This window comes from Struthio camelus, chromosome 5 (genome assembly GCF_040807025.1).
Source record: "Struthio camelus isolate bStrCam1 chromosome 5, bStrCam1.hap1, whole genome shotgun sequence".
NCBI lineage: Eukaryota > Metazoa > Chordata > Aves > Struthioniformes > Struthionidae > Struthio > Struthio camelus.
In genome coordinates this window covers 83,747,558-83,819,646 of record NC_090946.1, presented here as the reverse complement: position 1 = coordinate 83,819,646, position 72,089 = coordinate 83,747,558, and the positions used below count along the sequence as shown (strand labels likewise).

At 41.8% G+C, this 72,089-nt stretch overlaps 1 long non-coding RNA gene across 1 annotated transcript; it reads left to right on the top strand.

Moving 5' to 3' along the window:
* Window positions 1-22,922: 22,922 nt before the first annotated feature.
* LOC104148936 (uncharacterized) lies at window positions 22,923-70,736 on the top strand. Its single transcript, XR_011141204.1, has 4 exons — window positions 22,923-23,182; window positions 28,380-28,642; window positions 34,462-34,667; window positions 70,465-70,736. It is a non-coding gene; the product is annotated as an uncharacterized lncRNA (long non-coding RNA).
* Window positions 70,737-72,089: the final 1,353 nt, after the last annotated feature.

The window sequence follows — 72,089 nt, the reverse complement described above, 5'->3', positions numbered from 1 at the left end:
CTCCTCCAGATGCACCAGATGCTTTACACCACTGCATGTTATTGATGTGTATTGTATCTTATTTTAGTAATACCTGCACCTACAAATGCTAAATACTTCTTGCAGCTCTCCTTCCATATTCCTAATTGAGATATAGGGAAGATATTCTACAAAGAAAAAAATGAGGTCAATAAATAGCTCATGCAGCTTTGCAGTGGAAGATAAATAGTTTTTTTCAACTCTCAGGGAGTTCTGGAGACTTATAAGCCTACTAATGCCTGTGCCCCCTTTTTCATTTTATTTTTTTACTGTTTACTTGAAAAGAACAAACATGTGAGGGGGACAGCTCTGTATAATAGTCAGCAAAGGTTTTTTTTTCCATTAGTATTTAGAGGAGGTTAAAACACTTGACATGTTTAAGAGGAACCATCTACGGACTTCCATTAATTCATTTGACGTGAGGCTGTTTGATGAATGTTGCAGCTGTATTTCTGAACCGTGTTGTTTTAAGAAGACACGTAGGAAAACAAATCAATGGATTTTCTCCTTTTTCTGCTCTCTGTGCTGTGAGAGCTTCTTGAAACCTCTGAAAACCACACTGACAGCACCCCATCTGTCTCTTTTCTGTCCAGCCTTCTGCAGACTCTTTATGTATAGAACCTGCCAGCTGATATTTCAGCCCAGCATTGATTTTTCTCTTCAAACTTGAGTAACTGTGATGGAACATACAGTCCACTTTGTCTTAGCTGATCCTACCTCATCAGCTATTGCTAACACACACCTATGGCACAGGAATCACTTGGGTCAAAACTCTCTGTTTACTTTACACTAAAATGTGATGCTTATTCAGGCAGAATAGTGCTTATGGACTTAAATTGCTCTCTCTGTGGAGATATAGAGACTATGTATTCCAATATATATTTACATTTTTATAAATAGAGACTATAAATGTGGCTGAGGAGGTTACAAGCTGAGTAATAAAATTAATATTTATCTATTCATATATAGATACAGAGACTATATACTCTGAATGGAGTAGAGTATCTAAGAGCGAGCAAAATTATCAGTATCACCAAACACTGTCACACCCCAGAGTATTCTCCTGACTGGAGTTTGCCCAGTGCTGGTGTGAGAGTAAACCTGGCTCTTTTTAATTGATGCAGCCCCTTGAATTTGCAGTTTTCACTGCAGAGAGGCGGGTCTGTAGGCAGCTGTCATGGAGTCTCCTCCTAGCTCCAGCTTCGCGGTTCTCACCAGCTTCTGCGCTTGAGTCTGCATGGGAACATGGTTCTCTTAAGATTTTCTCAGGTGAATCCGCATCCTGCCTATGGCTTTAAATCTTAAAGCAAGCCCTCCATTTCTTGTTTCCAGTGCCCCTTCTCTTTACCAGGCATTGCAGGCCTCCCTGTCTTGTCCCTTGCTTCATCTTTACTCACAGTTCCAGCTGCAGGATACTTTCATTTACACCTTAAATCTTTCGTAATAGGTGCTAGCAGTAGCTAATAAATACATCATTGATTCTGAAATGATTATGCTTGACCTTAGACTGTGCAGGTGGAAATACACAGCTTGATAGGTTAGTAAAAAAAAACTACTATGCTATTTCATGCCTTAATTGCCTGCTCAAAAGCAAAGTTGCTTTTGAGTGTTCTTCAGAACTGGGTTCCAATTGTGTCCACTAGGATCTTTCATCTTGCTTGTGTTTTCTTTTTTATTAAAATCACATATTCTCTCTCTGTGATTCTCTCTGACCTTTTTAAACACTGTTACCTAAAATAATGAGGGAGACAGCTTGGCAGAACTTCAGGCCCCTTTGCCAGCTAAACCTTCACGCCATCCGTAGCAAGTGATGGGCAATTCACCTCAGAGGAAGATAACTCTTTACCCAAAGGGGCTTTTGAATTCAGATTCAACATGGAAAATGACTTTGCAGCATTTTTGCTGTTGTCAGTTCCTCTTGCAATTTCAGCCAAAGTCAAGGTAAAATGCTAGCTAGAAAGGCTGACAACCTCAAAAATCACATAAAGGAATTCAGAGCTCAAGGCAGAGAACGGGCACTATTTATATATAAATTATACAGTGTATATAGTTCCATTTCCATACAATTCAAAGCCTAGACAAGGCCATCTCCATTAACATATTGGATGCTGGGCTGGGTCATCGAATATATGTCTATCCTCACTTTTTAAAAGAGTTCTACTAGCATCCAAAAGGTATATGATGCCATATTCTTTCAATAAAGCTAACTCTGCGACTCATCACATGGGTTGCAAAAAGCTGGTCTGCACTTGATGCACGCAATCTTGATCAAGAGCCCTGTTTTTCATGTTCATCCCTCTTTTGTGGATCAGCATGGGAATGGTCCCAGCTTATGTGGCCAACAGCTCACATGAGGGTCTAACACAGGTACCAGTGTGTGCCTGCCTGTGAGTTCTTGCAGCCCGACACATAGGAACAAGTACGCAGAGGAGCTGGCTGGGGAAGAACCTGGCATCACTGCACGCAAAGAACTGTAAGTATTTCTCATTCCTCGACACTCTCCGATTAAAGGCTCTGCTGCTGTGACAATTCAATGCCCTTTGACTATGGGCTACGTGTCTCTAATCTGTGCACAATCTCAGTACACTGTTGGCAGCCACTTAATCATAAGAGAGGAGTGTTATGAATTTGTTGAGCCCACAGAGCAACCTCCCTCTGTGTGCTCTTCAAAGTTGAGAGGCTTTTTTTGGCCCCTCTCTGTCATGAGTTCAATATCGCAGCAAAGGGCACTGATGAGAATGTCTCCTGGGTGGGCAGGAGTATTTAATTTCATACACTATTTACAGTGTACTGTCAGCAGGGTAAAGAAAGTTAATGAGACAGAAGACTGTGTGGGGTTAAATACAGAGAGTGGTGCACGGATAGTCAGCCACACCAGAGTGATTAGCATTTTGTGGTTCAGTACAGTGTGCACCGTCATGGTCCTCCCCCTTCCTGGCTGCATCATATGGCTGTCAATCATCTATCACGAAGAAGGGAAAAAAGACATGTGCTAAAATACCTGTGATCTGAGCACTAATTTTTAAGGTTCTCTTCTTCGCATTATTCTAACATCATCCTTCTTCTCGTTTTATCTCAAAATAGCGAGTTAAAAAGAGACAAACAAGACGATTCTGCAGTATTATTTCTCTCATCTTGTTGCTTGCTTGTGTCCTATCCTAAAGAACAGAAGACGGGACACTCCCAGACACAATGCAGCTTTAAATTTTGGAGCACATGGTTGCCTTTGGCCATAAAAAAAGAAATGACATCCCACTCACACCAGTCTCACTGCTGCACAACTTGCTGGAAACTCCAGGTGGGGTGAAGTTCTACTTTTTTCAGCAAAATAGTGCCCTTTTCAGCAGACTTCCAAAGAATGAATTAAAATGACCTTAAAAAAAAAAAAGGAAGAAAAAGAGGAGTGTCTACTCTATTCATTCCTGCTTCAAAAACAGGCTCTATACCTCAATAATGAATAAAAAAGCTGCAGTTCCAGCACCCAACACAGTCTCAACTGTAAGCATTATACGTGCACAATGACAGTTTTTATAGACTAAAATTCACACCTCATAGTTTTAAAATTAACACATAATATTCACCAAGCAAGTAAAAAGGGATTGAATGCTGAATGAAATGGGTCTGATGTGGGTTTTGCAGTTATAACAAGATGTCAGTATTCCAGGCACTTCTACAGATGTTTTGTCAGTAACTTTTAAATTTGCTTCCTTGTTTTGTGTTCCTGTGTCTTAGGTGTAATCAGCATTTGTTAGCAGGACACATCAAGTTCAGTGGTCTTCTACCTGCAGCGAGGACTGTCAGGGTGTAGGATGCTCATCTCAGACCCTGGTCAGTTGTGGAGGCTCCCTCAAGGAACCATGCTCCAAACAAAGTTCATCAAATAGGAAGATAAAAGGGACATGCTTGATAAGTTGCCTTGTGCCGTGAGGCAAGCAGAAAGCCAGAGAAGTTCTTCAACTGTCCTGAGACACCCCTGCCTTAGAAGAATGGATTAATTATCCAGTAGGAACATACATAAAGGCAGAGTAGAGAAGCATAACACGTGGTTGACCACTGGATGAGACTATGAAATCCTCGACTGGACTTCCTCTGGTCGGGATGCCCCGTTAGAGAGCAGCACAGTATTGCACAGAACTACAAAAAATTATAGAAAAAATTATACAAAAATTATAGAAGCCTGAAAATTTAATGAAAAGGAGATGGAAAGACATAGTGGGAAGCATCATTGTTAGATAGCCTGGAGTAAACTTGAAAGTTTAGTTTGTGGACCATTGGACAACAGCCTATCAGAAGGCTGAATTTTACAGGCAAAACACAGAATACCTCATAGATTGGGATGGCCAGGTGCACACTAGCCGGACTAGTCAGGAAGACATTAATAGCAGAGCTGTTACATATTCACCTGTGGTTTGTGGCAAAAAAAAAAAAAAGTATGACAAAAAAACTAAGGCTTCCAATTAGTAAAAATATCCAGAACTAAGACATTTTTAACTTACAGAAAAAGACACTTCAAGAACTAGTGGCAGGGAGTGAATACTCCCCAGCTACAGATTACTTGTGTTGGGAGAATGGGCCACAAAAAGAACTGTTTATCCGGGAAGAAAATGTAAAGGCATATGGGGGAAATATGGGCTTATCCCAGTGCATACTGAAAACCCTTCAGCACTCTCAGCTTCGTCTGTTTTACTTGCATCTAATTACAGCTGCAGTGTTATGGCCTTGGCAAAGGAAGTCATTCAGGAGCTCTTTCTCTCAGCACTCCTGCATGTTGCGCAGGCAGGACTCACATGTAGGAACAGGTGAAACACTTTATGCGTTTATATCCTTAACTCATTAAAATGTAATCATATTTCAAAAACATTTTCTTGTGGTGAAATCAAATGCGCGTGATTGTAATAGCATAATTCTTTCTTTTGGATTATACACAGCAGCTAATTAGCCTGCTAATGGGATTCTTGGGTTCAGAATCAGTGCCACAATATGTTACACTTCATGAGCACCTACACATGCATTTTTAATTTCTCCAACGCAGCCCAAGTTCTGCTTGCAAGGAACAGGGCTCTCTGCAGCACTTCCCGTAGCACAGCGCTGGGTGGCAGCTGCCAGAAAGCAGCGGCAGCGGCGGCACGCGCGGGTGCCCGGGGCACAGCGGCAGCCCCACGGCCCTCGCGGGGCAGCAAGTCTCGTCCCAGCAGAGCTGCGAGCAAACAGATGCCAGCGGCACGCCGTCCTGCGGTCCCCGGCAGCCAGCGGAGTCGTCCCACAGCACGCGCGCGTAGCTCCAGCACTAGCCCTACCACTGCCAATTGATAACTGGCATTAAGTAAAGTTAATTGGCATGTGCCCCTCCTTGCTTTATTATTTTGGCATAATTAGGCAATCTAAGCTGTTGCTTTCTCAAAACACACATGTGCATAGCAACAACCAAAAAAAAGGTTGTATTTTCTTTCTCGCAAGAAAATAACTCATTAATGCAAATTTGTTTGGCATCCCTGGTTTAGCTTGCCATAGGCAAAAGAAAGGAGTCAGGTTCAATCCAAGTTTAATTGCTACAAATGCTATTCTGGGACCCCAGGAAAACAAGGTGATTCATCCATGCTGTTAAGCTTTCCAAGTGATCGCAAGCCTAAATATATGAAATAGATATAAAAAGAAGAAACAGAAAGCTTTAAAGCAAATACAGCCTTACTTATAATACAATAAATCCAAAGCAATTCCCTTTATTTTGTAAGGTAAGTGAGACCAGGATTTAGCCCTACTTAATTTACAGCAGAGACTCCCCCTAGTCTCGGAGAGCTCTCCTAAAACCGGTCCCCTCGTCCAGGTTTGAGACTTCTGCAACTGGCGGGCACCCTCGGCCCCGGCGGCGAGCGCTGCTCGGGCTGCCGCTGGCCGCCCTGGGCCGGGGAAGGAGGCAACCGGCGTCGGAGGGGACCAGGGCAGGTCTGGCAAGACATTGGCAAGTCTGAAGGAAGGGAGAGGAGAGAGAAAGGAAGAAAAGGGAGAAAAAACAAAGAAGGGAATGGCAGAGAGAGAGAGAGAAAGACGAAGAAAGGTACAGGGAGGGAGGAGGGGAGGAAAAGAACAAAAAGAAAGAAAAGAAAGGAAGAGTGAGAAAGTAAAAAAGGAGTAAGAAGAAGAGAAAGAAAAAGAAGAAAAAGAAACAAAGAAATGAAGAAAGGAAGAACGAGGAAGAAAGAAAGAAAGAGGAAGGAGAGGAAGCAAGGAAGGAGAGGAAGCAAGGAAGAAAAAGTAAGCAAGCAAGTAAAGCGTCCAGCCATACAGACGGAACTAGGCATAAAACAAAAAGAAACAGAACCTAGGTAGTGATATCAATTTTGAAGCAAAAATCACCAGTTCCACTCAGATAATGGAAAATCAATGGGATTAAAAGAAGAATCCAGGAGCTAGTCCACAGAAAGTTTTCCTTGACATAAAAAGGGAAGTAAAGAACTGCAGTCACCTTTGCTTAGAAATGGACGTGAAAAAATGAAAATGATACTTGCTTTTTCCAACAAATATTTTAAGATAAATGTAAGATTTTTCCCTGTATCAGTAGAAAGAGAGAAATGTTTCCCTTCTTGGACAAGGGAGTTGCTATAAAACCTCTAGTCCCCATTATTTTTGTAACATGTGCATACCGGTTCAAATGAACAATATAAAAAGGTTAAAAGTTGATAGAACAAATAAAGACAGTAAAGGATATAGCTCTGACTAGCTAGAGGGGTTGTTAAAAATAGAAATTCTAAAAATGAAAATTTTATTACACAAATAATTCATATATTTCAAATTTGGCTTCATTTCAACCGATAATAAAACCTGGGGAATAAAATTAAATTCTCCACAAAAACAGGAACAGGCCATTAAAAATAGCTTCCTTACTCAAAAATATTTTATGAGTTACCATTTTTAATGCATAGTATATTCTACAATATTTTTAAATGAAACAAGAAGTAATTTGAAAACAAAAAGATTGAAACACTTGCTTCTGCAGTCTCAGAAAAGAATGTTTCAACAGTGTAAGAAGCACGTTTGCATTGTTCTTTTCTTTTGTCTTTTACAACCCAATATTTGGTGCAATGGACATTATTTCACTAATGCTTTTGTATTTCATTTGTATTTTTATTTCATTTTATTTCAATTTTATTTTTCAAACAGTAGATATGGGTGCTGGGAAAAATGGCGTAAAAGAATGTTTCTCCAACAGAAGGCTCAGAAATGACTTTTTGCAGTCTTTATAGTAAGGAAAGTTGATTCTTATCCCTATAAACAGAATGTTTAGTCATTGGGTATTCTTTCTAGGAACGAAAATTAAGCCTTGGCTTCCATTCCTGAATACAGTATCTTAAATTGCAAGCGACTGCAAGGACAACAACTATCTTGGATGTTTTTTTCTTTTTCATGTTATAGGTGCTCCTTCGAAAAGCACAGGGTAGCATAGGAATACAACTGAAAACAGATCCCAAGGAGGATGAAAAAGCACCCCAAGAAATTGTCTTTCCTACTATCGTAATAGTGCCTGGATCTGGGTTAGAACTTATCTTTTAGCTGAGAATTACCCATTGGAAAACAAAATCTTGATCATAAAAAATACAGGAAATAAATGGAATGGCACAGAACCATGGACTTTCTAAACAATAAATCGCAAAGGACACAGGCTTTGCAGTGCAAGGCAAAGCCATTCTTTAAGCATGTGAGGATTATACAGGACTGATCTATGCAGCATTTGATCCCTTACTTGTTGAATTGAATGAATTGAATTGCCCTTTTTCATTGTGTACATCTGCAACACAAAGCAGAAAAAAATACTTTGTTTATATATAAAAGCCTTACTATCCAGAAGAGAGAAGTATATTGGAAAATATGCCAAACATTATCCAAGGGGTGGCTGCTTTTTACTGATACTGGACAATTTCAGCTTTGCAAGTGTTGAAGGACTACTCGAGACCGGTCAGAAAGGGATACTGTATGGCATAGAGAAGGATAAAACTGGGATCAAAAGCCAGCTAAGCAATTACAGTGTGGTTACAATGGCCACGCTACAACCCAAGATACCTGAGCAGGATGCTGGCCTTCCGTTAGCCAAGTACATCGGCTAGCGGTGGGGGGAGCTGCATCCGGAAGGGCTCGCAGCAACGTGACATGTCAGGGGACTTTCTGGGCCAGGGAGGTTGCTGGCTGCTGCCACCACAGGGTCCAATGCCTTTTTCCTTGCCTTACCAGGAGTTCCAACTCCTACCAGTACCACCCATGGTATCGTGGACTGTCACAGCCTGGGAAAGCGTAGGCTGTGTGGAAAGGAGCCTGGTCGTACTGAAGTCAACGGTTCAGGGGCTGTAGTGGGGTTAAGAATTTGCTCCAGATCAAAAAGCGGTAATAACAAAAAATAATAGTAATAAAAGAGATCTAGAAGAACCAGCACATGTAGAATATTAAATAAGACAGTTGAACAGCTGTATTTAGAGAATGTAAAGACATGTTGTGGAAAAACAGACAACACTTCAAGACTGGAGAACAATGGTTTTATGGAAGGGTTGCTCTTTTCTGGAGGCTTTTGGAGGTGTTTTGGAAAGTCGTTATGTTGTGTACACTATAAGTACAAAGCAAGCAAGTACGGCAATGTTCAGAAGATAATAAAGTACACTACAGAGTCTTCATACTATATTCAAGTCGTGTAAATTAGTATAAGGCAAACGAAAGTAAGTTTGCACTGACTGAGAATTTGAACACGTTTTGAACATAGAATTCCTGTGCTAATTGCAGTATTGCTTAAATTTCTCTACAGTTACTTCAGTTACCTATAAATCTTCATAAAGGAAAACAAGTAAAATCTTTAAATTATGATGAAAGACATGGTAATTTTTTTAACAGTGGCACTATAGAAAAAGGCATAATAGAAAATAATGCTCTTCTAAGCTCACTTTCTGGCCGAACACGAGACAAAGCTGTAAGAAAGAATCAGCAGTGATGAGGGGTGAATAGGCTGGAAAGCATGTCCACAATTTGCTGCTGTTTGTACTCCACAGATGCCTGTCTGTTGTGGGAAAGTCTGATGATCGGATGACACTACGTGGAAGACAGGTTGTGATCAGCTTTCATCATAAAGTGCATGCAAACAGCATCCTGATGCGTCCTGACAGCAGCTGTTTTGACTCACAAACACCTGGATCCTTTCAAAGTCACAAGCTACTGAGCTGCCGGGAAACAAGCAAACAAACAAAAATAACAGAAGAAATCCCACAACTGGAGTAAACAGCTCTGTTTTCAAATGAGAATAAAAATAAGCTGGGCTACCAGAGGAGTCAGTTTGCTCAGGTTCATGGGAGAGCTCCATAGAGACCAGATTTCCACTTGGGAAGAGTTTTTCAGTTTTCTTCAGGACTCTGCCTACTTTAGCAGGCAGTGTAGCACCACAGGACAAGCTCTCCTTTCGTAAAATATTTGGTGTTGACATTGACATTTGTGAGGTTTTCCTTCAGATTAGCTGTGGTCTGGTCCCATGGACTGACTGTGCACCACTAAGTGTGCTTTCTTGCCTAGTTTCATCCAGTTTGTGCTCCAGGACATCTCCATGGCATGGCCTGAGCTCTGCTGGTATGGGTGGCTGGGAGGTTACCTTCAATGTCATACCTCTCATCTAAACTGAAATGCTGATGCTGAGCTACACAAAGGTGGATACTGGTTACCGGGAAGAGTAGGCAGAGATCTTTAGAAGTGTTTCTGCAAAACAAAAATATCTACAACAAGTGGATCGAGAAGAAGTCCATAATATCTGAAAGGACAGAGTTTGTCTCTGTGTAATAACGAGCAAATCAGAGAGAAATGGAGAAACTCAGGTTAAATTTAATTTGTGATCCTGGATTTCATTTCCCTTGCTTCCGAAAAGTTAGAAATATATGTCAAGGAAATTGTATATTCCACTTTTCCAGTTTAAAATGCTGTACTATTATGAAATGTCAATCTCCTATACTATAAATTAAAACTAAAATAGAAAATCATTGAATTTTGATTATTCATGATGAAATCTTCTAAATCCTCAGAGTTAAATTTTCTTGAAATGTTAATTTTCAAAACTTCTAAAAAAATTCAGATTGAGATTGTAATCTTATTGCCAGGTCATGATATTTTTGTAAGACAGAAAAATTGTATCTACCCAGATCTGCATAATTCTTTGGGTCACTATCAGTACACAAGCAATAAACTATGACTATAAACTATGAGAGGTAAAAACCATCACCGCAGCTTGCTCCGCCGTTGTTTTGATAACACACCGAACATGTGTTTCATATACCACTTGAGCATGAGCCCGGCTTGCCAATGTACCTAAAGCAAAATCTGTTACCAATTCAACACTTTCGTGCAGCCTGCTCTGTGCATTTACAGTGCTACATTTCTAGTCTCTTCTTTGAAATTACGAAAATACTACTTTGGTCCTTTTTATAGTGACCTTGAAACTACAACAAAGTAATGATGGTCTCTCATGAATCTCTTAATTTAAATCTTTGTAAACTTTCTGGAACACCATTGTCAAAAATAGTTAATTTGCACTATCTTCTTGATGCTGAATCACAGTCAACACTTTGATTAACAGTCTTTTCTGCATCTCACTTTCTACAGGGAAAGACAAGCAAAGAAAGAAAAACAAACCCCAAACCCCCCCAGCTTCAGTAGGTGAAAGGGAGGGAATGAGTTATGCTGGGTGCAGGCTGCTTTGCCTGTAGCCAGACTCAGAGGGATGCAAGACAAGAGGCATACCGTGCCTCCTGCTCGCCTGCCTGGCGTCGGAGCGGCCCGGCTGCACGGGAGCCCGCGCTGGGCCACGCGCCTCCTGCCTCCTCCCAGCTGGGTGCACGAGCTGTGCTAGGGCCGCGTGGAGGAAACCTGCAGAGCCGCAGGAGGGAATTCTTCACAAGTCTGTTGCAACAAAAATTAAAGACACCAACTTTTGGCTAATGGTTCACTGATTCTGCTTGCAGGTCTATTCGACAGCCCCAGACCGGCGAAGCCGGGCGCCTGGTGAAGGTAATGATGCCCTTGGCATTCAGTGGGTTGGTGATGGCAGAGGTCTGCCCGGCTGCTGGTGTCACCAGGAGCTCTGGCTCTGAGCTGCATGTGCCGACACTCACCGCTTCCCCTCGCGAGGGCCCTGGCTGACCCCCAGTCTGCTTTAAAGACAGCTGTGCAATTATTCAGGATTGATTTTCATTTGTGAAAAAAAAAAACCTGTTATGTGAAGTATGGCTTTCTAAGTCAAAGGTTACCTTACTTACATAGCATTGCATCCACACCACAGAAAGAAAATATAGTACAAAGGTGTAAAATGAAGGCCTTTGTCACAGTATTTTATCAATAATCCATGCACAGTATTTACCGTACTTATATTCTTTGTATTTCTATTTAAAAAGTAATATTAATTTTGTGTTGTAAGGCAATTGTTCACTAGAGTCTGTTGCAATCACATACTGAATGTCCCTGCTTCTTAAATCTCTGTAGAAAAAACATGACTGATCTCTTTAGATGAGTTTGTTTTCTCTCTTTTGACCGTCCTCGGTTCTGCTTTCTTCAGAACTTGCTCTAGAGAACACCTTCAGAGCCATATCTCCTTCTGCAAGTTGAACAAACCTCACTACTGCAATCAGCTTGTTTTCGACTTGCTCCATTTGACCGCAGTCTGCCAAGGTCATCCGCAAACTACTTCACTTTGACAGCTACACCGGGGCACTCAACACCTTTTCCAAGAAAGCTTGTCACATTTTCAGAACCACACCAGTTTGTCTGAAAGGTACTACCCCCTGCCTATACCTCTGCAAATATCCTCTGTCCAACATGCTTACAACAAACTACCTCCATAAGTCATACTGAGATACTATTAATAAAATACTTGCTGCAAAAGAGAGTAAAATAATATTGATGCAAGGCCTGACCGGTCTGAGATTTAATTACTTACTGAACCCCTTAAAGGACAGAAATTATTTTTTATGTCTAAAGAGCTAAGTTAATAGTCATTGCCCAGTATCTATAGCATCAGTAGGTCATTACTTCGTTTTAGAAGAGCCAAGGTGAATGTCAGGGTTCCTCACTGCTGAGCTACTCTACTCTTCAGGGTCAGCTGTGATTAACTGACATTTTCTCCAAGTAAGACAACTTCAGTCAACTCCCCTATATTTTTCACTTTAAATTCTCTTCTGTTAGTAAAAAGTAAGAAAATATAAAAAAAGAATCAATGCAACATTGAATAACGTTGAGGAAAAAATACATTACTGAGAAACAATTTGTAGTGAAGCCTCAATAACATGACTGCTCAACCTGTTTTTAAGTTCCTACACTGAGTACATAACAATGGATGCAGGCAATCACAAGCTTCATAACCCTTTTTGAACTGCCTTCAAATGAAGCAGCCTCAGTTTGAAGTGGTATGATTTTGTGCCTGAGATAACATAACAAACACTGTAAAGTCCTCTGAGACCTACACTAGAGGCGCATGGACCACCCTGGTGAATAATGCCTCGAGCCCAAAGTATCTACATATTCTAGATGTTATAACTTCCTTTCACTCCTAGTCATCTTTCTGTAAAATATCACAAAGTATACAAAATACAGAGTTTACATTAGCCTCTACAGACATTAAACTAGCTGTCTCTCATTTTTGGACATACACATACTCTGACTGTAAAACTGGGAGAAATAAAAATGCTATTTTTTCTATCGAGAAAGGGGTTTGATCTTCTATTTTGAAAATATATGTTATCTCTTTTCCAGTCTTCTGGAACTTGACCAAATTTTTGAACCTACGAGATGACTTTGTGAAGCTAGCAGTGAATGAAATTCATTCTTCTGCTCTCAAATAATTCTGTAGAGATTGATGACATTCGTATGGACAAAAAATGACTGTACTATCTCATGACAAAATCTGAAAGCAATTATCTAAAAAACTTCCTGTCTTTTATTCAATACAAATAATTCAAGTCAAACTTTCTTTTGATGGGTTTGATGGAAAGTGGTGTCTCATCTTAAATTTCTTTACAACTTGAGTCCCTAAGGAAACTATAAGGTGGGAAGCAAAGACAGGAGAAAATGAATAAACATCTGGAAGAATACAGACACATACACACAAACACACACACACACACACACACACACACACCTCTGAGAAAAAGTGACCACAACTGTCCAGTAAATCATGCACATTATGCTGTGCATATTCAATGTTTTGATATGTCTAGTCTTTAAAAAGTACATTCAGTATTATGGAAAGAATCAAACTGGGATGCAACATTGCTCGGCATATTTGACGGCACTGGGGACACAGCGCAAAGTCTGAAAGTCTTATTGTCTGTTTCAATATGATGAGAACAAACAGCAATGTGACACTGTGAGAAAAGATATGATGAAGAAAGTAGATTTGAAGACCAAAAAAAAAAACATTTTCCATATAGGAGGATAGTTGGAAATGAGGATGCCCCTATCTCAGAGTTCCTGAAGAGGAGGCTGAATTAATAATATTTGTAAATGGAAGATTCCTAAATTCTTGATCAAATTACTAATGGGTTTATCTACATCCTTTCACTTGAGAATATTATTATTTTCCTTGACACACTCCTTTTCACATAATCTTTAATTTTAAAGACTTTTACATCATTGTCTCAGGAATTAACAAAATTTTAGCAACAGGTTTTGGCTATCACAGAATCACAGCATGGTTGAGGTTGGAAGGGACTTCTGGAGGGACTTCTGGAGATCATCTAGTCCAACCTCCCTGCTCAAGCAGGGTCCTCTACAGCACGTTACCCAGGATCGTGTCCAGATGGCTTTTGAATATCTCCAGGGAAGGAGACTCCACGACCTCTCTGGGCAACCTGTTCCAATGCTCTGTCACCCTCACAGTCAAGAAGTTTCTCTTCATGTTCAGATGGACCTTCCTGTGGTTCAGTTTCTGCCCATTGCCTCTTGTCCTGTTGCTGGGCACCACAGAGAAGAGGCTGGCCTCATCCTCTTGACACTCCCCCTTCAGATACTTGTACACGTTGATGAGATCACCTCTCAGTCTTCTCTTCTCCCGGCTGAACTGGCCCAGCTCTTGCAATCTTTCTTCAGAGGAGAGGTGCTCCAGTCCCCTCATCTTTGTAGCCCTCTGCTGGACTCTCTCCAGCAGTGCCATGTCTCTCTTGTACTGGGGAGCCCAGAACTGGACACGGTACTTCATGTGAGGCCTCAGCAGGGCTGAGTAGAGGGGCAGGATCACCTCCCCTGACCTCTGCTGGCAACCCTCTGCCTCATGCAGCCCAGGATCCCATTGGCCCTCCGGGCCACAAGGGCACACTGCTGGCTCATGCTTAACTTGTTGTCCACCCGGACTCCCAGGTCCTTCTCTGCAGAGCTGCTTTCCAGCAGGTCAGCCCCCAGCCTGTACTGGTGCATGGGATTATTCCTGCCTAGGTGCAGGACCTTGCACGTGCCTTTGTTGAACTGCAGGAGGTTCCTCTCCGCCCACCTCTCCAGCCTGTCCAGGTCCCTCTGAATGGCAGCACAGTCTTCTGGTGTGTCAGCCACTCCCCCCAGTTTAGTATCCTCAGCAAACTTGCTGAGAGTGCATTGAACAAGACTGGACTATGTTTTAAGACTATGTTTTAAGAGACTAATGTTCTATACTTTGTTTTGTTTTCTTTTCCACTGGACAGTCATTAGCATTCTTGATTTAACTGAGGCTTTTTATTAAAATAAATCACATTAGACTTCTGAGAAGCTTTGTGCTTCATACAGTAAATATGGGAATTAGAAAGGAATTAAATTTTCTTTAAACATAATCTCCACATCAGGAGTTTACTCTGAATCTGGTTCTGAGTGGCAAACAGCTGCGGGATCCCAGAGAACCCATCAGAAAGCTCACCAAAGGATGTGTCACACCACGCTTGATCTGGAGATTTGCCCAAAGAACAGCATGAATCATCCTAAACAGCGTTACCAGAGGTGCCTGCTGTCCTCCCTGCCACATGTGCACACTCCTGCTGGTGAAAGGAAGACAGAGAGGGGCAATGCTAATAGTAATGAAACAGTAGCAGCCGCAGAGGACATTAAACCAGCTTTGAAAGATTAACCTTGGGCTCGTTGTGGTCCCTGGAAAATCAGACTGACTGAAAGTGTCAAGGTTTAGCTCTAGAAACACAATTAGCAGTGAAAATAGGACTTTCAACAAATGGCATTATGATGGATTAAGGAGAGATTACTGCTTTGTATCTAACAGCTTTCAAGAAAATAACTTTACAAAAAATAAAAAAGCACGGAAATTAACTTGTTTTCCACTGGAAGTAGATTTGTTTGCCTTCACTGCCATCTGCCAACTGTCGCCTATTTTATAAGCAAGAAAACTAAAACAATAATACAAACCACATTACTTGGGAAAAACTTGATTGCAAAACTTATCATTCAGATCCGCTCATGAAATAGCCTGATGGTCAAAGAGCTGTCAGCCCTCGTTACTCTACACCGGGCTTGATAAACCTCCACTTTGCAGTTTTATTCGGTTGTCTTTTCAGCTTTCTGAAGCACAGAGTAGTGACCACAGGATCGCACACACTGGTAGGGAGTTACTCACTGAAACAACTCCACCTTAGCTTGCTCTGCAGGCTTCTCCGGGCCTTAAGAAAGCAGCTCTTCTAGTTGAGATCTGTTCTGTACCCATGAAGTATCATCCTTTCAAAAGCTAGGATTGGGGAGAAGGGGACACCACACTGGATGACTTTTGTCTGGTTCTTCTGTTCTTCCATCAGCCCCGTCTCTTCCGTTCACCTCCCTGAAAATTATCTGAAATCATTATCTCAGTAATCTTGGTGAATAATTCTTGGTCTATGCATTATTCATTAGATGACCTTTTAGCCTACTGGGCACCTGAAATTCAGCCCCTTAGCTGGCTGGGGCTGTGCATTTAAATTGCAGCCTTGCTTGTGCTCCTGGCTTTGCCACCCTCCTTGCCTTCAAAAGAGCACCTTTACAAGGTACTGAGCTGTGATGTGGAGTGTGTGTGTGTGTGTATGGGTTGAACACAACTGCGGAAAGACAGTCCAGTAAGTTTTAGTTTTTCCTGTCCCTCTTCTTTGGCTCCTTACTTGGTCAGTGTTTTTGAAATAAAGTCATGATAAAACTTCCTGTTTGCACTGTGAATTCTAGTATACAGGAGAGAAATTTAAGTTATTTAAAAACTATTAAAATCATATTTAGGATAAAAATCCTATTTTGGATCCAGGATCTACCTTCAAAAGAGTCTATAAAGGTTTTAGCAAGGGTAACCAAACCTTTTCTTTTCTCAATAGGCCACAAAAAAATACTGCTTAAGGTTATTAATTTTCTCGCAATACGACTCTCAAACATTGGATGAGAAAGAATTTATATTCCAGGCAGTGCATTCATTTTAATTATGTTTACCTTCCCAGTCTTTCTAAATCAGACTTGATTGCATTTAATAAGGTTTTTAAATGTGTCTTAATAATGTTTGGAATTAATACTGGTGTGTGAGAATCTGAGGATGGCAGGTCCCCCAGAGACCCTCTGAAATCTTGTTGCGATAAATAATCCAAAGCAACCACCTGTGATAGGAAATATTTTGCATCTTTCCCATCAATTTTCTATGCTGATAGTTTTGTTGTTGTTGTTGTTGTTTTTTAATGTGTCCACATAGCAGAACAGCCCTGGTACTGGCAGGTAGGAAAAGCAGTCAGTAAATTAAAATTCCCTAGTAATTTTGTATTTTCTTCTGATACCACTCACATGTGTCTTTCCTACTAAGACCATCTGTGAAAGTATGCCTCAATGCATGAAGCATCCACTAAGTGCATGTTTCATAGAGCTTGACTGCAAAAAGCACTCACACTATTTGTTTTCCTCAGAATCCATTAGGACACGATCCTGTGCCTGCTGAAGATATTTGGGATGGGCTTCTATGAGCAAGGGTCCCACTGGGACATCAGGCCTCAAAACTAGCCAAGTTTTCTAATGGGAACCAGAAGCTTGATGAAAATGGTTCAGTGGCAGCAGTATGGTTTGAGCCCTAATTGGGTTATGTCATTGTTCTGCTATGCACACTGTTTGGGCTTAATTAGCAGTAGCTAGGTGTATCGAGACTAAAGTAAGATAATTCTGTCCAAAAAGCATATGATGAAAGTGAAATATTGTCAGAATTATCATACTTTAGGCTTGTTACATCTATCTACTCCTAATTAAATCAAAATAGTTGGCCCAGTTGGCCCTTGAACCACACACCACACTTGGGTCAAAGAGGAGTCTTGGGATGCAAAGCCATCCTCTCCAAATCTTGTATCACTAATATCATATTAGGTTGAAATTGCCTAGATAACAATGTTGGAAAGAGGGAATTTGGCTACAGATGTAGCCAAATGTAACAGCATTGGGGCCAATGAGAAAAAAAGTAATTAGAGATGGGTTGTTTATTTGGGAGGAGTTTGGTCAGACAAGGAGGTACAAGGGTTGCAAAAAGGTGGGTTCAGGAAAATAAAAAACGGGGGAATAATGTATAAGACAGGTGGAGAATGAAGAACAAGGGGATTTTACCATGGCAGGAGTGTGGATGCCTACGGCAGGTGGTTAGGCACTTGGACAACCTGCTGAGCTGTCCATTGTCAGGTCTATGTCTGAAAGCGTTGCTATGGGAGGGTGGAGTAAGAAAGGAGAGATTTCTAAGGAGGCATAGACTTGTACTTTACTACTAAGTGCAGGAGAAAAGGCAGTGGAATTGCAACTTAATAGCATTTATGTCTTTGATTTGTTTTCTTTGTAGTAATATAACCATGTGTCATCGATACTAATAGGCAATAGAATTGTAACTCAATATTACTTGCAGTGATACAACTGTGTAGTAATATTACCAATAGTAGTGGTGTGCTTATTAGCCATTAAGGTATAATTAGTTTCTTTAACAATGTTTTGCTTACTCAATAAAAACATTGTAACTATCTCTAGACTAGCTCACTCTAGGCTCCTTTTATACTCAACTGGGGAAAGAGAAATGTATGATTCAGCTATGACTACAAGTGACTAAACTAGGTCAGATGAATTGAGCCCTGAAAGTGCCTGTGTCTCTCTGTTGAGGGACGTCTGGGTAAGCAGCTAATCCATAAACATCTGAAGTAATGTTAGAGGAATTGCACACTGGAACTGGATGGGCTGATGGAAACCCATTAACTGCAAAAGCACAAAGCAGTCTAAGAAATCTTACAATTCTGTAATAAACGTATCTGTCTTTAAGCTTCAGTGCTTGTGCCATGTAGAATTATCTGGATTACGTTGGTTCTGATGCGCCTCAGGTAGGTGACTGGGCGAGAGCTTGCCTTCCAAAGGTTGTGCTATCCAGTGAACTCTCGCCACTACTTACACAACTTGTGTGACCATTTTATGCAAAGAAGTTTGCATTTACGAAGTGCACTGCCATAACTTGGGGCTGCCTAAGTTAATTACAGGCGCAGCTTTATGTAGCACCTAAAACATTAAAATCATTATGGTACAAATCATGGGAGCAAATACTGTTTCTGGCTGTATCTGAGGTATAATCTTCTGTGCACTATAAATGGAACTTGTTTTTGTTTACATATTTTAGCAATACATGGCAATATAATGAGCTGTGTTGTATAGAATTGGGGTTAAATTCCAGAAGAACAAACTACAATAGGAAGTTTACAAGAAAAAAATGGGAAGAGTAAATATAGTGGCTGTCTTTAGCCAGGTACAGAGAAGGAAAAGCAGTGACTAGGACTCCTGCTGTCTGGTCACACGCAGGTCTTGGTTCATGTAAGTGTTCTCTGTCACGAATCGGTCAAGTCATGCTGGATTTTTGAGAGAGTCCCAGAAACTTACTGCTTTTGCACACAAGAAAATCTACCTTCACTTATTTTTTTACGATCTCTACTCCCTCTAGGTTCTGAAGAAAGAGTGTATTTACAAATATGCCCAGCACCCAACAGCATGTGTTCTGCCATCCCCGGACACATTGCAGAGAAAAGCCTACATATCTGGCAAGCAACCACTGTGATGACCTCTTCAGCAAGGCTGACCTTAAGTACATCTGACAAATCTTTTTTTAAGCAACCTAGATGTCCGTTCTTACATACTTTTGCACTTCTGCTGTAAACCAGGGATGGCTCATCCCTACTTGTGGAGAGGCAGCGAGGAAGAACTTTGGCTATGACTGCAACGTGTTGAGATACTATGAAGATATCTAGTCTTACAGTGGCAAGTTTTGAAATGCACTGTGACAATTTTCTCAGCCTGGCCAACTCCAGATTGGCTCAGCAGCCTGCACCTGCCCGACCTGAAGAGCAGGCTGTGTACAGCTGTACATCCTCCCCATCACCAGCCTGCTAGGAAACGTTGCCCCGGTCAGGATTACAGCATGGTTGCTGTGGTAAAAGATGTCTCCAGCCTTACCTAGCTACTTGTCCATGTTAATATATTATATCCACGGGTAACTTGCCACTGTATTTTCAAGTGCCTTTACATAGGCGTAAGCTGCTTTGTTTGCACTCACAGACACATCTCAGAACTTTTCGCTAGATATAAAAAGTTTGAATGTCTGTTGCAGGGCGGGAGGGATAAAAAAAACTTTTGATTAATTTCAGATTTCTTATTAAGCTTTCATATGGTAGATGTAATTAAAATATATAATAATTCTACTGTGAAACAAAATGAAGTAAACTAGGAATATCCAGCAGCTTTTGAACAATGACAGAAGTCCAGTAATACAGATCAACGTTGTGCTTTATTGCTGCCCTTACTGGTTAAGTGCGGAAACGTAAAGCATTTGTAGGACTAGCAACACTTGATCCACACATTTATCCTTTCCCATATGTATTTCAGGCTACCTATGCACACAAAACCCTCACTTAGCACTTAAGTCAAGCTGTTGGGAAGTGGAATTGTGCAATATTCCTCGGGATCCAGGTTATTTTTGCAGGAAGCAATATTCGCCGAGGGAGTGGCAGCACCCAGTGCCACCCCACTGCCCCCAGTGCAGTGCCTCTGTGAGGGCCCAGAAACACGTGCCTGGCCGGGAAAGACTGTGCTGAAAATTGAATTGTCCCTCTTTGATGTCATAGGTATTTTAGGAGTAAATTAGTGTTATTGATGACCATTAATCATCTAATTCTGTAACCCTTTAAGAAATAAAGGAAAAGGATATTTGTATCTTTGATGTTAAGTGTGCAGGCAAACCACTTCAAAGAGAGATAAAACGACATCAGTAAACTTAAGAGGTTCTCGAGTCCTTGTGAGAATAGCAGTCCCAGATCATACCACCATTTAACTATAGATGACCATTAGTTCTTTTAATTTTCTGTTTCTCATAGTTGTCACTGAAGTCTTTATTACCTTCCTCTGATCTTCTATACAGAAAGCTTGTGCCAAGTTATTTATAGCTAGTTTCTGGTAAATTTGAATCCTATAATCGTTCCCATTGCCCACAGAGAAAGAGGTAATTTGTCCTACCCTCTATAGTGGTCAGACCCAGGATCCTGTAAGCGCTGGAAAATGTAGAAACTTCCAGGCAAAACTGACGGATAAATCGGCACTTCTGACTGCAGGAACCCAGCCCAATTTACACAATCCTAATTCTGGTAAAGCCAAACAGATCACTGTTTATTTTTACAAGGGATGGAGATGTTAGATTGAATGAAAATGCAGGGACTTAAATGGAAATTTTTATAATCTTCAGATGTGTACGGATAACTAAATAGCCAACACATTAACAGCATATCCTTTAATCTGAATCCTTGCCTCTTTGCCTTTCAAAGTTTTCAAGTCACCAAAAGTAATTACGGAAAGCCCTTATTTCATTAACTTCCAACATTCTGTTATCACAAGAATATTATTAATACAGGTAAGCGATGGCTCAATAGAGAAAATTGATTTAAAAACTGCCCAGATAACTGAAATTTTAAGAAATTCAAACTGCTTATTAAGTTCTAATGAGAATTTAGAATCCTAAAAATCCCAGAATAATTTAGTTTGGAAGGGTACTCTGGAGGTCCAGCCCTCCCTCAGGGTCAAGATCAGGCTGCTCAGGGCCTTGTCCAGTTTTATTATAAATTATCATCTGCGGCCAAACCAAAAAGGAACAATGCATTGTATGTTATTTATTCTGTCTTTAACACAAAGAAAAACCCATGCCTTCAGTTAGCCACTCAGTGAGCAGCAACAAAACCATCATTCATACAACTACCTATTATTACTCATACATTAATTCCTTAGAGTGGCTTATGAATAACCGAAAGGCTGTAAATATCTAAAATGTAATTACCAAAAAAATGCAGCAGGCTTCAGTAATGAAAAAGGTTTGTGTTTATAATTGACATTATTACTAATCAGAGAATAGGCCTACCTCTGTTCCCAGTTGTCTTTCAGCTCACAGTGGTGGATGTCTTTGCCGTAGTGGAAGGCCATGGATATTCATAAGTTTTTAGTGGATTGCTCAAATGAGCATACGCTCCGTGGAGTGTGTAAATGTTCCACAGCTCCTGCGTCAGTGTAGATAGGGGCCTATTGGGAATGTCCTAGAAGCCATAAAATAATTCCTAAAAATGTAACAAAACGCTTACTAGAAACCTTGCATTTGCTTTTAATTTCTGCAGGCAAGCAGAGCCTATAAAGCACAGCTGATGCATTCTTTAACCCAGTGTTCTTACAACACCTCAGCATTTTATCACCCTTCACAGGGCAAGTGCAGTTGCACAGAAGCAGGGATGACCTCTGCTTCTTTGGAGTCTTCCTTTCTACGAGCACTTCCTGCCATTGGCCTTCGCAAGTGTCTCATTACGTAGCTATTTCGGTCCTGTTTATCACTGTCTGCTCTGTCGGCAGGCCCATCAGTGTAAAGGGTTTAGCTGAAAGGTCACATCAACTGGGAATATCCTATCTTCTTGACATGTCTGTCTCACACGGTGTGGCCATTGGTGTGAGGTTTGGAAATGCTATTCTCTCCTCAGACAGATAATGATAGTCTAGTTTTATTTTTGTTCTTCCGTAAGATTCTGCCAAATGCTTGTTTAACATTTTCTCAAGAGTATCCGTGAAAAGTACAAAAATCTGAACAGTGACTACACGGCTGTCCAAGCCTGTCAAAACAGGAGACACTTGGTCTATTTAGTCACACTGTCAGTGCTCTGAAAAACACTTAACCTACACGTAATAAAACCAAATTTTTCAGATGCAGTTATGACTACATGCTTGATATTTGTATCAGACTCCTGAAAGGACAAAAATTTTTTTTTTCATCTTTGTGACAATTCTCACTGCGAAGACATTATATAATCAATCCCAGAGCCCTGAAACAGTGAAACTTATTTGTAATACTAATCATTTCCAAGACTTATTTTTCAGTATGTTCTTACACAAAACATGCCATCTGCTCTTATTATCGAGGTGGGACAAAATAAGGCAATAACAATTTTTTAAACACATGAGACTGATTATCTATTGCGTTACCCTACTTCTAGGCTCCTCTTATGTGCCTCCCTGCAACGACACTGCTGCAAACGTGAGACGCGGCAGCGAAGCCCGTTCTTCGTTTCTACAGCGTGTGCTCTGGTAGTGTTACCACTGGTCCCAGGGTGTGTTTGTGACCTGGTGCCACTGCTGAACACGAGCCTGCCGTGAGGACCCAAGCAGGAGAGCAGGAACCTCCTGCCAAAACAGCGGCTATGTTGCTGTATTGTACAGGACCTTAAGCAGTATGTAGCTTTAGAAGGGAGATTAGAAACAGAAAGAAACCTGATGTAAAATAGAAGAAAGGGGAATTTTTTGGAGCTCATTTAGCTGACACTGTTGATATGGCAACTGGATGTTCTCCAAAAGCTGAAAATCTGCCACAGCAGACACCAGATATCCGTAAATCTTGGAGACACGGAGGGAGGGAACAGATAAGACAAATACTCAGTCAACTTAAAATGAATTTGCTCCTGAAAAAATGCCTTAGGAACTGTTTGGTCCTGCCTCTCCCCAGCCCTGCTCAGGGCAGCCTTGGGAGGAGAGCGGCTGCCTCAGCCACGGCGGCTGCGACGCCCGCGGGCTCCTGCCCGCAGCACCCTCCCGGCTCCCGCAGCGCTCCCGCTCTGTTCCCTTCACCGGGCCGACGCTGGCAGCCAGGCCAGGCCGCGCAGAGCCTCAGGTAAGGAGTGCAGTTTTAGCAGAAACAGGGGAAGAGCTGGTGGGGCATGTCCAGAGCGGTCAGCACCGGGACCGTACTGCCCTGCCGGCGGGACGCTTGCGCCAGCTCCCCAGCCTGGCCCTGGGCCTCCGGCGCCCCGGCAGCGCGCGCAGCGCCTCGGCTGCCTCCTGCCCAAGGTCCTCGCCACAGCAGCCTATTTTGGATTAGGTTAGTCCTCTTCTCGCCTAAGACTACTAAATGGTTTTTTTTTCTTTAATTAGATGAATCTTTTCAAAGGAGAAAAAAAATCCTGTTATTCATGCTTATAATGTAAATATTGCCAAGTACAAATGTGCAATATTAGCCTGTGTTTTTGTTGTATTACTAGCCAATTTCAATCCACAGATAGAAGAATCTATCATTTTGTTTTCACAGACAAATTAATTTGCAATTTATTAAAATGTGTAGGAAGATAATCTTAATGGTAACATTTAGGAACAGAAAATAGTAGGTGTTACAAAAATTTAACCTTGTGTCTGCAGAATACGACTTTTGGAAAGTCAGTATTTGCTCTTCAGAAAATCCCCAAATTTAAAATGTAGTTTTCTTATTCAGAACTAAAAAATGTATTTTTAAAAGTTCCATTAAAATCATAAATGAACTTATATGTTTGCAAATCAAAATATATAACTCTATTTCGATTACTCAAAAGCATCATACTGATAAAATAATTTCAATATCATTTTTAGCTTTTGGCTATTTTAATTCTAGTATAGTATCCATAAATTTAAAATTAGATAGTGCATCTTTTTTTTCACAAAAATACTATTTTTCACATATTTTTCCCTGAACATTTTGTCTGTATTGACATATTGCCAGCACATGCTGTTTTGATGAAACAGCATTTTCTAAAAGGTTAAGTAAGATTCTATCGGAAAATTTTCAGCCAGCACTTCTGATGAATCAAGAATGATGATGTGAAATATTTTCAGACAGGCTAGAAAGAACTTTGTAACAGCTTTTCATCTTTTGGGAGGTGGATTTCTCAGCAGTTTCTTCTTTTTTGTTTTTGTTTTTTTTCTCCCCAGTGTTTATGTTTTTATTTTGGATGTGCCCTAGAGCTGCTGAATTTGAAACAGTTTATAACAGACACAGAGTAAAATATTCCTCCAAATAACTTTCTTGGATATTATTTTAGAAGTTTAAATAATATTTTCTACTAGTGCATGCATAGTCCCTGTGTTTCTCATTTCCAGGTACATTTTAGAATATGGGCGTCTAAAGTGGGAAATTTAATAGGAATAATACATTTCAAACTACTAATGGAGGTATTTGAAAATTCAAATGCTAAGCTTACCTTTTAAGTAGATATCTCTACAAACAGCATCATCTTCTGCTGTGCTTACAGTTTTCAGAATTTGGGAGTTTTAGGGTGGGGAAGGATAGACTTTCTGTTCCACATGATGGCTTCCTTCACTTTTGTAGTGCCAAATGTTTCCTTCTGCCGTTGCCTGCAACTGGATTGAGCCCTCTCGTTATTTTTAGGTGAGCCCTCCTCATCAAAGGAGGACACAGAGACGCTAACATACTCTTGCTATTTTTGTGTCTAATGAAAGCTCTATCTATTTTGGAGGCTGCTTGTCGGTAGCTTTTGTTTTTCATCTCGCATATGGTAATTACGGTCATTAAAAATGAAGCTGGAGATGTGCTAGAGTCCCTGCATGGGCCCTGGACCTGACTGTTACCTCACCTTGCTGGGTACCGCAGTGGGAACCTGTCGCTGTCACCACCTGTGCCATGGTCAACCTCGCCTGCCGGCTCGTCCTCCCTCATGGAGGAGCCCTGCTTTTGCCGCTTCCCGACAAAACAGTTCAACAACGCAATTCCACTAATGGTCATGAAGTGTGAGGTAGCACAGAATTAAACCTCAAGCGACTGGGGATAGTTGGGAACGAAACGATAGTCCTAGATCTCGTTCTTTGGCTGGATACTGACAGAGAATGGCAACATCCCAAAATATAATTCCAAGAATATTAAGAAGAATATTAAGTGCAGGCTGTCACAGGGGTAAGCTCAATGCGGTCAAAAGTGCTGTAATATTCGTGCGATAATTGTCTTTAAGGAAACAGGCTAACAGTGGTCCAGTGGCCCTGTAACCACATCCGCATGATCTCACCTCCAACACTATGACTATATGACTGAGAACCCTCCCTTAGGGGATGTTATAGCTTTGCCCTTTAATCTGCAGAATATAATCATGTATGCAGAAGCCAGAGGAAATGAACACATTTCCCGAGCAAATCGAAACAGACATAGTGCTCACAGAAGAGCTCCTCCTTTTAGGAGCTGCCCTAGCTTCAGATGCAATGAGAGCAGAGAGATGGAAAAGCACAGCTTTTGATACACCCCAGGAATGCCTACTCCACAGCCACCAATGGCAGAGTTCCCCCGTGCTGTCCACCTAGATGAACTGATACGCGCCTGAGACCTGTAAGAGCTCAAGAGGCTGGGACATCATCCAGTAACTTTCTGCGCCATATTATTCACCATGTATCACCTTCTACTGACTGCCATGGCCCCGAAAACACCTGCGCCTGCCCACGAGTCTGGCTGCCTGTGCTGGAGGCCAGAAGTGATACAGCGCAGCTGGGTAATCTCAGGTCAGTCTGCTGTGAAGAGGGTTGAGAAGTGGGCCCGCCTCCCCTCTAGCACAGGAGCTGTGCTGCGGCTCAGGTGCTTGCCCTTGCTCCTCGCCTGAGCCACATCACAGCCTTGCTGCCCCTGGCTTTATCTCCCGCTGACCCTGACCCAACTTGCTCAGCCTCAGACCTGCCGCCTCCCAAAGGACCTGCCTGGCACTTGGTGCCTTGGCTGACCCCAGCTCTCTCCCCACCAGCTCTGCTGGCCCCACGCAGGTCCCTGGGGCTGCATCTGGCCAGTGAAGGCACTGCCTTGTCCGGTGTGCCCTACAGGGCAGCCCACCCGCACCCCTCCCAAACAGCAACACATCCCAAGTTGCCCAGAAACAGTACGAAACTTTGGTTGGAATAACTACATACAGGAGAAAGAAATGGGCAATATATACTTTTTAAAGTATTTTCTTAGTAGATTTAGCATAACCACCTAACGATCTCTGAGAACAGTGCTGCCTCTTTAGCCTCACAGATGTTGCAGCACAGCAAGCTGTCAGGGCCCCAGCTGCCCCCACCCCTCTGAGAAGGCCTGTCACTCTCAGAGGTCCTCCAGGAACCAAAGCTCTCAGTGGAGAGGATATGCAACAACCTTTTGCAGGGGCAGACAGGCGACGCAGATTTTCACCTGTATAGGATGGCTCTGGTTCTCCACTGACATTCCTGGCCCTAGAAAGGAGAAGCCCATCCACCCATCCTCCCTAGGAGCTGATGTGCTGCACCACACAAAACAGTTTTTCTGATAGTCACCCCAAAGTGATTAGGAAGTAGTTTTAACTTCCCTGTGGGTCAGAAGTAGGCTACACATTTTTGGTTTGTTTCAGAACTCTTGGTACACAACTAAATACACTTTGCAAATAGACACGGGAACTGTCTGAAAGCAGCACTGAGTTAACATCCTCAGTGCTAAAAGTCAGCAGAGCGTCATCCACTCCAAGCCCCGCGTTACTAGGTACCTGAGGAGACTTTTGAAAGTAGAGAAAAAAGCTTGTGACTTTTATGACTTTCAAAATCTACAAAACTTTTGTCTACTGATTTCTTCAAATAGCTTTGTGTGGACTGTTTGAAAGAACTTTTTTCCTGAGCTGTTAGAGCATTTCAAAGAACTTGTTGTTTTCATTTGAAATTACTGGTCCTTGCAGAAAGCCCATCTCCAAACTGGAAAACTTAGGAGAAACTAATAATTTTCATTTCACAAATATCTGCATATAAAGAATATCAGCTTCCAGAAAAGGTGAAATACCATTGAAAGAGCAACAGATTTTTTAGAATGTAAAAGCTGGTAGAAATTCAACCTTCTTCATAAGAACTATGATTTTGCCCACGAGCTACTATTTGATATTTCAACAATAAATTTCATTTTTCTCGGTACAGTTCTCTGAAGAAAAATGTCCTGTTCTCACCTGAAACAAAATTCATTTTATTGATGAAAAAACCATTCAATACCATTTCTTTTGGTCCTCTAGCCTGACAGAAGTTTTCCTACATCTTTGCAACACGGGAAGATTTTTTTTTTTTCAGTAAAAATGTGCCCAGACAACTGTAAGTGGGACTAGGGGGGACAGGTGACACTCCTGCTGAGCAGCTGGCAGCCTTTCACGGAGCAGTGACCCTGAGCACTGCCACCATCCTCGTAACGCGCTAGTGCAGACTGATTGCTTTGTGGATTTGGATTCAAGCTTTAGTGCTGCTGCAGACTCCCCGGCGACCTTCATTTGAACCTAATCAGTCTGTCAAAAGACATCATATTTCTCTCAACCAATTTTTCTATTTCTATTGGCCCTCTCTCTCATTAGGTTCAGTGGCCAGGGAACTCCTCTTTCCTTACTTGGCTCTTTGGGGCAGCACTGCGACAGGAACCCGGCAAGCAGGCGTGCTGGGGGGCTGCAAGCACAGCAGGCTGCGCTCGGGGAGCGGAGCAGAGCCTGAACGGCACGGAGCGCCCCAGCTCGCAGCACAGCAAACACTGCTAGCAGCACAACGCTCCAGACAGATACCTGCATAAACAATAACAGTGAGATTGCTGGGCTGGAGTAATTTCACTGTCATTCCATAGGCACAGAAGATAAATGAAAATTCATAGTAATAAAAACAATATAGCTCAATATAGCTACTAACATGGCCATAATTCCCACACCAGTTCTGTAACCGATGAAGCCTCTCTACTAGAGATGCCTTGGGTTCATGAGCAAAGGCAGTTCAGGGTCTGAGGAAGGGCAGCCAACTGTATGTGAAGGAGTTCCAGTTTACTCCAGTAGAGATGGCTATAAGGTCATGCTGCTGTGGCTATGGCATTTGTCATACCTGCTCAAACCAATTTGTTTTTTTCTTTATCACTAATGATCTTCTGATCATTCTCATTCATTTTACTTGGCAATAGAATGCAAAGGGGTAAGTCTACTGAAATATGAGGGAAAAGAGAAGTGACTGACTGTTCTCCAGGTAAAGATGAACATGCTTGCATTTACAGCACCCTGTGACAGGAACTGTTTTAAAAAGTCCTCACAAGCTCCCCTTCCCTCCCCCAGAGTCTCAAGTGAAACAGGCTATGCTGTCAAGCCCCCAAAACACCTGGTACGGGAAGACAAGAAATCTCTGGCTGAAGAGCCTTGACATAGAAGAAGCTTGGTTTTCTACAAGAAGAGAAAGAGCTAGTCAAGTGATGCAGAGACATTCTTTCATGTTCTAGACACAGCATTCAGTGTGGACATCCCTCCTCTTGCTTACAAGTGGTTAAAGAGAACCGCAACAAAGAATATTTATGGACTACAACTAAGCCTGCGCCTCTCAGGTAGGTGGACATGCAATGCTTCATTGTGCTATACACAGCAATTTATTTTTCTGATGTTAGAGGAGTTGAAGGATGGGAAGCCATGATGCCTCTGTTGCTAAAGCCCTATATAGCTTTGCTTCACAGCTAAAAGCAAGTTGCTCCTGGAAGAGAAATGTGTTTTTCAGTTACTTTCTTCTACCCGGATTCTTTTATAGGAGTAGCTTCTCTTTTGCATTTAATGCTTCTCTGGATTAATCTTCGCTACTTGTGATGACAAAGCAACTGGTGTGTGTATCAGAGTAAAACCAAAGAGAAACACTTTCCAGTAGAAACCAGCTACTTCACCACAAATGCTTCTCCCATTAGGATAGACTGAAAGAACAGACAGCACATAATGGATGTGTAAGCTTTGTTATGTTATGCAGCAGTAAGAAGGTGCTTATATTCCATAACAATAATGTTTAAAAAAATGTATATAGACTAGAGTAGTAGAGAATTTTGTACAGTGAGTGACCTTGCTCTCTCCAACTGCTGGCAGAAAAATTTTCCTTAGCAGCGCGTTAGTGCACAATTTTTATATTAGTGTTAATTTTTAACATAATCCTTATTTTTGACAGAAAATAAACTACTCATTATGCTTTTACATTCTCAAAGTCAGGAAAATGTAAATGGTAGAAGTCTAGAACACAAATCAATAGAAAAGTCGTTTGAGAGACTTCCAACTTACCCCTAAGGGGAAAAAAAATAAGTTGAAAATATCGAAATCAAACTGCTGAAAATTGAAAGAATGAAGACATTAGCCAAGACTTCGCTGTAATAAGAGGTCTGGGGCAATATGAAAGAAAAAAGGAAATGGATTAATTTTTTTCACATGCACTTTAATGGATAGCTGTCATTCTTGATGACAAGTATTTTCGAATGGAAAAATGATATCTATCATTTTTTAGTATTTATAAAGTGACACCCAGCAGATATAGGATGTAATAATATTGCCATTATTCAGTTTTCTAACAATGACCAGCACTGAAAACTATCACTTTACTGAAACGTAAAATTAAATGCTGCAAATAACGGGAATTGTAGTCACTGAGGTTTATAACAAAGACAACTTTTATCATTCATTACTTTTTTCATTAATCCAAATCCATAGTCTTCAGTTTTATTTCTAACTGCTAATACAGAGTATTTATCTTTCTGGAGCACCAGTCATACTATATAATGCAGATGCCCTAAGAAATGTGACCTTATCTGTCCTTGTTACTTAAAAAGATAATTCAGCATGCATACACTTAACATTTATCAGATATTTTTGGCATGCATGTAAAAGGAAAGCGATTATCAGTATTTTGCATTGTTACCACATTAATACAAAGAATAAAACACAATCTTTTAAAACCAATGGAAGATAAAAGATGAACTTAAAGGCAGAAATATTACTCTAGCACTTGGGAAAAACAGTCAGATCACGTTTGTCACTATGAAAATAGGGAGCTTTATTAGTTTTTGCCTATAGATACTGGTTATTCAGACTGCGCTGCTTACACAGACTGTAAATACAGAAACTCAGAGGAACAGTCTCACGCATAAGCAACGAAACCTAACACCAGCTTTATTTTTCCCTGCTTTTTCAAGACGCTGTCAAATGATACGCAGTTCTTGCCAGTTCAATGCATGACTGACCAACCACATGTCCATATAATAGCAAGCAGGCCTTGCAGATCCTGCACTTTTTCCTATGTTTATTACAGCTGCAGAGACTAGGATATGCGCAGCATAAATCTCGTAACTTGGGTTGCATGTATGTATTACATGAAATATTCAAAGAACTTGAAGCCTACCTATTTCAACTTACGTTCACAAAAATGGCTTTATATCTGTTAAAATGTTGCTTTAAGCAAAGCTATTCAGGGACTATCCCAAGCAAGATGTACTATGCTACAGAAATAATTTTGCCCCACACCTCCTTCAAGCGCAGTCTACGCATGCTCTCATTGGTATTCCTCCCAATCTCTTCCCCTGCAGTGCCTCCAGCTCCTTCCCTGTCCCTACTTCATCACCCATTGCTCTAAATAAGCCAGACTTTCCTCCCCAGGCTGTGCCGGCACCCAGGTTGTGCAAGCAGACATGCAGATGGGCTCCAGCCTGCAGGATGCTGCATATGGAGGGGCTGTTTTGTTCCCCCCCCTCCACAGTACCCCCAGTACCCCCACTCCCCACTGCACTCAGCTGACAGGATCCAAGGCATTTCAAATGCATCTGAAAAGCCCAGTATTCCCTCTGACTGGAGCAAGGAAACTCCATCTCAAAAAATACTTTGAGGCTGACTTGTCTTTGTTTCACATTGACTAAAATACTTAGAATAGTTTTGCATTCCCCTTTGCCTCTTTTTCAGGGATGAGTTATCCCATCCTGAGTGTCAGAAACCTTCCTCATGGAAATTCATAAAATTGCTACATACTGCCAAATATTCAAGCTCAGTTCTCTTTCTTCTGAGTGGGTGAGTTTTCAGAAGAAAATACCCCTCAGATTTTAGATTAGGCCAAGAACTTGAACATTGTCTTTCAGGCCACCACTGCAGTAGTACAACACAGTCCTGCTACACAGGAACATGCTATACTTGAATGACCATGACCACCACATTCAAAGGTGGTTATCTTAAGAATATTTGTGAATGTCAGTCCCTTGTGGTCCAGGTTTTGATGCTGTCATAATGACTAAGAGTCAGAATAGACCACCCTCTGGAAAGCAAAGCAAAAGGGAACAGAATCAAGGGCTTAATAGTTCACTGACACTGTGGAACATTTTGGGACTGTATTTTTAAAAGGTATCAACTTGTTAAGACTAACACCCCCTGGAGGCTGTATTTATCAAATACAAGATGCTGGGTTCAGCAAAGAGATAATTAAATGCAGGCATTTGTGATTCCCAGGCACAATACTGGTAATTGTAGGTTTCACTCAGCAGTGACGAATACCAGTAAGGTTTACTAAACCATATTTACTATCACATAATTTGAATTCAAGTAAACTATTCAGGAAACTGCATTCATGAGGAATGCAGCTTTATAATCTGTATTTCTTGTATTTCTTGTGGGTAAATTTTAGTATATATATAAAACAAAGCATCAATCAATCCATGGACCTAAGGGCCCTCCACTTTTCAAGAAAGATGAACATAGGTGGAGGGTTGCATGGATTCTCAGTGCCCAGTGACTGCATTATCATTAATAAGAAATGCATCTGAGATCCAATTTTTGTCTCAGTTCAATATAAAAGTGCATCAGGCAATTAGGTTCAGAGGTTGTATGTAGCCATGATTTGTATGTTGACTACAAACTGTAGCACAGCATATTTATCATACAGAATATTATGTTTAAGCAGTAGTCTTAATTTTTCCACTGAATGTCCTTCCTGTAAGAAGCTCTGGTTTTCAGTTGTCCATCTAATGAATGGTTTCCTGTCAGTTAATTCCTTTAAATTAGCTTCAGATTGTTGATGTGTACAATCAATACTAATGGCTCTCCAAAAAGACTTGCCTTTAGAGGTTTCCTAGAAATATATGATGTTCCCTAACCTTTATTATAGCCATTTTTTAATTCAAACGGTGAGCTGCAGAGTAATACAATAATTAACAAAAGGATACATTTATAGTCAGTACTATATGAAATTTTATTACTCAATCATAATTTTATAACACCTGTTAAAAAGCTGAAATAACTCTCATACACTAGACCACGCTGTTTGTCCATCCCTTCATAATCCCACAGGAATCTTCTCCATGCTGTCAGTCATGTGCTTCTGCACATAGGAAGCTTTGACACAAAAGTTCCCAGGTGTAATATGCTACATGTCAAGGACTAACAACAAGGAATAAAGCGCAGCTTGCTAGAGGTTAGGTTAGCTCTATTTTAAGGGTAAAAGAAAATAAGTCCTCAAGAACTGACACAGAGCAGAATGCATGATATAGTCTTGTCAACAGTTATATCAGCACTGCTATACAATAAAGTGCTCGGGTATCTGAATCGAGATGGTTTCGGTTAAGGCTGAGTTCAGTTTCTATCATTAAGCTGGGTGTAAATTCCTTTGTGTAAACACATAGCTCATCTCCCAAATTTTTCATACGAATTGTTTCCTCAGAATTTGCAAATAATCTATTAGCAAGAAAATCAGTTACATCTTGCATAATTTTTTTTTTGCACCAATTGATTACCCAGGCATGCTAAACTTTCTATACAGATAAAATAGAAACAATTCACATATGTTCTATTTGAAAAACAGTGGTGGTGATTCAGGGAAGTTATTAACAGGGCAGAACACAGACTGTCAACTGTTTTTGACAGTACTCATTTCTTGACAAAATGAAATCTTCTGTAAATGTATGTTACTGCATAAGTGTAGAGCTTAACAGAAAAAAAAAAAACTTGAGGTTTCAGCCAAGAAGAAATGCATGCTTAAGATTTTGACTCAGAACAAAAATTGTTTCCAAGTAACTGAAGTTTACCAAGAAATAAACATTTCAAATTCTGAAACTTCAAGTTCAGGGTTGGGCTCTCTCTCTTTTGTTTTTAAAGACTTTCATCTTACCTGCTTTGAAGTGTGGGTCTCTTTGGAATTAATTACATAAGTCTCTTAATTTTAAGAGAGTAAAGTCCCAAAAGTTTTAAGGCACTCTTTACAACAAATGATCATCCAAATACTTTGTAAAAAGTAACAGTATTGTTAGAAGTATTGTATGTTTTCAGAGTGACATTTAAGTTATCATGTACATGCATTAACAGAAAAATGCCAGGAAGGGCATGAAATACTTTTATTTTTGCTTTTTCTATATTAAGCTAGTCTGTTTTACAAAAAGAGACCTTTTCCTCTAGCTAAAAGATCAACTAGAATATAAAGAACGCTGAAATAGGAAAAATACCTCTAGTTATGAGGACAACAGGTTTGTTACTCCCAGTACGTTATCTCCTGTTGCGAAATGAGGAAAAGGTGCATTTTCTGCGCTGGAACAACAGAAAGCTTTGGGGCAACCATATTACAAAGTGACAGCAGGAAGTGATACAATTCAGAACTAAATCATGCTGGAATAACTGCATGAGCTCCTTTGTTGCTTGTCTAGTGAAGCTAAACAGATTCAAACCCTTGTTCTACCACAAAAGTCTTTACTAGACCATCCTTATAACTGCTTAAGCAAACGAAATCCTGTCTAAGCAATGGAACTTCCATTAAAATCAAGGGAAAATTAGTACCTAAATAGGATTAACTACCTTAATGCTACTGCAGATTTGGCTTTTAGGAGTTTTGTCCCTCAGTTTCCTATCTGATAGATAACGCAGAGTAAACCCCAACATACTGTTGTGACTAAGTCTACAACGCAGTATAGTTATTCCCGAGGTTCTCCTAAACTGTCTCTCAGAAGGCAGTATTGTTTAAAAGGGGGAAGGCAAGAGTTCAAGCACTAATTAGCTAAAAGGATATGCAAACGTGACAGCCCATAACTTCCATGGTCAGTGGAGTCTGCCTGATGCCCAGCTTAATGCAGCAAGGGAGCTCTTGGAGGAACTGCCAGGGAACACTGTGGCATCTCTGCAGCTAGAGGCATTAAGGACACCCAAGAAACATCTGTCTGACACAGTACAGCCATAGAAAATCTTTGAGACTGGGACCATGGGCAAAGCAGCTCTTTTATGATATTCTGTCTGTGCCTACAGACAGTACACATCATTGAAGAGACCACTGCAGAAAAAATACTGTATAGATTTTTATTGCATAAATTTTGATCTGGAGAAAAACAACTGTTCCAAGTTTGTTTGCATCTAAACATGATACCTCTTTTTGTTCTAGGTAAAAAGCATATAAAGCCACGTTACCATCCTCGTAATACACCAGGATTTCCTAATGAGTTTGTCTGCAATAAGAGACAGAAGCATCAGTTAATATATAAAAAAAATCTTTTGTTTCAGTAATATCTTAAGAAACAAATTGCATCAGGAACTTTCCCATGAATATAAGAATGATGTAAACTATGTTATTTCTCCAGAAAACTAAGGGTAAGTCTTTAACTTATTACTTTATGAAAAATTTTCTTAGGCTTTCACTGAATAATATTCCCTCACCACTGTTTATGATGTCAGTATAATATACCTAATACAGTTTCCCAAAGGGATTACTATTAGTTTGCCATTTACAGCATCATATTTTCAACTACTATTGCAGTATTAGTATAACCTCAGTGCAGTCCATGGGGTTACTCTGGTTTTCACCAAGTAAACAAAAAAATCTGACCTAGAAAGTACAAAGCTGAGATAGTGTATCACTATTTCCATTCTGGATTATAAACAAAGGCATTGCATTTACATATAAAGACACTGCAACTTCAGAGAAGAGTTTGAACATTAGAAGGCAGGGGGGATCCAGGCACTGTGCAGACAGCCCAAATAAAGGCCCTGGATGTACAGGACCTAACAAGTGAGCTGCCCATCCATCTGCTTGTCACAGGCAAGAGAGTCTTGACTTAGCAAGTTTCACTTTAATTTATGGCCAGTTAACAAAACTTTTAGCTACCAATTCACATATTGAGAAACAAAAACAGAAGATATAAACCCTTAGGGTAACACCTTTTATTCCTCTTTCCCAGGCTCAACTTCAGTCCAACACCTTTCCTCCCCTCTTCCAAGTCTCAATTCCCCTTCTTTTCACTGCAGGTTGCACTCCCTCCCCATCCCTTCAGTGAGGCAGCACAGGAAGCACAGTGCCTAGCAGTTTGTCTGCCACTGTCCCACTTACTACTTTTTCCCCATCTGCTGCTCCCACCTTATTGCCTCTGCTCTGTCATGGGTCCCCCACAGGCTACACCACCAGAGGCATACCCTGCTCTAACACAGGCCACCTCCCTCCAAGGGCACTCTTCCAGCTGTGCCCCAATGGCCCCTCTACTTGCCTCCTCCACTTTGCTTCTCCAAAAAAAATGCATCTCTTCACATACCTCACCCCCCTCCTCCTACATCTCCTACCCCCAGGAAGTGCAGCTTTCTTAAATGTGTTCTGAGCAGAGGCACCATGTGCTCCTGACTGGCTAAATTTTGGCACACAGCTGCAGGCCATCTCCACCTGCTACCAAGCGAGCTGGAATCAGCTGACTGGAACAGGCCAGTTCACAGCTCCCTCCCACACAGGCACCTGCAGCCCCCCCCCCCCCCCCCCCCCCCCAACTACCAAAATCCTGCTGTTTATGACCAATGCATTCCACTTCTCACCTCTGCAAAACACTAAGAACTGTTCGAATACGCTTCCATTTTTAACATCACAACCTTGTAATATACATGCATTATCCACTCTGCCCTTCCTTCCAGACAACAGGGAAGGTACGATATATACACACGCTCAGTAAAACTGCACCCCTCTCCCCTGGAGACAAGGTTATCAGGGTTAACGTTGTCATTCTGAATACCTCAAAACCACCACCCCTCATCCCTGCAGCCCGGACTACAGGGTTTGATATAACAGCAATGGGAGTACACACTTATCAGAGCGCTCCGCTCTGCTCCTGGGAACCTGATTATCAGCATTAACGCTATTGCAGCCTGGCCAGGTACTCCTCAAACTTCTCCCTCATCTTCAGGGACCAGGCGATAGGGGCCAACCCTAAAGAACTCAACGTGTGTCTATGACCAACCTCCCCCCTTGCCCCTGTAAAACAAAACCAAGAAGGCTACAACAGTTTCAACATACATCCATTAAGAACCGCACCCTTTGTCTCTGCAGACCACATAAAGCTCAACATCATAGAAGGTTTACTCTTATTACAAACTTCAGGTCTTGTACCTGCAAAACGCACAGCCAAGACCACGGCAGCAGGGTGAACGTTCACCCCCCTCCCCGGGGCAGGCCCGTTGCAGTAGCAGCGCCGTCGGGCCGCTGCCCCGGGCACCCCAGCCGCTGAACGCCGCGCCCTCCTCCCTTGCGCAGGGCAGCCTTCCTGCCCGGGCTGCCCGAAGCAAGGCTCGCCGGGGCTGTCAGCTTCACACACTACAAGTTTGTTAACCGGCCATAAATTACAGTGAAATTTGCTGAGTCAAGACTCCCTTGCCTGTGACAAGCAGGTGGATGGGCAGCGCTGCCCCAGCCAGGGAGCCTCTTTTTTAAACCATTTCCTTAACTTCGCTCTGAGCGAAGGACCGTTGCGCGGTCACGCTCTGGGGAGCAGCGCTCCCGTTTCACTGTGTCTCCTTAATTACCCTAACTGGGGCAGCCTGAAAGGGCTCCATGTTTAATTAGATCTCTCCCCCCCGCCCCCCGCCAGTCACTCCTGAACAGGCTGCTCCCGCAGCCGCCTCAGCGCGGCGGGCCCGTACACGCCTCTGATTGGCTGCGGTTTTGGGGCGCGGGCCCGTACACGCCTCTGATTGGCTGCGGTTTTGGCGCGCGGGGGCGTCCCTTAGGGAGCCGGCTGGAACCGGCTGCGAGTGGTGCGGGGTGTCTGCTGGCCTCCTGCCACGCTGCGTGCGGCCCCGCCGCCGGGGCCCTGCTGTTTATGCCCCTGTTACGCTGTTCTGCTGCAGTCGGGGTAAAACGTACAAGCTTGTCCCCTTCCCAAGGCAGTTCATTTGCAGCTGAGGTCAGACACCAGATTCCCAGTGGCTGAAGAGAGGAGACAGAGGACTCAAGAAGTTCCCAGTCTCCATCCTGCCCTGGGGGAATGTTTGCCCTGTGCTGACAGCCCTTGTTATGCCTGCCCAAAACCAGAGCTTTGGTTGAACCAGGTGATCGCAACCCCTTGGTACAAACCGTATGCGGAACTTCCCCTTGGCGAGGAGCGTGCACCTGGTAACAGGGCAAGGCCTTGCTCTCAGTTGCGTGAGGATTTCTGGAGCGTTGGAGAGCTCTGCTAGTCTGCTGCAACATAACGAAGACAACTCTCAAGACTAGGCCAGCGCGTATTTAGTAATACTCCTGTAACTAGGGAAATTTTTGAATTATCCCTCACTGTTAAGCTGCTAATCTTAATAGCCCCTGAAGACTGTCAAGACATCAAGCCTAAGCTGATATGGATAAATATTTCCTCTCATCCATGGAGTAGAGTATCCCAGTAGTTTCATATTGTATTTGTCTTCATACTAATTGTAGGTGCATGGAGAATTGCCGATTGGAGGAGTCTTGAATTTTCACACGGAGCAATTTGCTATTTCTTCTGTAAAAGAAAATACCAATGTTGGAGTGTGCTTAACACCTCTTCCTAGTGAGCAGGAAAGTTACTAAAATCATGATTCTCTAACCTAAAAGATTGTGTGACATGAACTTAGATAACGTGTCATAATTCAAGTTGTTTGAAAACTGATTTCAAGGCAATCATAAAGTTGGCGTTTTGAAAAAAGTACATGATTCTGCCTGAATCACAGACCTCTGTGCATATGCACTGCTTGATTTTCCAGGTCATATTGCTATTATTTTTTATTTAGAGTCAGGAACGGGGGATTTACTTATTCTGTGTGGGTGAGCAAATTTAAGCAGGAAAGAGAAATGTGGAGGATTCATATGCATGCTAGGATGTTTAATAATTCTGCAAAAGTTTTGTCTAGAGATTGATGCTGAAATATTAACAGTCTGGCCACAAGCAAGTTAAAGATCATGTATTATTACACTTTTGAGAAGGAAGTGGTGTAATGGCACAGCACTTGTTACTATAGGGATGGTTGTGGAAACGGTGTCCGCTCCTGATGTAACTAGCCATGCTTAGGTTTAAGCTTAGGTTTAGGGCTTCATGAAACACAGAATAAAAAAAAAAAGATGAACAAAACTGCTCTGGAGTTAATGTGTTTCACCTTATCTGCACAAATTTACACTGATGGATAATATGAGGCTGTATACCTTACTTTGGATAGCATATTCAGGAAGGATATTCATTTAACCAGTTGTTAAGTACTTGTTGAAATTTTGTGTTTACAGTGACCTCCTATTAGGGTTTGCTGGACCTAGAGTCATAAGGCAGGAGGAACTGAGGTCTTGCAGAGTAAGTCCTGGACACTCACCCAAATTTATCCCCATCTGTGTCACAACCTCTGTAATGAAAGCTGGTGATGTGATCTGAATCCTGCCAGCACCAGCCCAGCATAGTGCCCAGAGAGATCTCTTTAGTAGATAGATCTCTTTAATATTATTGAGGCAATGCAACCATGATTCAAATATGGCAGGTCAGTGAGAGTGATCAGGTAGTATATAAGGGGTCGAGAGAGTTTCTTAGCAAATATATTCCTCACAGTTGGTTCAGAAGATAACTGGACAAAATTCAGGGAGGAGTGTCCCAGGCAGAGCTGCTCTGCCTTAGGCAAGCGATGGACTCTTGCAGTTGCTTTCAGCCCCATTTTTCTATGATATATATGGTTTCGGAACGTAAGAAAAGTCTTTCCTAACCCTACAGTCTGAACTCTAAGCTTGTTTAGGACTGTTATGAGGCTGAGTAAGGCTTCTTTCCTTCGTGTTAGGAGACCAGCTGCTAGCCAGAGGAGACCACCAGAATACCACATGCAACCCACTCCTCGTGCGTGGTAGCAGCTCAAGAGAAGAATATGCTAACTTTGCGCCAGTTTAATATCTAAGCACATGGCCTGACATGATGGTAGTTGATTTGCCAGTTGTGCAAAATGGAATACAAAGATGCCAGGCATCACAAGTTAAAATAAAGTAAATAAAGTAACAGCATCCACATCATCTCTTCTTGCTTCGTCTCAGCAGTGCCAAAGTCAGCCTTGAGCAACTGGCAACTGAGCTGCTAAAACTGCTGTACCCAGAGTCATTGTCACCCACTTAAGCAGTTTCTTATAGAACAGCAAACAGTTTATTCAGCCTTCTCAGGAGAAAAATAAAAAGCTAGAGGAATAAATAACCAATTAGGCTGCTGGATCTCAGATCTAAAAGCAGGACCAGCAACATATGATGAAAAAGCAAAATGCCCTGGGACTCATTTAAAGCAAATGCCCCTCTTGTTTCTGGTTGCACTTCTACTAAAGATAAAACCGTACCTCAACAAAAGGAATTCTCATCTCCCCAAATGAGTATGGAGGAGAGGAATCACTGGTAACATACGTGCAGAGTCTATAACTGCATCACCAGGCAGTTGTTTCTATTTGAGTGCACATCTCGTGCCTCTCAGCTGAAGATACCCGAACAGCAGAATATGCAGAAAGCCATTACATTCCCCTCAGCCAAAGGCAAGAAACTCATTTTAGGAACATAGTCACCTGCTTTTAGTACAGCATCTTAAAAGCCAAAGATAAACACATTCTCTTTTTTTTTTCTGTACTTACAAGGGAAAGGCAAGAACATCAGTTTCATCCTTCCTATTATTCTGATTCTGTGCTCTTACGTTCCATTCCAGCTGGGTAGCACCTTCTTTACCTTATATGCAGTCATCACTTTCCAATTTGTTTTTCATCTAACTTTAGTTGTGAGGTGTTCAAAAGGGCAAAAAAGTGTTTGACCAATTGCTTGCAAGACAGAAATGTATGTTCTGTCCCTAAGACACTATTACTCAAGAAAGTCAGGGAAGTCAAAGGATCGAACACCAAGGAAACTACTTCTGCAGGCTGCTGAGGTTGGCCAGAGGAAGATGCCACGCTCACTAAATGGCATGATGTTCTTATGTAAGCTTGAGAAGAATGTGAGCTTACAATGTTGAAGCTATTCTCAGTTTCATATTACCAAACAAGGCTGAAGCACCAGTATCTTTATTATTCAGAAATACTGAAGTGAGCTGAGCAAAAAGTAGTTTCTATCGTTGCAATCAGGAAATTCCAGTACTACATTGGTGGTCATACGTTTGCGATCTGTAGATCTCAAAGCTACTTCCCAGGGTCCTCTCCAGCATGACAACAGGGCTCTCTTGTCATGTCCCACCCCCTGACACATTCCTGCTGCAGAAATGGCAGTGTTCAAGTGTTTACAATGACACGCTTACTTACAAATCAGACTGCTCTGTGGACATGCTGTGCTGCCTGCCCGTTCAGATGGAGACTGTGCTGTTCCACCGTCTGGCACAGTCTGGTGCTGCAGCCCCTTCCTGCACCGCTTCTCCCAGCTGGCCTGGTCACAAACATCACCCAGACTGCAGGACTGTAGCATTTTCTTAGGAAGGGGCAGACAGAAGGGAAATCAGCGGAGAAACTGTGCAGGGTGTTTAAGCCATTTTTAACCCGTTAGGATGAGCTATCTGCTCACAGAGGATGTTCCTGAGGAGTAAACCTTGTTATTCAAGGGACTGCCTTTCCTAGGGCTTGTGAGCCAGTCCCACAAAGTTACTTGCACTGTGAAGGAGCAAGGGAGACCAAAGCCCTGCTGCGGGTGTCCATGATGGACAGGTGATTACGTGGCTAAACTCAAATGAATAATCATGTGTCATTAATCATCTAAAGCTGGGAGAGTGTTATATGTGAGTCAGGGTACGTAAAACTGTGGGATGTAAAACCACAGTTTTACAGGGACAAATGCCCATCCAGAAAGCTGTAGTTCCTTTTTTCACATGGAAACACTTTATGTCCCATCAGCTTACACTGTGGCTCCCAGGGAGGTTCTTCCCTTGCTTGTTAAGACTCCTGAGGTGGAGATCTCCACCCATGCCAATGTCCTGGCAGTGTCCCGCAGGCCTGGCACCCTTGGGGATTGAGGGGACTGAGGAAGGCTGCTGGACAGTTGTCCCATGTAGCCTGATGCAGAAGTGGATTGCACTATGGGCTGGGGGAGGTGTGTAACCCTGTACGTGGGCTTGCTGGGAGCAGAGGTAAAGGACTGTGCCTCCTTTTAAGAACTTCAGAAATTGCCGCTTTTACTCTTAGTCTTACCCTTAATCAGAGCGAGAAGAAGCAGGTATGATGCAGATATCCCCACATTCACACATGCACACCTATCACATTCTTGGAGGTGTCGCTATGCTACAAAGAAATATCCTCACCAGGTAAAGAACAGGAGGAGCTTTTGTTGGCTGCAGCGCACTGAAAACTGAGAGCATATCACTGCTGAAATAAAGGCAAATGAATTCTCAAGTTCTCTTTTAAATTTACATCTTAGAGGATCAGTTTTAGTGCAAATATCCATATGGAATGTCTTCTGGTCATGAAAAAGGCTTGTGCTTATGCCATATCTCCAGGGCAACTCTGCAACAAAGCAGGGTGTTGTGTCACTAAAATAGTTGTTCCTTAGCATATACATACAGACACATTATCTCAAAATATACACCATACTGTGTCTCTAGGCTCTTTAAGTACCTGAGTTTTAAATCCAAATGATTGAACATGTTATATCTTCATATGCAATGCACTGAGGAAAGCATAACTGGAACAGCATCTGTATGCTGTGTATTTCAGCTCTGAAAACTGAAGAGGGCCACACTGCTGAAATATCTTCTGCCACCTTCATTGCTATTCCTGGCATGTAATCTAACAAATAACCTTTGGTTACGTTTGGCAGTAATAAAGCAGCACATTGCCATTTCTTTTCCTTTCACTCCTCATGAATCCTTTTTTCATCTTTAGAAATATTCCAGTGTCTTAATCTGTGGAAAAATGGAGATATGAACTATAAAATATCTGTGCAGCCGGTTAAGCTCTGGTCCAGGTATTCATTGGTTGCTGGTATATGGTCTACCAAGCTAAAATATCATTGCAGGAAGTACAGCATTTCTGAAAAAGCACACACAGGAGGCAGCTTTGTCCTCTAATGAGTTTTCTGTCAGGCAGGAATGTCTAAGCAAGTTATCAAGCATGTTCTCTTAGGCGTCTCCTTTACTTTTGGTTCTTTATATGGAACACCAAAATATTTCCTGCGATCTGAACACTGTCCCTTGCAGCCACTGTTAGCATTTTGAATCTTGTTTCTCCTACATGTTGTTGTTCCACAAAAAAAAAAAAAAAGGACACTTACGCGAATGCAATAGTGCTATTTTTTTAATTCAGGAAAATGTTTTAATGTTATTCTGGGTTGAAACCTGAGGTGAAGCCTCTGGGTGTGTCAGATCGGGATTGTGCTTCTGAAGCGGAGCTCTTAGTCATCTGCACTCGCTGCACTTTGATTCACATGCCAGGTACTCTCCTCTCCAAGGGTGAGTTGCGCTCCTTCTGGCAGAGACTAAATTGGAGGTGAGAGCTCCAGGGCTGTCCCTAAGGTGTTACAACTGCTAGGGGGCTTCCAGTCCATGTGACCGGACTAGTCAAAGAGAAAACCCTGAAACACCTACTTGCAAAGACATCGGGTCCTGAGAGCCAGCTGTGCCACTCTGCAGGCTGAACTCTCCTTTTAGGTTCAGCACCTGCCCATGAAGACGTAGGTACTGTCTGCTGTTATTTACCTGAACGGGCAAATCTATCCCAGTTATAAGGCACAGTAATTAGCAGCTTCATACAAACCAAGCTTCTTCTGTATTTGTGCTACATTTCTATCAGAGCAGAGCTCATCACCAAAAAAAAAAAAAAAAAAGCGCAAACCAGAAAGTTCAAAGATGTAGCCACTTACTTCATCGTGACAGAAATGCCTGTGCCTGCAAATATGAAATGTGTTTGATTTACTCTCTGCTCCTGGGCTTCAGACCCTCTTGCTCCAGATTCTATTTTTCTGCACAATTGTAGTCTTTTCAATGAAAGGCATTCATTAATCCCTTTACAAGCGCCATTACAGCTGTGAGACAGAGCCATCAGAAAGCAGCAGCAGCCACTTTGAGCATTTTCGGCCTCACAGCCAGAGGCAGGTGCTCTGAAGATCACTTATGTAATAACAGGAGAGTACAAACACAGTAGACAAGCTCTGAAATAAATTGTGCACCTAGTAAAGAGGGAGAGCAAAAAAAGCATACTAGCTAAGCAACATGGCCACAGCTGTGGCAGGGACACTCTGAGCTGCTGCTGAGTATAACGTCTGGTAACTGCTGACCTTTTCAAAATTGTGCTTCCCAGCCCTGGCAAACCACCATCACTCTCCGTTGCCAAAAGAGCCATCAATTAAAAATGCATTACCACAATGTTCTAATGCAAAGCCAAAAACTTCTGCTTATTTATTCTGCAGATAGTCAAAGCATGTTTACAAAGAGTTTTCCACATTAAATATATTTAAATATTAATTGACCTCACCTGTGAGGAGATGTTAGCCGAAACAAAAATGGTAGATTTAGAAATAATGTCTCCATCTGCATGTTTGCATAGTCCATGTGCAGAGCTAACCCAGGTACAACTGTTTACCTTTCTACCATGCACCATGCTTCTTGACCTTATCTTATTACATGCTCTGCATGTAACACATGCATTGCACTCACTAGAACTCACTCCAGAAGCAAATGAATCACCGTGCTGCATACTGTATGGAATAATACAGGGCATATCTGAGACAGTGCTTGCCTCCTGTGAGCATAATAACTGAAGAAAAACATATTTTTTAGGGTGTAGAAGAGGGACAAATAATTTAGAGCGTCTCTCTTCTGAAAAATAAAGGCAAATCTCATTCATTTTCTGTTCTTAAATGTTAGAAAGCATTTTGTCTTCTGTAAAAAGAACTCATCAGCTCAGATTATGGGGACCAGCACACGCCTCCAGGATTTCACTTCCATCTTTCACGCAGAACAAGTCCTGTGTGCTCGTCAGCCCTGAGATGATCTCTGATGCATAGTTACGTAGAAGCCTAGGCTCCTGAGGACGTACTCTCCTGTTTACAATTGCATGCCCGTCATCCTCACAATCACTGCAACTGCAGGGAGCGCTGAGTGCCGATCTGGGGCCGGGCCCTCCGTGGGGGAGTGCAGCATGGTGCTTGGCTGCCTGTGATGGCTCTTGCCAAGTGGCACATGTGGCACTTGGACATAATCTCATCATCCCACCTCAGTTTCTCGTGGAGCTGGCCCATGTCCCCTGACTGCGATGGAAATGCTTCTGCTGGGGGTGATGGGGCACAGGAAATCCAGTGTGTGCCAGATGGCCAGTCACCTCCTTCAGACAACTTCTGATACCCATTTTAAAGGAGGAGTAGCAAACAGCAAAAGCTGATTTACGTATAGTCACGTGTATAATGCAGTTCAGGACATTGATCTTTATCTACAAACTCCTTCATGGATGTTGCACGGTCTTTAGCAGAGAAGGTGTGAATTCCCGTAGCTGAAAAACAAAGCTTTCATTAAGACTAGAAATAAAAACATGCAGACTGAAAAAAGGAGCATGTTTTTAAGGTGAGACTAAATTACAAGCATAACATATTTCCTGGAGATGTTCAGTTTTACTCTCTCTATCTGATTACACTTGTAATAATTATGCAGTGGATCAGACAGAAGTCATGGTCTAGAATGAATTATGGAGTGAGACCGTCTGGCCTGGATGTCATTGAAATCATAGTACTAAATCAAGATGCTCCTTTCCCTTAAATATGTGACTATGGTTATACATGAGTGGAGAGCTGGTCCTTAGGTCTTTTTTCTAAGTAGATCTACATTCACTAAAGTAATACAAGATTCAAACAACCACACACAGCTGGAAATACCATCTTTTTTATAATTTAACTTGTTTAATAGAAATCTCGGACCAATGCATCCTTGAGCTACAAGAATTGGTTATGTTCCTTAGGAGATGTGTTTGAAAAGAAGCTGAAAGTAGCTTCTCTGGTTTTGTATGATTCAAGTTCATTCTTTAGGGAGGCGAAGAAAAAAAAAATCTGTGAATACCGACAGAAAAGCATCTGATGAGAGGATCAGTCTTGAGGTACTGATAACCTCAAACACCAAAGCTCTGATTAAGGAGAGTTCTTAAACATGTGTCTTAAGTGACCCGTGACTTACTGTTAGCCAGACTCTGACGATGCAGTGGTTTATTCTGAACTGCTTGTTGTGCTGTTCTATATTGCCTCTACTCAAACCATTTACTCCTCTTCTGGTAACAAAGATAGATATGCATTTCTTCCAGTACTTGTTCTCTCTTCAGGTCTTATTTTGCTTTTGTTTTTCATGTTAAAGCTTTGAATGGAGAGGAAGCATAACCATGAAGAGTTTTGCAAAGACCAGAATTGTCACCCAAACACTGCAGAAATATTTTTGAGAAACCTGGACATTCATCTGTTTTCTATGGATTGCTCTCTCTATGGATGGAAAAAAACCCCCAAATATATAATCTAATCAGATTCCAAATGTGAAGAGTTTGGGTTCAAGCCCTTTAGTGTATGACATTCAGGCCAAAATGCTGTTTTCCGTGAATGACTAGATACTAGTGTTTTTTCTTTTTTTTTCCCAACTCATTCCACATAAAAGTGTAAATTGTGTTTGCTTGGGTCCCTACATACTCTCTCAAACTTAATGAATATCTACCACCTCACAGTTAAACTATGCTGCTTTGGGAGAGCAGTCCATGGACACTAAAACAATACTATTACTGAGATGTCAAAATGTAAAACACTGGCTCTGTAACTGCTGTCTACTCAGGAAATTAAAAATAATGATCAGGTTACAAATGCCACCTTTTGCATTTGAATAGCAGCAAGGAGGCAGGCATTGTAATGCATGCATTATCCCCAAGCCGATAAATGACACTGGCAGTCCCTTATTTATGTTGCTGTCATAAACGTGCCTTAAAAATTTGTTGCCACAGTATTGTTCTTTTCCTACAAGATATATGATGTGCATAAATTAAGACTATAAGGGCCTGGTTCTTCTTTCGCTAACACCTGCTTAACTCCATTATCTTTAATGAATTCACTGCAAAATTAAATAGCTGCGTAACACACTGCAGAGTGCCGAAGTAGATCAGGCAGTGCACTCTGTGTCACTTTTGTGCAGGTGAAACACATGAATCTTTTGAATAACTAAAAGTAAGATGAAACAGAGGCTTTATTTTAAACTTAGGCAGTATTCCAAAGCTTATACATTATTAATTTTTCCATAGCCGGAGAAATACAGAATATCAGGGAACAACACTGAAAAAAAAGACCACTTGGAAAATTATGAGTGTGGACTCCCTTGTCAGCACAAGAGAAGTCCAAAGCCAAACCTTTATCTTCCTCAGGCCCTTTCCAAGGAAAACGAAAACATTCATGCTTGTTACAACACACAAAGAGCTTATTCTTCTGACAGAGGTAGAGTTACACAGGTTGAAGGCAATTCCCTGTACGCTTCTCTCTCTCTGACACCTAGAAAGGACACTTCTCTTCCCTGCGAGCTTCTGTAAGAGACAGGAGGCATTCCTAGCTCTTCAGCACTCAGGTACCCTCATTTGCCTCTTGTGAATATACAGAATAGTCTTCCAGTGTCTGCTGACCTGCAGCAGCACACAGCCACCACGGCGCAGCAATTACAGTAGATGGTGCTGGAAGTTCCTGTGAGGAGGGTCAAAAGTGGGATTGGTGCACTGGGGAAAAAAAAAAACCTGTGGCAATCACGGTGAGGTTAAGGAGTACCCAATTTCTTTTGTTACCTTTTGCTACCAGGTTAGTGTTTGATATGCGCAGTGAGGTCCCAGCTTCTGGTGAAATCTCACAACCCTTCTACACACCTGCCACTTACCCCAGAAGCTTTCCAAGAGAAATCATGTGTAACTGAACATAACAGGACATCTCCAGACTGCTATGTAGAAAGCTAATAATCCTAAATAGATTGCAAACCTGCAATCACGTATCTTGAAGGAAAAGCCCTCAAACTTGGGTGTGCACCCAGAGGGGTGCAGTGTCTCTGAGCCTGGCTGCAGTAACCTGCTAGGCAGATTCTGCCCTTAGCCTCCATGGGGAGATGCCACTTGTGTCGGTGTGCTTCCTGTGATTAGTGCTGTCAGGCCTGCAGTAGGGCTAGTTGCTCTGCTCTGTACAGCCTCCTGGCACTTTTACTGAGAGCACAAATCCCATGTTGACACAAGTGGCTTTATGGCTGGGCAGTGTCAACACTTCTCAATCTGGCCTTTTTGGGGGGAGATGATTTGGATCCCATAGCTCTAGGTAAGTACACTGAACTGCTTAACAAGACTAGTTACAAGTCACCAGTAATTTCCATCAACTTACTCATTCAGGAAAATACAGAAATCCATCAACTTCTTTCTTTAAGCAGCATAAGGTGTATCGTATGGCATGTCAGTGAACTTAGCTGACAGACTCTCACAGAATGTAGAAGCAATCAGAATTAGGTTGGACCACAGTATATGCTTTGTAAGGAAGTGGCAAAGGGGCCTAGGTATATCTGGAGCAATGCCCTTTTGTGTATTTAGATGCTACTTTGCCAAAATGAGGTGTGCACGTACTGTTATTCTCTTGCTTACCTCTTACTCCTGTGTCAATAGAGAGAGATACCAATTACTACAGATAGGGCACTAAAGAGGTCAGCATGAGCCAGTATAAAACAACGATGTGATAGCTAGTGTGCCGCACAAGTGAGTAAAAAGTTGTTGTAGATGCAGAATTTCTCAGGAAAGAAGTTAAACGCACACAAGCCAAATTGTCTTGTATTCTTCATTTAGCAGGAAATTTAAATATAGTCAACTGAAGGTTAATAACACTACAAAAAGTGAGACCTTATCTCATATGAATCAGTGACAGTGTCTCCCAGAAACTGTCCTTTGCCATTTGATGATTACATCAGACCTAGATCTAAAGTAATCTCTTTCATGGAAGCTCTGGGATTAGCAGGGCAATGCTCTCACCTGCACATTGCACAGACAAGACTGGAGTATTTCCTGGGAAATATGCTCTAGAGGACCCTGCTTGAGCAGGGAGGTTGGACTAGATGATCTCCAGAGGTCCCTTCCAACCTAAACGATTCTGTGATTCTGTGTGATTCTGAGTTTCCATAAAATCCCTGACCAACAGAGTGTTCAGTTGCTTGGTGGCATTTTTGCCATTCCATAATATGAAGTTCAGCAAATTTTAAAAATACCCAGATCAGAAAATTAGAAGTTAGATTATATTACAGTGCAAGTTTTACTCTGCCAAACCAGAAGCAGCTAATACCTCCTGGAATTTATTAGAAGAGTCTCCAGCAATACCTACTGTATCAGGTGTGGCTGAACTTAAGAGACAAAGTTACGTTGAAGACATTGGAGGAACAGTGCTCTTGGGTTGAGAAGATTTGAATAGCCCTGTCACCACGAGACTCCGTTTCTCCTTCCTATTGATCATTCTAATAAAAGAAGCAAATGACAGAGACCCACTCTGCCTTATCGCAACAGTGGCATCTGCACAGGTATTTCCTAGGTATTGCAAGACCTGCGGTTGGGGCTGGAACCACAGAGAGGCTGTGTTATGGGTGCATGGGTGCCCTCAAATATATTAAAGGTCAGGCAGCACTTGTTCAGAACATTGTACATCCTGGTCTGCAGATAACTTAAATGTCAGGCAACTTTACAGACACCAAGCTCAGATGAAAGTGCTGTTTCCCCCCCGGAGAACCCAGCACTCACAAAAAGGAGCAGAGAAAGGGCTTAGACTTCACGGAAAGATTGTTCATAAACATATATACTACAGTGTCTATCCTCTTCCTTCTCACTCTCTCCCCTACTCAGCCATTTCTTCTAAGTGGAGTCCCTTCTGCTACCACTGTTTCCAACTTGCGGCTGCTTCTCTCCTTGAATTGCTGCTCCTTCTCCTGTCATTCCTGAATTTTTCCCATTCTATGTGTCATTCCTCACTTCCTTAACCTTTATAACAAACATTTACCTGCATTATTTGTTGTTTATGTTCTAAAGCAGTCTTCTGAATTACCTGCCATGCTCAGATTGCATTTATCCCTGAACAGAAAACCTCATGAGGGACATTGAATATAGAAATATGTCCTGAAGCTCTTCTGTGCTTTCTAGCTATGGCACATTTTCAAATTGGCAATGTCTAGGGAGATCTCAGAGTCAATGACAATATAGTGTCAACTTGTGTCGTGTAGGACACACTGGATCGATGGACACTGTCTTCTTGACATTCTGTACAAATACTCTAGAGACCCATTTCATGAGTACTAACTTAAACTTCTCTGAACATATTTAATAATCCCCGCTGTGCTCCACAAGAGGTGTGTTTTCAAGTTTGGGGTTCACATGGTTTGAGCTTTGTGGACACAGACAGAAAAGCTTCTGGAAAGCTTAACAGCAGTATCTTCTTACATATGCTGATGCAGAATGTGTGTTTTCTTTTAAGAAGCTACCAAGTGAGTCTTCTGCAGCTTTCTGTGCCTAAAATTATCAGCATTTCTGGATTATGTAATTGAGGACTAGGTACTGAGTGTATTATTTCCGGAGGAAAAGAACTCACAGTCCTTGTTCGCACCTGCCATCAGGCAGCTCTGACAGGCTGTGTGCACCTTAACATGAGCAGACACCTGTGCTCATATGATGGGAGCCTATGACATGCAAGCATACTGCTAAAATATGAGTATATGCTGAGATATGATATGGCACCAAGAAAATCTGTTTGTTCTCTTACTCTGTTTAATAGGAAATTATGAGTTTTGCAACCACATCACGGTGATTGGATGTAATACGTGGTACAGAAAAAAAAGCAGGTCCTGGGTAGGATACATTTAGTCCCTTAACATTTTTGATTCTCGGTTCCTGTATCGGCAATAAGGGTAATGGTCTTGTCTATTCCACTGCTAAGACGGCAAGAATAAATCTCTTAGATTTGGGAGTCATTTGGGTACCCTACACCAGAGACTCCAGTCCAAGATAGTTGGTGGCATAAGAAGAACACAGGACTTCTTATAAATGGTATATTGTAAGGTATAAAAGAAAAATAGCTTTTGAGAAAATTAAGCCATGTCAGAGGATCAACTAGGTGGAAGATGGTCCTTGATGTGTGTTTCCATTGGACCTGTGGCAGGACTTAAATCAAAGGAGATGTGAGAGAGAGGGTATTTCTGGTAATTTTGGTCCTATCAAAGTATTTTCCCTGATTCACTCTGAAGTATCTTGGCTGTAGGCATTCAGACAGGCACTTTTGCTTATGTCACCTTACTCCAAAGTTGGGCTAGACTACCGTCCTGGCAAAACTGCTGAGAAAGTCTTTAATAAGTCACCTACTCAGGTCTGAAGAATGACCTCACTTAGGTGATGATGTTTAAAGGGATTAGGCTTAAAATACAGCAGAGCATTGTTGGAGTCAGGAAAAATCGTATTGTTTTCCATAGTTACCCACAGACATGGTCATGTCCATGTAGCCTGTGCATACTGCTGAAAATGAGGCACTTCATGCTTCATGCTGTCACGGTTCAGGTTTGCTGGATGGCCATTCCGGCGGAGAAACGTTGCTCCCTTTTACAATAAAGTTAATTTATTTGGCTGAACCCATGAATTGAAAACAGGTTTGGAGTGGTGGTATAGGAATTCTTACTTCTGTGAACAGATTTACAACACCTCTTAACTGACAACACAACACTTTTAATAGGTAACAGTATAAACAATGTATTATATTAAACTATTTACAAATATGTACATGAAGCTTCAAATCAATAGCACAAATAAACTACCAGGGAATATAGGAAAGGGTACCCTGATATTGTATGAAGCGGTGCCAGATGATGACAAGGTAAGGCTTCTGGTATAACCCCACTTACAGGTGTGTCAGCCTCTGGTACAGGACTGTACTATACCTGGCCACACTGCTGGGTGTGCCGGTTCCCGGTTTAACACCGTAATGACTTACATCTCCGCAGTTTGAGGACCATGGTGGGAGAGTGGCTGACAGGATGCTGGGGCACTTAATTTGGTGTCCTGAATCAAGGGACAGGGCAGGTCTTGAGGGGCGCTGGTCCGTAGCTCTGTGTCCCACCATTGGCTGTCCAGCAGCTTCAGGTGGGATGAGTCTGTGTCAGCTTAGCTTCTTCTGCCCTTAAAAGGACCACTAAGGTCTCTTCTCCTTCGAATCTTCTCTTCTGTCCTCGCTACCTCTGCCACCAAACCACCAACCTCATGCAACTGGAGCTTCTTTTATAGCCAAGATGGATCGTGGCCATAGGCATTTATCTGCTCTGGGATTGGTCAGTTTTTTGGATTCTCGTTCTGAGTGATCTGTTGGTGATCCTTCCTTTAAATATTCCGGCATGTTCACCGTGACTGACCACAGCAGCTGCCTTCGGCACGTGCTCTCTACTCCCCAATGACAGCAAATTCAAAGGGCGGGGAGCCTGGCAAGAGTCAGGTAAGCCGGGAGGGGTCACGCGGAGGCGTCCCACGTAAACGGCTGACATGGCTCCGATCTGAGGGCGGTCATCACAATTCTGTAGCCTCAGAGTCCTTGGTCAACTGCTTACACAAATGCATGCTTGATCGCACTGGGATCTTCACACTTGCCCTATCTGGCATGTGTTTGCAAGTGTGAAGATACAGGTATGAGCTCACTCCAGGATACAGATTCTCAGGGAGAAATCCCAGCGTCCTATCTTCTGCCCTTTCTGATGAGTCAAAGGGTGTATTTGGCCACATCTGCAGCCCACAGTACACTGAAAGCTCAATGGTGTTTTCTTTTAACAAGCTCAATCCCTGCAAAGGTGATTTGGGATGGTTAGAGGTTAGATCGGAAAGGAATGCCAAGGCTAAGCAATGGAAATTTTTTTCTCCAGGAAATCCATGGAAATGAGGTAAAGCAGCAAAGTCTGCATTGTAGCTTAAACCCAAGTACTGACTTCAAGGATGTCGGCCGTTGTGAGATAACAATTAGCTTTCACTAGGGAGAAGCTTCCATTAACCATGGTAATTTTCAGGTCTCAGTAAGTGGATGGTTATCCCACTCTTCAGCTACATCCCTGGTTATTCCTCAGCTTGTTTGTCTCAGTTATTCCCATTTCCTTGTTACACCTTTGGAGATGTTATGTTTATTTTCCTAGATGAAAAGCCAGAGGCTGAGCAACCCCTTTGACCCAGTCATCATATTCCTTTCAGATATTTCTCAGGCCTCCGGTCCTAAACCAGTCCTGCTCTTAGTTCCCATAATCACTGCATCTCTGCCTGCACATTTTAAGTCTATGAGAAGTTATTCTGATTGCAGAATGATCAAAACAGCAAGGAAATATTTTATGACAAAATATCATTGTGCAGTACAGATTTAACATTTTTTAGCCATTTAGTACAAAGCGTCTTAACTTTCAGTTGTTATGAGGAAAAAGTATTCAATTATTATTGGCTGTGCCAGCCAAAGAAGTGTAACAAAAATATAGGAAGTTACAATGTAAGAAACCAAACCCTTTTTGCTGGGCATGGCGTTTATTTTGACCCATCTAATAGTTGCTGCTGCTTAGAGGGACTTACAGCCCCGGTAGAGTGCTCATGTCTCTGTTCCAGCCTTGCTGTGCCTGTACAAAGCCAGCCATATTCTACTGTAGCCGTTTCACCTGCAGCTTGCTGGACTGCCCAATGGAAATGAATCGGGAAGTCCGTGTGCTGGGATCTGGACAGCTGTCCTTGCACCATTTCTTATTGCATTGTCCTTGAATGCATCCGCAGTCCACTTGGCTTCTCTCTGTCTCCCTTTCTATCAGATTAAACAGAAGATATTTGCCTTCATTGTGCAAGACCCTCACAGATGGCATCCTCTGTGATGTTCACCTTCTGTTCACAACTAAGATGTCAGCCTCACTTCTGATGGACACTGAGTTGACCTTAATTTTTCACTCACTACGTGCTCAATAGTCTTCTTCATGCTTTCTGCCAGGGGGCTTCTCACACATGTGAAGAACTCCCCAAACCTCTGCAAAGCAGTCTTCTTCTCTGGACCCTTCCTTTCCTGTGATTTCTAGGAAACACTTGATATTTGGTGGTATGCTATGAGTACTGCTGTCCAGCTGACGGCTATTGTGTTATTTTATGGTTGCTGTTCTCCACATTCAGTCCCTTAACTGTGTATCGCAGACTTCTAGAATTGTTTGTATTTCTCATTCTGTGTTTGTGTGGTGTCCAGTACATAGGATGTGGTCCAGCATTTCCAGCTCTAAGGGCTCGGCTAAATATACCATATGGACTTTTTTCATGTGGAGATACTAACAAGGAAGTTGATAGAATATGAAGACAGGCAGGGTAAGAAGTTCACACACAGACACACACACACACACATATGTGTATATATATACCAGTTCGTTGTGCATCACATGCATACACAGTGTGTTTGTCATATATAACACCGTATTCTCACTAGTCAAATATGAATAGAATGAGTGAGAGAATTTTTATGGACATGACACAAATTATTGGTGATGTGTTTGCATGTTTTATATTTTAAAATCAGTATTATTTTTCCACTGCCAGAGTTCAGACCTATTAGTCATTTCAGCATCCTTGGGATAGACCAAAGTGATTGAAATTGCTGTGTTTTAAATTCAATTGGGAAAATTTTCCATTAACTCCACCTGCCTCTTGGGTCCTCAGCATTCAGCGTTTGGATTTATTCTGTTGTGCATTTCCTAATATTAATAATGATTGAATTGTGGAAGAGCTGACTCTGACCTGGGATTTTTTTGTTTGTTCGTTTGTTTTTTAAGGGAGGAAAAGAGAATAAGATTTCTTAAAATGCCTAAGTACCAGCTATGGAAGTGTTCAAGACTTTGAGAAAGGAGTGGCAGAAACGCTCAGAACAAATTAATTTAATTGCTAGGAAACTGAGATTGGGCTTGGAATGAGCCTAACTTGAAGTTTTTATCATTTCAAAATTTCTAGGAAGTTTTGTTATTGTGGGATAATTTAGTAGGCTAAGGCCTAGATTTTTTTAGGAGTGGGAAAGGCTGATTTAGTACAGTTGTATCACATTTGTTTTCTCCTGATTCTTCAGTATTATTCTGTTGGTTGAAAATAAAAGTAGAAATATGTGAAAGTCTTCAGCACACCAGAAAATTTTACATGAAAATCTTCTTTCTCTTCAGACTGAAGAATAAAAGCTTTATTGCTTTCCCAAAAATGAAACCTGACATTGAAAATATCTGTATCACAGGGTCACAGTAACTTTGTCAAGGTACTTACATTTCTCCTATGAGATTTAAGATTGTCAAAAATATTTTTCTCTGTTTGCTGAAGAGGATCAGCACCAAAGAACTGCTTACTGATTCTAGTTATTAGTTACTGTGAGCTCAGTTATCACAGTTTAAAAGATAGAATTTTAAAACACATGAAATATGGGGCAGGGGGACTTCGGAGGTAGTGGAATTAATGACCTACTTGGCCAAAGACTACTAAGAAATAATAATAATAAGCAGTATAAGGAGGATCAGCACCAGACCTGAGGAATAATCCAGTGATCCTGAGGTTTCTGCAGTGAACTTCAACCCAAGTTTGAGGACGGTAGCCAGGAGAGATTATTCTCACTTTATGAGTCTTTATCCATGACTGGGAACCCTCTCAGGTCCACTTCCAAGAGGATGAGCTGGGTTCGGTGCAAAGCCTTTGACGATACCTGGTGTTTGCACAGGTCTATGGCAAGGAGAGGCTGCAAAGGCAGCTCCTTCTATGCTCCTGGTTGCATTCGGCACTGGGGAGATGAGATTTTTTCCAGTTGTTGTGGTCACATGGATACTATTTGATGAAAAGTGTTATTGGAAAAGATTGAAAAGAAGGAAAAAAACATCCTGTAAAGGACTGGTGCCCTTCTTGTTTAACAGCACCATTTATTGCCTTTGATTGCTTAGTAGTGCGATGTGGTTTACTTAGGGAAATTATTACAATCTAATTGTTAGATTTTTCTGATAAAATCTAGTTATTTTAATTACACTGTTGAAAATCTTTCTTTATGCCATTTTTTATTTTTGTACATTGAATTTTATCTTCCACAGCAGATCTCTGTGACAGATCTCTTTCTGGTGTATCTCATGATTCTCCAGTAGGACAGCTCCCCGCAACCAGTGTGATGTGAGAGTGAATGCTGATTTATGTTCTGGATATACTAATATTTTATTCAGGTTTGCACACAACACATTATTTAATCAGCACATTGGATAGAATTGTTGCTCTCTCCAGCAGTACAAAAATTGCTGAGGGGAAGAGAGATGGAGAGGAGAGACATAACAACTGCTGTAACAGCAAGCAGCGCTGCGTGGTGATGGAAAACAAACCGGGCAGTGCTCTTACCCCTAAAAAAGTGTTCGTGTGGCTTAGCATCAAATGCAGCAGGGGCTGCAAAGAGGCGAACGACGCTGGTACAGAAACAGCAGATGACCTGTAGGCTCACATAAATTATGACGATTCCCATCCTGTTCACGGGCTTTCCAGCTACTCATCCTTGGGTTTGGCTTAATGCACATGTTGCTACTGGTCAGTGTAATTATGACATTGGGTTCTGTAGGGGAAAAAAGAGAGACAGATTTATGTCAGGATAGTGGCAATTATTTTTTCTGCTAATTAAAAAACCCATAATTTATAAAATAGTGTTCATCAGTTCAGAAACTCTATACATTAGTCAGATCAAAACATTACAGACTATTCAAGTAAAACAGGACCGAACCCATTTTAATCCCTTAAAGCCTTCGCAAGGCTGCGCCATATTCTTGTCAGAGAAAATGCTGAAGGAAAAACCGGAGACTTTTTATTGCCATAGAAATCTCTTGCTGTTCTTTTTGCTTTCGCTCCTTAGCTACTGTAACCATGTCCCCCAAGATCTTTTTTTTTTTTTATTTTTCCAGAATCGTTCACTGAATTCAGCACAAAATCACAAATAATTTATTGGCTTGTAACTACATTTTCAATGCATATGCTATCTTTTTAAAAAAATACAGATCCCAGTTTGAAAAGCAGAGATCTAATGTAAATCAAGGAAAAGTTTAGGGAGAAAACTTAAAAGTTTATTTCATTGAAGGCAGCATTCAGTAAGTGTGAGTTGTGTCTTTAGAGATGTCTGGTAACGGAAATACCGCGTACATCTGGAAATCCATCCCAGTGTTTTGCTGCCTCTACAATTAGGAAGTCCTTCTTGCTGTCTAACCTAAATCTGTCTTCCTGAAGCGCAGAAAAATCATAGGAACAACGGTTTGTTTGAGCATGTTTTGCTACACATGAGTATGCTGAAAATCAGGTACATTTTAAATTACTTAATTGCTTCAGATTTTAAGCATAGTCTTAATCATATATTTGAATACTTCACTTCTAAGAGCATATATCTTGAAGACTTATACTTCTCCAGGTTTTTTTTTATCATTTAGTTTGTGTCTGTCAGAGTGTGTGTTTGGTAGAAATCTCGAAGAAGGAAAAAAGTCTTTGTAGAATTTATTTCTTTGGATTTGTGAACACACTGATGAGAGCTTTTGAGATTTGGGAGGATGCCCTTTCAAAGCAGGCTATTGCAACATTCAATATGAAATAGATCTAAGTGGCTTTATTTTATTGCTTCTCTACTTTTATACAGACAATTACTACTCATACTTTGTACTTTTTTCTCTTAATATGTACCAGTTTAAAGTTCTCATTGCTACACTTTCAGGATCTAACATAAATAACTGAGTGCAAAGGCAAAATTTAATCTAAGCTAGACGTTCTTTTTGTTTTGTTTCTCGTTAACGTCACTGTGCAGTTCCTTCAGAGGCTGGAAGATAAAGATTTTTTGAGATATCTTGAAGCCATATGTACCTCCTTGACAAGTGATTTAAATTTGGTAAAAATATGACTTGCAATAAATAAATATCTAAACTCTGCCAGACGGCTTCAGCCTCCCACAGTATTAACTTCATGTTCCGTCATTCTCCTCCCCTCCCACCTCCCCTGTCCTGTCCTGCAGCCCCTCGCTCTTCCTTCTCTCATGCTAACTTTGCTGACTTGTCACGGTTCTAACCATGTTTTTGTAGGGTTAACTAGGAAACTTCTGGGATCAAGGGAGAGTATCTGAAGTGCCCTGTGGTATCAAGGGTACATGTATAAGCTGGTACACATTTAGGGCTTCTCTTATTTACTAACTGCAAAGCAAAAGAGGCTCAGAAGCATGCCAGGATCTCAGGCAGCCAAGTTTCCTTTTATTCATCTACCCCTTAATTTGGTTTAATGTACTGTTTGAGGTTCTTATGAAAATTTCTTTTGAAAAATGAATCTATAATGAGATGAGGAAACATATATGGTGAAGGTGCTCTTTATTACCTGTTCAGAGCTACTGGAGGGGGTCGTGGGCCTGGTATGGTTTGTAACATTCGCTCCTGCAGCCCAACTTCTATACAGCATATTCCTGCTTCCTCTCCTTTCCTTCCTCTTCCTCTCTTTCTTTCTCTTTCTTTCTCTCCTTCCTTTCTTCTTTCCCTCCTTCCTTTCTTCTTTCCTTCCTTCCTTCCTTCCTTCCTCCCTTTCCTTCATTCTCTCTTTCTCTCTTTCTTTCTTTCTCTCACTCTCCCTCTCTCTTTCTTTCTTTTCTATTTTCCCTCTTTCAAACAGTATTCAGAGACTGCTTCTGGGCACTTCTCTGAAGACAGCACACTGCACAAATGCCCTTTTAATTTCCAGGCTACTGAAACGTAATCAAAATAAAAGGTTTAATTTTTCAAATGCATTTGATGTCCCATGGCCATTTAAGTGCCTTGATCCATCTGCTGGTCTAGTGCCAGTGCATTTCACACGGCTGCTGCTTAGAGAGCTAGCTTAAAGCCGCTCCAAGAAACAAACAGTGTTAATGTCTAATAGGTATGCAACAGTAAATCCTCAAATAGAAGCACAAGGGAGTGTTGATGTGCATGAACACTGAAATACATAAAGAGAAGAGTTTTCTTAGAACCCGTTTTCAAAATCAACATATCTGTTCTTCTGTACTTCCTTAAAAATGAAAGAAAGTGATGTGTTAGCATATAAATATTTTTGGAATGCATGTTTTTACAAAAGATTAAAAATATCTTTATATAACTTCCCGATACTAAATATATAAATTTCCAGGTAGAAAGGGGAGGACATCCTACGGTGAAAATTACCAAGAAAGATCTCTCAGATTTTTTCCGAGTCTAGCGTCTCATCTCCAGACTGTTTTCACATTTAATCTCTGCTGTTAAAAGGGTGGATTTCTGTTTTGGTATTGCATATTTTTAACAAGCCATAACAAGCTGGTAAGCAAAAATGTTCATCCTATACATACTTACGGCCAGTGTCCTTACCCACATGTGAGGTCTGCCTCTTGCTCATGAGGTGCTCTCCTTCACTGGTCTCTGCTTAAGGAGCGTGAGGCTACTTCAGTGCTGGCCTGTGCTCAGCTGGAGCGCTGCTGCCTGACCCTCAGGATGCCGGGGAGCGTCCAGGTCCTGCGGTTCATGGACATCTGCCCCCTGCGCAGGAGGGAGTGGAGCTAGCCAGTGGGAGAGGCTGGGGATAGCTCAGGAAGCAAAACTTGCCCCTCTTTATCACTCAGCCCTGTGTAGACCAATGGCTGTGCACCATCTCCTGAACCCGAAAAAAAGGTTATACCCAGTGGAATATGCATGCTGAGGATCCCGTCGGGAGCAGGCATGAATTAGGTATGTACACACTTGACACTGGAAGGAGATCGGGTATAGTCTTCAAGTCCAGCGACCAACTCTGAGATAGCCACCAACCTTTCTTATACCATTCTGGGCATCATTTAACCTCAATGTCTGCAGGGTTTGACTGCAGATAAAAAGGGATTTTGCAAGATCAAAGGCACACAGATATTGCATGTGGATACTTAAAGGATTCTTTAGTGACTTAGATCCCGCCTTGAGAATCTTGACATTATTGCCTTCTAATCTAATTAATTATAATTAGAAGGGAAATAGTCTAACTGTGAGACTCTTCTGCCATGTAAAATCCTTTGCTGTTTGTGTGATGATCTGATGAATTTGTCCTGGCCCAGCCTGTGACTTCTGCTTGGTACTAAAACTGACTCTTTCTGACCACGTGGGCCAAATTCCCCTGGACTGTGGAATTCCTCTCTCCTCTCTCCTCTGCTTTTTATGTTCCTGTCAGATCACACTTCTGGTGGGTGGACTATTGATGATAAAATTATCTAGCCGTGGTGATTATTTGTTCTTATGGATTTGCTCACATGGCTTCTCATGGCCAGGCAAACTGGACAAGCTGGTTTTTAAAATGCAAACTTCAGATGAGTTTCCTTGTTACTGTCTAATTATTTCCTCTGGGTGTACGTTGTCACTTGTCATCTCTGGCTTTACACTTAGTTTGTAAGTTCTCTGACACAGTATTTTTCTTTTGTTTTCTGCTCTTGGTCATATTTGTAAAACTCCGGTGCAACAGGGCTCACTATGGTCACATGGACCAATGTAGCACAAATACGTAATAATAAAAACTAAGAACAGATGATCTGGTGAAGGAACTGATTACTTGGTGAGAATGTACAAAGTGACTGTAAAAGCGAGTTTCTCTAATCATTTTAAAGCAAAAAAGAGGCAGGAAGTAAACTGTAGAGGAGAAGAGAGACCAAGACCCAGAGGGGATGCAGCGGCAGGGAAGGGTGTCTTAATCTTTTCAGACTCTCTGTCACAACCCCAAACAATTAATGAGTGGTTAAGAGTAATGAGTGGTTAAGAGCAAGGAAATACCTAGAGGTGTTCTATGGTTTGGTGCAGACCTGAACATTTCTGCCACCTGATGTACTTCCAGCATCCATGAAGTTTACGTGTGCCTGTGTGCTTGCTTTCCTTATTATCTATCGCTGAGTAACTACAGAGTCAGTCCTGAAAGCTGGAGTTCTGGAAGAGGCAAGCACCTGCAAAGTTAGCACTTGTCCTGGTCCCACCTCTTGAAGACGTGGTGGGAAAAGCAGGAAAGAGGCAGTTCCTCAGCTTATTCAGGTCTGCAGAAGCAAGTAGTCCCAGTATAGGGTAACTGTGCTAGAGGGTCACAGAAATGTTGGAGAAAAGGACCTTTGGACCTCTCTAGTCCAACCTCCCACTTGAAATGAGACTCCTGTCAACACTGGATGAGGTTAGCCAAGGCTTTGACTGGCCAAGTCTTGAACATCTTTAAGGATGTGGATCCCACCATCCCTCTACTTGATCCAGCACACAGCTGTGTGATACAAGGTTACTCCAGTCATCGTTCTGAGTATTCTGCCGCTGGTGTTTAAGGCAGTGTAATGGGTCACATAGGTGGTGGTTCGGTGCAGTTTACTTCTTTTCCTGTTTTCAGTAATGGTCTTTTTACACTGTTTGTCAAATGAGTTTCTTACTGTAGGCTGCTGGAATTGAGATGCTCCAGAACAAGAAAAGGCAAATATAACTTGGCTAGCCTGAAACCTGAAGTAACCTGAAATGACGAGGAGAAGACCAGCTCCTACAAACACTAGCCTTCAGCAATTCTCCCTTGCCCCTTCTGAGGCAGCTAAAGGATATTGCCTATGTAATACACGTCATCCTAAATACTAAAGGCACAGAGAACTAAAAACAAACAAAAAAAATTCTATTTAACGGAGTTTGTCTCATACATTTGCTTTGCAAAGCTGATGAGATAGCTTTACTGAGCTTGATTACAGAGGAAAGAGAGCAGCAGGGACCTCTGGAAGTCAGATCCCTCTGCTTTGTCAGATTGTTCCTCATCTTGTACGGGGGGAAGTTTCCTTCTAGCTCATGCCAAACTATCTGTCAGCATGTAGCGTTCATTATCGTGTCAGGGCTGACTCCTTGTATCCACGTTTGGTTAGGGGCATTTTCACTAAGGAACTGTGCACGCTGTCCTGGAGAGGGTCAAGGGCTCTGCCTCCAGGATGTCTCCCCAGTCACTCAGCCCTGCAGTCCTAAGGCTGCCTTGACCTCTACTTCCTTAGGTGCTTCTTTCCAGTTAATATGACAAACTTTTAACTTTAAAGTCGATTGTTGTTTGTTCAGCACCCTCTTTCCACATGGTTTCAGTTTCCAGCAGTCACCACGGCAGCATAGATTTTCTTCTTGCTAAACCACTTTCTGTTTTTTTCCTTGTCATGTAGGTGACATCAGTAGGTGACCTTAAGATCTCTGTCTTAGTTTTAGTTCTGATTCATAGCAATAGATATATTGTAAATATACTTAAGACATATTCTAAATGTAGAATATATGACAACTTGAGGGTAATTAACTACCGATAGATAATTTTCTGAAAAATATACATACCCACAACAAGCATAGTTCTGAGCCCTGAATATCATGAATGTACCGAAATTCATGAACAAACTCTGGATCTCTGTCACTGCTTTTGAGTGAGATTGGCTGGCTTCAGATGTGTGTGCCAGCATTTAGTTTAATGTTAAAGACACTTGAAAAGGAAAAATAAAGGCGATAAGGATCAGGGACAGAAATGGAAGTGATGACTGGAAGAGAACAATCAAAGAGTGGATTGCATTGCTCCAGGGGCTGATGAGTTAGTGTATTCAGACACTGTCCAGTGCCAAGAAAACACTTAGACGAGCACTTAGATCAGGTCAGATCATTAAAGTGCACTATCATGAAAAGAGCTAGAACTGGAAACTCTTGCTTCATGGCCAAAGTTTCAATGTCAAAATACTTTAATCTTAAGCCACTGGTTAGTAAGAGCACTTGCTGCTGGAAATGGACCATTGTACTGAAATACCAGCAATGACATTTTCAAAATCAAAGAACAAAACAAAGAAGATAAAACAAGCAAACAAACAGCTTTCTGTCCTTGTACATTATTAAAGGATTTAAAACAAAAGGATGGTAATACCATGTTAAAAAGTTTAAATCTATACAGGGCCAGGAACCTGCTCTACTGTGCAGTGATGAAGTCCTACCTTGCACCTCAGAGAAACAGAAAGGACCAAATGTTCACAGTGATCCTCAGCGGTTATCCAGGACCACCCCATCAGTCTCAGAAATCCTTGTGTTGAAAGCCGACACCTTAAAAGATTCAGAACTGAACCGGGGTGCTCATCCTTAGCTCTGTAACTGCATGATTTTGCTGGGTGCCAGACCCTCTCCCACCCTTCCCAGCCTTTTGCCAGCCCTCGAGGCTCCGGCATCACACGCAGAGCCAGGTGTGGAGCGTGCCTGGAAGCCCCTGGAGAGCCCAGGAGCGCTTCAGACAGGCACTGGCCATTCCTGGTAAGTGCTAGTCAATAATGTGGTGATGCCAGCATTTTCTTGTCATTTTTCCCTTCTACATGGCGCTACAGGGAAGAACAGACATTTCCCCTCACTCTTTACTCACAAGAATAACCACAATGAAGTTAAAATTTGACACTGGGCTCAAAATGCAGCAGTTCAGATTTTGATAGAAAGACCGTAGAAAAGGCAGAGGAGTTGTCTGTGTTGCTGCCATACTCCATTGCCAAAATTTATTTCATAAAGTCAGTTTAATATATTTACAATTCATAGACTCTCATTTAAAATTTGGAGAATTGTATGGCTTGCTTATGAAATGTGCATAGCTATCACGTAGAACTTTACGCGTAACACATGACCCCTGCATTCCTTATTATTAGGGTACATATTATAAAAAGCAAATGCTTGCAACGGCTGTGCTAGTGAGGAATTAGTTTTATAATGAAATCAATTACACAGATTTAGTTTCCTTTGGATCTTTGCTTTCACATAAATAGGGTAGCATAACCATTCCCAACTGTCCGTATATCAGCTAGACGAACAAAGCAAACCTTTCTTCATCCAGATGATGATTGCTAGCTCTACTGTCATTTGTACTGTAAATCCTGGCTTAACTGCAGCATTCAAATTCATCTTCTTTGTGTAAGTTGGAGGAGGCTTGCTGAATGGTTAATTCTTGCATACTAATTTTACATTTTTTTCTATTTCTCTCTTGAACTTTGGTCAATTGAAGAAAACCCCATAGCTGTTTATATATAATTCTAGAATCTTTTTCATACTATTTTCTTCATATATAATATGACATTATGTTTATTTCACAAGCCCCAGACTTGCACAGTGGGTAGAAGATACAAGAGGACGCTTGTTTTAATGTTTTCTCATAATCCTTAAATAAAATCTGTTGACAGAGAACAGAATGTCAATACAGTTATCCATTTCTCCTGTGCCGTTACATTGCAAGGAGAGCTGGTTACTGAAGAACAATGTCAATGTGGAGCCAATTAACTTTTTAAAAGTTTCTTCCCTGCTGCTGGCCCTGAACAGTCCAAATCAAAGGGGTCCTGAGTTGAAAGGTATGAAAGGAACAGAAATACGGCAAGATGAAAGGGTAGTAGGGTCCGGCGCTGATGAAAGCAAGCGAAACGTTCACTCGTTTGGGTTTCTGGCATGCTGCGCTTCCCTAGACTGGCTGGAGGCCGGTGCTGGGGGCCAGGCGGCCGCGGGGGTGATGGTGCTGAGCAGAGCAGGCTCCCGGGAGGTGGCTGTCCCTCCCAGGACGCGGCACACTGGCTCGCTGGGCTCGACGACAGGCCCTGCAGGTGTCGTACCCCACGGGCAGCTCCCTGGGACATGTGGGACACCTCCCACGTGCGCTGCGGCGCACGGCGGTGTGCGGGTGCTTTCGGCGTCATGGGGCCAAGCCCAACGCAGTTTGTATCAGCAGTTGCGTGTGGTGACATTCAGATAGCGCCCACGCTGCCGTGCCACCGCCTGCATCTGCCGAGGCCTGGGCCAGCCCGTCCCACCGGCTCTCGCTTCCCTGGATGCTCCAGCGCTCGCACACAGGGTACTCCACCTGAACGTTCTAGGAGAACCGGAAGAGTTTTGGTGGTCTCCAGAAGAGAAGCAAATTTTTGATCCCGCTGTACACAGCATTTTTTCTGGCTTTGTAGTGTGATTCACTGATCTATACTGGGTTTGTAAAATGGCATGCAAGAATCGCTGTTAATGCCATGTGAACGTTTTCACTTGGATTCGGATGGGCTCATACATTTAGTGTCAGAAACAATCCATGGAGGATCCTCTCTAAGGACATCGTGGGACTGTGGCCTCCTGCAGAATCATTTGTCACAGCTAACGGCTGCCGGCACCATGTCACGTGGCTCACCCCCAAGTCACAGCGTTCAAATGTCCCCGGAAGGGTGGCTGATAAAGAAGGCTTGAAGGGCAGCCCTGCAGTGAAGTCACCAGCAGGCAACCAGCGTTTATCCCTTGCTGGCAGTAACCTTCCTGCGCAGCACTGGCCAAGTTGTCCCGAGTGCAGTGAAACCGCTGGAGGCGCAGGCCAGCGCAGTGCCTTGGGAGCTCAGCCGTTCTTACCATGTAATGGCGCTTACTTTCTCTGCTCTCTGCTCTAGATACTGTTTTCCAAAGTGGAGCATGTCCCATTCCTGCCAGCAGTGAGGAAAGGGGGGCTGCAGCCCCGGTGTCATACAGAGCATTGCCGTGGTACAAATAAGCAGTTGCAAAAGTAGTGGCACTTGGTTTGTCTTTCATGCGAAAGCTTAACCTGGGACCACAAACACAGCTTCTGTCTGTGTGATCTATCTGTGCAATTTTTCAAAATGTGATTGTGGTGGCAGAAATCTGTATGTTGAATGCATTCCCTGCAGTAAATAGAATGGCCTTGGAAGAAAACACTTTTTTTTTTAAGATTGTAAAGGGATTTCAATTGTGATTTTTTTTTTTTGTTTCATTTTGTTCCTGCGCATTGTATAACTTCACACCACTTTTGAGAATGTTTCACTGATTTTTATCTTGTTCTGGTTCTTCTTCTGCATGCAATCTTTGTAAAGCACAGCAAATGAGGCAGAAATGATGTTAATGTCTGCTTCCATTTAAAATGCCTTATTTTCCTTAGCACTATGGATGCCTATTACTTCCTTAATTGGTAAGCTGCAAATGTCCTGCTTTGTTATCATGGATGAAATAGCTTTATTTAGTAAGGATGCAAGCTTATTAGCATTCTTTAGGGTACAGCTAATTAGCTGTAGTCATCCATTTTGTTATATATTTAAATTCAAAAGACTATTGCTTTAGAGTAATCCTAAAGAAACATACACATACAATAATAACATAATTTGAATTTCCAAAATTTTTATTTCTGTACTTTTAATATAGTGGCCTATAGAATATATCTGAATAAATGAGTGACATTCCTCATTAAAGCACACACTTGTTGGGTTTAAGAGCTGTCCAACTGGAAGATCTTAGAAATTAATAGTGAATAGGTAATCATTGATTATTGAGATCTAGGTTAATCAGAGATCCATATCAGCTGTAATGCTGTGTAACATTTTCATGGGTTGTCTGTGCTTGATATGAAATCATTGGTGATAAATCAGTGCAGGCACACAAACAGCACTGCATGGAGGCACTAGATATTGAAGAGACAGGCTGTCCTACAGCGTGAACTATAGCAAATGTTAATTGGGTTCATTCACACCAAAAGTCTGTAAATAAAGTATGGTATATGCAGGAAGAAGAAATATAGGCTACACTGGCATTGGGGAAATGGGTCTGAAAAGGTCACAATAGGCCTAGGTTAGCTGCTGCCAGCCGCCCGGGACAGCCGTGTAGCACCTGGCCAGCATGCAGATGCAACACGGAAGAGACATTTCTAGTGCTAAATTTATCACGTTATCGGATAAGGAAATTGAGAGGCATGCATGGCTTTCAGCCACTAGGAAACACCGATTACTGAACGGATTTTAATCGAAGGGTGAATGATGTAAAACTAATGGCTGGAAGCTGACTCAGACAATTCATATTAGAAGAATGTTTGTTTTTAATCAGTGAGGGTGACTGAACCTTTCAGTAAAATTCCCAGCAAGGTAACAAATTCTCCATCACCAAACCACAGCCACATGTTTTTGGGAGAGCTGTTTAAGACAGCCAGAGTTAGACGGAGGCCAGTCGTAACTGCTGAATCCACATAAGCAATGATCTGCAAGCTCTGGGCCACATTCGGTCAAGCCTCACTATGAATGCAGTTATAGTAGAAAATCCAAGATTTTTACCCATTGCAGATTGAAATTCAAAAGAGCCTTCCATTAGATGAGTGGGACCAAAAATCCTAACCACTGAATGGTGTTGGACTTGAGAAATGTCACTCACTCTTGTGTCCCGTAAGACTTTTTCAAAATCCACATTGCATTTTGCAGCAAAACCTGTATAATGTCTGAAGTCTGAAGGACCTTGCTGGTGAAATCTACTTATTTTGTTTTGACTTATCACATGTATCTTGGTCTCTTCACCATTCTGTGGTCCAGGGACAAAATATTAATAAAGTGTGTCAGATCAAACATAGAATCCATTCATTTGGTTAAATTAATAGCATTTTGGGCTGAGCTGAAAGGGACTGTAATTTTCTCCAGTAAAACTTTTTATTAGTTTTAACTGATGCTCTTACATCTGTGGATATATTAGTGGAGTATCTGGGAAAACACCAGTGAGATTTTTTATCATCAAGAAAATTATTTCTATTTCTGACAGCTTTCTTATTAATACCATATGTTGTTAAAAGGTGTGGCATGCAATACAGGATCATATAGAATAGCAATGAGAAACTATCTAAAAATACGACAGTAAACCTAAACACATTGAAACTGATTAAAGTAATTCTTATGGCTGACACGTGTGTGCACGCACATGCACGCGCGCGCACACACACGCACACACACACACACACACACAGTCACAGCAGAATGGCAGGATGGCTCTGCTAATTACATAGTTTGCTCAGCAGTAAACATTTTGGAAAGAAAGTGCAAAGATTAAGAAAAAAGGGAGCTTTCTTCCAATAATGAGTATAGAAAAGGGTAGAGAGGGGAAGGAGCCAAAGAAATACTCAGCAATCCCCATATTCTCCCTCCTCAGGACACTTAAGCTAACTTAAGTTAACGATGCTGTCATTGGGGACCACGTGCTCTAACGAAGTAAAATGAAGGGGAACGAGTTAGGATACGAGGATTTCACTGCCATTTTTAACCCTGAATCTTTTTCCAAGCATCCTACCCTGCACCTGCAAACCTTTTAGTCTCAGAGATGCAAGAGTTGGAAGATAGCTTTTTTACAGGGCAATGAGAAAAAATAGAAGGAAAAATGTCTTCAAACCTACTGTAAATCTTATATTCTTCTACCACTAAATACATCATAATATTACTAGGTCAATTGAAATGCTATTCCTTATTTATTTAGATTTTTTTAATGAAGAGCAGCTGCTACTCATTGTCAGTTAAAATACCTTATGTCCTCGTTACCTCCTTCGTTAAGGTGTCACTTATTTGTGCTGTAATGAAAGTTTGACATTTGGACTGTTACACAGGTTTTAGCCATTATTCATGATTTTATCTGGAATTATTCATGTTTTCTTGGAAAGGAAGGGGACTTGTGCATGTCACAGAATCACAGAATCACAGAATGGTTGAGGTTGGAAGGGACCTCTGGAGATCATCTAGTCCAACCTCCCTGCTCAAGCAGGGTCCTCTAGAGCACGTTGCCCAGGATCACATCCAGACGGGTCTTGAATATCTCCAGGGAAGGAGACTCCACGACCTCTCTGGGCAACCTGGTCCAGTGCTCTGTCACCCTCACAGGAAAGAAGTTTTTCCTCAGGTTCAGATGGACCTTCCTGTGGTTCCGTTTCTGCCCGTTGCCTCTTGTCCTATCGCTGGGCACCACGGAGAAAAGTGTGGCCCCATCCTCTCAACACTCTCCCTTCAGATACTTGTACACATTGATCAGGTCCCGCCCCCCCCCCCCCCCCCCCCCCCAGTCTTCTCTTCTCCAGGCTGAACAGGCCCAGCTCCTTCAGCCTTTCCTCATAGGAGAGATGTGAGTTGTAAAATATCACTCATCACACCGAGCCCAGCAGTGTAGGACTCTTTAGGCAGCTAGATTCTCATGACTGCCAGGTTTCCCATGACAGTGAGCTCACTGTGTCCCCAGCACAGCAGCAGTGCTGCCTGCTCCCACCAATCATGACCCACTGCCAGGCGGAGGACGCTGTTAATGTCCACTTCTTTTCCCAGCCTGGGTCCTATGTGCCCTAACCCTGCAAGTCCTTCTGCAATAAATTACACTGAGCTTTTCCAGTAGGTTTTAAGTGGACTTACAGCAGCTTTCTAGCTCTTTCCTGGGCCATTTGCAGTCTCTGGATTTCTTCCTGAAGCATCAGCTCCGGTGCTGACATGGTTTCTTAGGACGTGGGTGTCATTTATTAACCTCTTTTATGTTGGCGCATGCATGTTGATGCAGCACTACTTGCATTTGCAGATTTCAAGTGGGGAAATAAGATTTGCATTCTGCAGCTGAGAGCTGGATCCCTTCCTGCCTGCTTTTAGCAGTATTCAGGCAGTAACAGTACCACAACGGCAGTGTTCAACTGTAAAATATATTAGCAAAATCAAGAAAGGAAAATACGGCTTCTCATCCAAAAGGAGTATAAAAAGACCCAAACAAACCCATAAATAGTCACAAACATTGATTTGTTAAAGATGTCAGTTGTTACTTTGAAAATGAAAAACAAAAAAGGAAGCTATTGGCAGTTAAAACTATCCTGTAGCAGATTCAATACTAAAAAATGAATTCAAGTCATACTCGGCAATTTCATCTAGGCACATGGACTTTGGAAAGGGTATCTGGTGCTTCGGTTGACTAATGATAAAGCAATTAAAATACCCTAACAATTTTACTACGTCTAAATATTGCAGAATGGCTACAGTAAATAAAGTTAAGATGATCTTTCAGCGTGCTTTATTTTATTATATTTATAAAAATATGGATTTTGATGCAGGGAACTCACATAAATGTTAGCTTTTGAAGGTAATCAGTTCAACAAAATTGCAAATCAGTGCTGTAGTAAAACATCAATAGCTGGAGAATAAACATAACTCAAAGTTTGATAGGAGAAAGAAAAAAGTTTTCTATTTTCACAAAAGAACTGTTATAAATACATACATCATTGCAGTCATACTTCAGTGGTCATGCTGAGAACTCAGATTGTGTCCAAACTAAATCTGACAACTGATTTAAACTGTTTTAGAACTATCAAAGTACCAGAGGTTTGGCAACTGGTTGATGCAATTCCAGATTTCGAAAAGGTATGAATAAAAACTACTTTTATAAAGGTAAGCCCTGGGCACTGGAAGTCTCTAAAAGAGTCAACCAGTTTGTGGGCAAATGGGGAATGAGCTGATATCACATGCCTGGATTTTGACAAAGTCATCACTAAGGCATCACAAGACGCTCTTAAAGAAATTAAGTAATCACAGCATGAGAAGAAAGGCCTTCATATAAATAAAAAAAAACTACCTTAAGACAGGACAGGGTGGAGGAAGCAGCAAATTTTTCAAGTGTAAAAAAGTCTCCCATGAGATCCTACAGAGATCTGTGCTAAGCCATGAAGAATTCAATATATTCACACAAAAAAAAATAGAAAAAGAATGAATAATGCAATTATGGAATCTGATGATTAGGGCTAGAGCATGTAAAGATGAAGATGAACAGTGAAGAAAAGCGGAAGGACTTTCAAATAAGGAGTCAATAGGCATTGAAACTGCAAATTTTATTCAAGTCCGTTAGAAAAATGTATCCAGGCATTTGCAGTGGAAAACATCCTATATTTACGCATATGGTAGGGGAATCAGGAGCAAGGTCTTGAAGTTAAAAGAAAGAGCTACAACATTAGCATGGCAGTTAAAAAGAAGATAGATCATTTTGGCACCCTGTGAATCCAGTGTGGTCACATCTTCCTTCAGTGTGGGAAGGTACAGAAAAGCGGGATATCATGGCCAAGGCTTGGGACAGCCCTCTAGGCTCTAGCCTGGAGAAGACCGCACTGAAAGTGGATAAATAGGAGGTCTAGAAAAGCACTAGTGGCATGGAGGTGTGAACAAGCACTAGTTCTTTATTTTCTTTCTCAAAACCAGAAATAGGGTGCACTTAATTTATCTAGTGTGTACCATTTTCAGAGCAAGATTTGTGACTGTTCCTTGGAATTAATGAAGATCACATTTCAGTAACCACAGCAACTGCAAGTGCTTGAGCCCATGACAAGCAGCTTTTTCTCCCTTTCCCCTGGTAAAGGTCAATTAAAAGTCCTAAAAGACTGTAAAATGGATTTTGTTTTATTTTCTATTTAGGTGGTTGGATGTGCCAATGCCAGAGAAGTCCAGCTAAAAGGAATGTAATGCACCTAGGGAGAAAATAGCCTGCACCCCATGTCTCACGTCCTGGACTTGGAGCTGGTGCTGGGACTGAGGAAATGTCGGTTCCTTGCTGATGGCACTGGGAAATCACGGGCTTCATGTGCCATAGCCATACGGGGACACGATCTGACAGGAGGGCATTTTTTCCATTCCTAGGTGCACTCCTGCACCGTTTAAAGCATTTCTACCACTAAAACGTAAGGTACTAAAATATGTCTCTAAAATAAAGTTTCACTTAATATTTTGCATGTCAAGTACTTAGGATTTTTGTTCATTTACTTTCTCCTTCTCCCTGAATATGTAATAACAGTTCAGAACAATACTTTATGACAATTAATTGCTGTGGGATTAAGAGACTCTTTCTCTCAGACTCACAGTTTCTTGTTTAGTCCGTCCAGATTATACTGGAAACACTTTTGACTCTCTGGCCCCACTGTTACTTGAAACTAAACCCAGTAGGAACCGTAATGAAACATTTTTGACGAATGATGTGCTACAGGTTAGCATGTGCCGGGGAGTCACCGACAGTGGCACGGGAAAGGAGTCTTGGGAACGCAGACAATTATGGTGCGGTAAAGTTTTACTTTGGTGCACTCCAAATTGGCCTAAATGAGAGCTAGCAATAGAATTAATAAACAGCTGATATTACTTATAGAAAAGTGGAAGCTCACAAAAGACTCCTGCAAAGTAAATGACTTTCAATCAGTCTATTGAAAAATTTTGGAATATTTCAGTGAAGTAGTAGAAAATGGAACATGCCACTGGTTGACCATATTCACATAAAGTCTTTGTCTGGGTCCTCCACAAAACTGCTAAGGAAAATTGTTTTGGGTGAAAAGTGTATTCTGGCTATGAGTCAAATGGTTTCAGGGTAGGATTAAATGGCTTTTTTTTTTTCCTTGGCAGAAAGTAGCTTGAGGCTATTGACCAGGTCTCCAGGTATTTGATATCTGTTAATGAAGTGAGTGCTATGCATGCAATGTGGAGGACTAGGAGGACATGGGGAAGAAAAGAGGAAGCAGCATATTTTGAAAACGTAACAAAGCTGCTTATTGAGAAAAAAACAGAGATGACCACGGGGATTTGAGAGACACCTAAACAAAAGCGGTAACAGGCATCAGAGTTGCTAAATTCATTAATGACAAATACAGTATAGAACACAGCGATGGGAGCTTTTAAGCCATTTTCTTCCATATTTGCCATTGCTATGGTTACCCACCATTTGCTCCGAGGGAGCTGATGCAGGCCACTTTGCAGAGCACGTGCGGTTACATGGCACATAGATCTCTTTGGACAGTTTTCTAGTTCTAGATTTCTGTGTCATTTTGGTTCTGTTTTGCATAAAAATAGCTCTTGGGATGGATCGCATGCAACCTCCTCTACGTGAAAGCAGTGTGCCTCCTGTGCTGTTCTAGCAGCCAATCTGTGTGCAGGAGTGTGTGTGGATATGTGCCCTCCTCACACACCCACAGATGGACTCGCACCCCAAGACCACGAGAAGAAACTTGCTGGGTTATACACTACAGAGGTTGGCATGAGTATTGCAGTGTGCAGCACTA